The sequence below is a fragment of the Chlamydotis macqueenii genome, chromosome 9 (assembly GCF_036417535.1).
Source record: "Chlamydotis macqueenii isolate bChlMac1 chromosome 9, bChlMac1.mat, whole genome shotgun sequence".
Classification (NCBI taxonomy): Eukaryota; Metazoa; Chordata; class Aves; order Otidiformes; family Otididae; genus Chlamydotis; species Chlamydotis macqueenii.
In genome coordinates this window covers 15,280,355-15,349,769 of record NC_141564.1, presented here as the reverse complement: position 1 = coordinate 15,349,769, position 69,415 = coordinate 15,280,355, and the positions used below count along the sequence as shown (strand labels likewise).

At 46.2% G+C, this 69,415-nt stretch overlaps 1 protein-coding gene across 4 annotated transcripts; it reads left to right on the top strand.

The window, feature by feature from the left end:
• The first annotated feature begins 17,546 nt into the window (after positions 1 to 17,546).
• On the top strand, positions 17,547 to 66,887 carry IL1RAP (interleukin 1 receptor accessory protein). Of its 4 annotated transcripts, none has more exons than XM_086754799.1 (11): positions 17,547 to 17,569; positions 34,236 to 34,303; positions 46,129 to 46,414; positions 47,169 to 47,361; positions 49,227 to 49,392; positions 50,371 to 50,442; positions 51,590 to 51,719; positions 52,673 to 52,821; positions 54,973 to 55,122; positions 56,081 to 56,224; positions 65,615 to 66,887. In XM_086754799.1, exons 2-11 carry the CDS (start codon positions 34,237 to 34,239, stop codon positions 66,337 to 66,339), a joined length of 2,082 nt encoding a protein of 693 aa, XP_086610925.1. In that variant the 5' UTR covers positions 17,547 to 17,569; position 34,236; the 3' UTR covers positions 66,340 to 66,887. The 4 variants fall into 4 exon arrangements, with proteins under 4 accessions (XP_086610925.1, XP_086610924.1, XP_086610927.1 ...); XM_086754798.1 differs by having other exon boundaries at positions 34,233 to 34,303; XM_086754801.1 differs by lacking the exon at positions 65,615 to 66,887 and adding an exon at positions 58,950 to 62,310 and having other exon boundaries at positions 34,233 to 34,303.
• The last annotated feature ends 2,528 nt before the right edge of the window (positions 66,888 to 69,415 follow it).

Sequence of the window (69,415 nt, the reverse complement as noted above, 5' to 3'; positions counted from 1 at the left end):
ATCCAAACAGTAAGGTTCTGCACACTTCTTTCTTTTAACCTATCCCATAAAACTCACCCTTTGATTTCCCTGCTGACTCCTGCTTCTGCTCCCTCAATTTCCTTCTGGCCAAGCAGCATTTTTCTAGCAATATGAATCTTCCCAGACTCATCTCCCCTCTCTAGAGATCTGACTCAAATTCACCAGAGAGCCTTAGCTTGCCCTGAAGCAGGTTTTTATAATCTCCCATCTCCCACAGGCCTTTGCAGCTCTGGAAGCAAAAGGTGCAAGTGCTCAGAGCTGCCCTTAAGGCAGGTGAGGGTGGTTGTGTAGGGCCTGTTCAATAAGAGGGGAAAAGAGTCTCTCCTCCCTTTCCTCTGATGATAATATATCTCTTCTAGAGTAAGCCAACTTCAGCTGGCTACTTTTGTAAACTCTTTCCTCCTTTTTGCAGTTTTTGTGTAGGGTGCCAGGGGCTGTATCCGTGTAAGACTCCTGATACACATGAGAGTCTGGATGTCAAAGGAGTGGCATTTTTCTCAATTCCAGCTGGAAAGCAATCAGCATTAGATCTGGATCTATTTTTTTAGACCTCTCCATTCTTCCTCCCCACTCTTATATTCTCTTGCACCACCTCTCCCTGAGTCTCTCTCTATGCTACAGACATTGATTAGCCCCAGTCCTACGAGAGAAGAAAATGCTTAGTTACATTGCCTCTTGGGGTGCTTTGAGTGGATGAACAGAGTCTTCCAGGGACTCAGTGGTAGCGCTGGGGCTGGATCCAGCTGCGTTGTGTTAAGTATCACAGCTTGCACACCTAAAAGGTATGCCCAGGGAAGGCTTTCTAGATGAAAATCCTTGGAGTAACAGAGCAACACCAGTATGAACACTGACAATCACAGCTCAGACACCCACCTCATCTCCTGCACACAGACCTCATCTTGCTTGAGGTTCTCATCCATCCTCTCATGCTCTCCTCACTCTTGCAAGCTCTGGTGTCGGGGACAGAAAGAATGGGCCTAATCCTGCAAGATGCAGAGTTCCCATTGCCTGCAGGCACTGTGGATGGCATTGGGTCATCCTTGGGGTGAAACCCGGGCACTTCGCTCCTGCCAAGGAAGATGTTGCACCAGGGGCACAACACTGCACTAGCTACAGCCAGTGTGAGCAGAGTGAGCCCTCAATGGAGCACAACCATCTGTGAATTTACTATTCCTTCTCAAATGCTAATTAGTTATTTACATAAAACTTTGGAACATTTTAATTAGTTGCGTTAATTTAGAATTCACAGAAAGAGAGCTATAAAAGTCTATTATATGGGACGCTTATTCAAATGAAGCTTGAAATGGCACATGGTGATGTACTCGCAAATCTCCTGCCAACACAGTGAGAAAAAAAAGAGAGGGTGGCCAGCCTTCGAGTGAGGCAGCAGGGAGACTGGCATTTCTGCTGCACTGGGTAAGACTGAGAAGCTGGTCCCGATTAGGGAGATGGTCCTTTCCCACTTGAGGTCTCAGCTTGACAGCCCCAGACTCATATTGTGCTAAGGTTCTTATAATTAACTCATCCTCCTCCTCAGGGGACCATTAAGACTTCTCTCTTTTCTACTGGTCAGCTATTTTTTGTAAACTTTTAGGAAGTCACTAGTATGTTTGAGTTGATTTAAGATGATTCAAATCAGAATAAAAATGGTCAGCAGTTTATGAAGCTACAGGAATGAGATGGATGGACTTCTGTCAGTCATACGATCACACTGCCCTGTTTCTGTAGGAGATTAGGTGATACAAACGAATGCCGTTCCAGTACAGACTTCCCAAGTGGGCTGTAAGCTCCCCTTGGGCTGCTTCACAACCCTTTGCCATTCAGTGCAAGCCCTGGGATGGGCACCCCAAGGCAGCAAACCTCCCTCCTCCGCTGTGCAGGCTGTGACAGCACACCCAGGCACCCTTCCTCTGCTGTCCCACCTGCGGTTACTGCCAGCATGGGCGATGAAGGCAAAGTGGCTGGTCCTGCCTCAGCTGGACCTTTATTCTGAAGGCAGGTGGAGAAGGACTTTCATAATTTTTTTCCTTTCCTTAGCACTAAATTCAGTTAAAGCAAAGCCACCTGTATGTGGCTAGATTGACAACTCTGTAAATCCATCTGTCTCACGTTGTTGCAGAATCTAAATTACAGCATCACCGTTAATCCCAAGATAGAGAAATGCCCAAGCAGCTATATAAAATAAGAGATGCTCTGCCATAAGATTTCATCTGGCAGGGAAAATTGTTTTCCATATAAAATACAGCACACATTACCTCTTGAGGTTAAAGACTTGATTCAATAATCTAGAATTACCCCGAGTATACTTCCACTTTGAAACTGTCTTCCTTGAAGGAAGGTAACTTCCAGCATCACACCCAGTTGTGATAGAGCTGCTGTCTGCCTGAAGAGCTTGAGGAGAGCGGGGAGCAAGGGAAACACAATCCTACATCCAAAACATTACAAACAGAATTTGTGAGTGGTGAAATTAAATGTGAGGGGGAGCCACAAACTCGTCTCTGTTCTATGATAAAACATGGGTTCTGTTTGGGCTCACAAGAAGTCTAGGAATACTTTTATGTAATTTTCTAAAAAAAAAAACCAGACCAGTAAGAGCATCACTGAAATAGATCCAGTCCACTAAAATCAATGGGTCAGTTGGGCTTCCTGTACTTCTTTGATGACCCATACTCTGTTGTTTTGCAGGCTGTTGGGCAAATAATGCTAGAAAGACTGTGTTTTCAAACAAGAAATAAGGTTTTGGCTGCAGAGACTCCATGGTCACCTATTACTCTGCACAGATACTGGAAAATGTATGTCATTCTTCATAGCAAGGAAAGATCACTAAAGACTGTCATGAGAGGCATGAGGTGACTACCAGGAGCAGATGACCTGTTCGTTAGTCTATGTGTTATGCTTGCAGAATAAGAAGCAGGGATAAGTTCTGCTATAAAACCTGTTAAGAAGGGGAGTGGAGAACATGTTATAAAGTTCAAGTCTGTGTTGTCTGGGAAAGCAGATGGACACTTAACCTAAGGATGGACTAGTTCACCTGGAGATGGAACAACTAATCTGGAGGTGGCTGCTTCCATCTGTAATGTTTTTGTCTTCAGGGGAAAGGATTGGGGCATAGCTCAAGTCTGTGCAATCCCATGGGAGTAGATGTGTTGATGTGATGGACGCCAGCTTGGGATTGTTGTTTCAGTCTTTATCAAAGATGAAGAGCCTGAATGTGCTTTGAGAATCACTACCACCATCAAGGGAAATTGGAAACATTCTCTGGGCAAGAATTTGCTTGATAGTAACAACAGAAGGCAATGAAGCTAGAAGGCACTGGCAGCCAACTGGCAGGTAGTTCACGGGTGTCAAATCCTTTAATCCAACCTTTTAAAGCCCATCAAAAGATTTTACAGCCAGTATATAAATACCCTGTGAAATACAAGGCTGCTGGAAATTATTGAGGACAAGAGCCAAATACAATTCAGAAAGAAATTGGACATCACCATGGAAAAGGAGAATTTGCAGAACAATGAAGTATTTTTTTGGAAAGACTTTCCATTTTGATGCATAAACTAGATTCATGCTAACAGAAATGCGGAAGAAACATAACTCATAATGACTCTCTTACTTTCCTCTGGCCGTAGTGGGAGCCAGAACACCAGAACTGTGCTCAGCAGAGCAATCCCTATTTCCAATTTTGGGCTCTTGCTGTTTATTCAGAGCTCACCCATTGACCCATCTTCTTTCACAAACTGATAAAGTGCACATGTCAGAAGAATCGCCTGCAATATAAAGCAATCAGTGAAAAGGAAAAGGGAACTGGAGGCTATAAAACAAGTAGCTTTTGAGTAGCGACTTCACTGTGAAGGAGCTGGAAGTCAGGCAGGGCAGTGGCACATGTCAGGACAGTCCAGAGGAAAGCCATGGAAATGGTTGGGGATCTCAGCCCAGAAAAACCACCTGCAGCTATGTGTTGGCCTGAGCATTGATTGTCTTCTCCAGGTATATAAAGGCAGGGTCCCCGGGTGGGCTTGGAAAGGTAGGCATGGCATTGTGTACATGAGGTCCACCCCAAACCTCATTACTCCTGCCACCTCCCCTCACTGGTCTGTCTCAGCGTTGCCCAACATGAAGCCTTCGTGAAGAACCGGCTCATAGGAGGCAGGGACATGCCACCTGGCCCTCTGAGTGGAGGGACCAATCCCTCTCTCATCACCAAAAATGGATAGACTTGGTCTCAACAAGTTCCACGTGCTGGATTCAAACTATGGTTTTAAATGAACTGAGGAGAAAAGGACAGAGGAAGAATTATAAAACAGGGCCTGGGGTGTGGAAGTTGTAGGGTTTTTTTGTTTATAAGTTCGATTTCTTGTGAATGAAGAGAAGTGGAACAGCATGGCAGAAATTGGTGACAGAGAGCACTGGTCCATAGTATCAGGGCCACGGGCATTAGGAGACGATGTCCCAGCACCCAGCAGCTGGCCTGTGCCTCGAGTGACAGCTTTGCCATCTCCCAGGCTGGCCAGGGCTCCCCAGGGCTGCAGCCAGGGTGAGTTTTAACAAAGGGGTAGGTCTATCTTCACCAGCTGGGAAGGGTGAGTAGATATAACTTTACACTTCATCAGAAAACAGTTTTGCAAAGCTTGTGTACACAGGTGATGAAGAATTGCACTTGGCAGATAGCAAATGCACACCACATCCCATAAATCTTTCCTAAAAGGGCATCACAAATTAATCTCTCTGCTGGAGATCTTCATTTTTTTTTTAGAGCATCATTTATCAATTTAATTTTACATTACTTCTGTTGCTAGGGAGCCATGATTGGAAACCTGCACCAAACAGGTTTGTACACTAAAGCCTGGTCATCTAATTGGAAAACATGAAAAAAAATCAAGCTGAAGTCTATCCTCTACAACCACACTGCATAGAGAGACATGGAAATGTTCCCTATTATATATAATAACACTGTTTATTACTCAAGACTTGTAATTGTTGGGGAGAATAGCAAAATCACAAAAGGTTCAATATAAGTGACTCGCAAATTAATCTCATTATGCTTGAAATTGAACTGGTTTCCATGCTCCTGTCAGAGATACTTCAAGGATACAATTTTGTACCGCGATCCTTCTGCTTTACACAATAATGCAGTAAGTGTCCATGATGCCAGTGACAGGAAGGGGGTTGTTTACTTAGTGATGTGTGAAATGATGAATAAATCTTCAGGAAATTTTTTGGAGAGAGGGTAGTGAGGGGAGAGCTTTATTACATTACTGGGTCACCATCAACTCCATAAATCCAGAAATTTTGCACATCTTTCAAATAATGAGCATCAAATGGGGGAAAAAAAGGGAAGGTTCAATGCTGGTTCAAATTTCTGCCCATCTGAAAATGTATCTTCATTTCAATTAAATCTTGACCTATTTTTAATCAAAAGAGCCCTCTGTGTCTTGCTGCCTCAGAAGACTGGCATTGCCAGCAGGATGCTGAAATCTCAAGGCCTGGCTCACCGGGGAGTGATGGAGGCTTTCCTCAGGGCAGTGCGGTGCTGGAGCAGCATGCAGGCGGGTCTGCCACCGTGGGGCTGTGGGCTGCCTCCCACGTGTGTCTGAGTGCCTCTCTTCATTGCCATCACTGCAGGGATGAAACGACTTATCTGGTGTCGTACAGTAGATCTCAGACGTACCAGCAACAGCAACCATGAGAATGAAACAGGCTCTGGAGCTCCCAACCAATGCATGGTACAGGCTGAGGCACTGCACTGAAGCCCATTGTGGGGTCACAAAAAAAGGATCTGAGCTGCCACCAAAAGGGACAAGGCAGAGAGACAGGTCAGTAGTTTTTCTAGATGAGTATTTTCAAAGAAAAAGATAGAGTGATATTTTGAATAAGCTCCTGTGACATAAATAATAAATAAACAATATAATATCTATATACAGACATATACACATATACACATGCATTATGAAGATCTCTTCTTTAGTCATTAATTCCCCTGGGACTTAGAAAATCACAGCTGAAAACAATCATTTGTATGCAGAAACAGAGAGAATTTTCTGTTTTTTATTAAGACAATACTTTTTGGCAAAAACCACCCCCAAATTAATGTGGGCCATACTCAATAATTTTATCTAAAAAGAGATATTTTCAAAAAATAAGGAAATAAAAAAGCTGATTGATTTTTATGTTTGCAATTTCATATGTTTTAATCTTGCAACACTATTCTTAAGACCTGACCAATGCAACCCTTGCACGAGGCTTCTAAAAACTGCGTATTGCATTGAGAGCGGTTCAGCATGAAATGGAGGTGGGGGGTTACTCACCAGAAAAAAGGCAAAACTACCCAAAATTTTTATTTTAAGTGGGCTTAAACTAATGCTTCCACTTTTTTGACTCATCTTCAATGCCAAAAATTCCCAGTTCTTCCAGGCATACTCGTGTGTCTGACAACTGGGCAGGCGGGCCATGAGCTGGCAGCTCTGGTTGCTCCTGCCAGTCCCTGCCCTCACCACCAGCAATGCTGGACACTGGCAGCTCCACTTCTGCCCCAGCACTTCCACTTGTGTGTTGCATCTTCACAAGGCACAAATCCTTGAGCAATAATATGTGATCTGATATTGCATAATCTGCTGAGCATATAAAAATTGGGAAGACCAGAATAATGTTTACCAGCAGAATGAGTTTGATAATACTGACCGATTAAAAACAAAAATTATAAAAAATATAAATGTTTTGCTGGGGTCTGTGAGGACGAGATGCTCCCTTAACACTTGAACTGACTGGCAGTCAGTATTTCCTGCAGTTTTCTTGGCCTTTTGCAGCATCCCCCTGGCTTTATTTATGATCTTAAACACGATTTAATCAATCATTACTGGCCCTGCTCTTGGAATGAAAGCAGTTCAAAGCACTCGTATTTACTCTATGTCATTAGGTCATGCTGATGAAGTAGCTGTGCTTGTATCCTTAATCCACTGCTTATTACAGGGCAAGATGAGACAGAGCTGTCTTTGCCTGACAGCACTTCACCAAGCAAAGCCCCACACACTGTACAAAAGCACAACGATGGGAGGGGGGAAGGACAGACCTTCCACATTTCTTTAGGCTCATCTTAAAGGTTAATGGAAAGAGGACAATAGATTTGTTGTGAGTTCCTTCTCTGCATATTAAACCTTCTTTCTTGTGTTGAATGCAAGGCTGAGGTGTTCTTTATTTTGTTACAGAAACTAGAAGTAGTTGATTTTATACACAGTGCCACCAAATTTTATCTACCTCGTGTCTGGAGAGTTGTTTTAGGAAGAGATGACAGATGCTACGAGCAATAACAAAAACACATGCCCTTTGGATGTGTAGGTGAAATGCAAAGGACTCACCTAGCTACTTCCAGAAATACAAACACACCTGGTTACAGCGGGGAAGAAAAATGGAGAGCCGCTCCCTATGGATTTGCAACAGCTCTGTTATGCAGGTAGGCACATGAGGAGGCCTGCGGGATTCACCAGCTCTGCCACACTGGGTGCACACGTTGCAGCTTTAGGCAGTTCTGCAGCAATCCTCCTTGCTTGGGTTCTCACAGCCTAGAACAAGCCCCGGCGAGGACTCGTGTGATGGTTGTTCCAAAGACCTCACATCATGGAGCTGCAAAGCTTCACTGTGCCAATCGTTCCCTTGTTAGCGCTCATCAGGAGTTAAACCAACCGTAATATCAGTCATAAATACTTTCAGGAATGACAAAACTTCACCCTGTGTTGCAGTTGTTGAGTTGTTGTCTGTACCTCACTGTTCGTAAATACGCACTGAATATTTTGAACAAATAGTTCTTAAACTTCAGACTCTTCCCTTCAGGATACTCCCTAGTGACAATTTGCACTTCACATTGAAATAAATTGATTCTTCATTCAACAACTGAAATGTTTGCCAGAATGGCATACTAAGAAACCAAACCCTCTGTGTCTCTACCACCAGGCAGGACCCAGCTTTACCAGCTTGCGGAAGAGACCCTGCCGCTGCTCAGCCCCGAGCGCATCGTGCAGAAGCTCCCAGAGCCCTCCTCTGTGCGCTCCCTGCCTGTATCACCAACAAATACCTCCACAGTCAATGTTTCTGAAGTAGCCGTGGCCTTTGGGGACTGGACCTGAGATACACAGAGCAGAGGTGTCAGCCCAGGGTCCCTTAGAACCCAAACCACAGCAATTCTTTCAGTAGCAGATGCAACATCTCTGAGCTGTTTTGCCTCAAACATCTGGAACATTTCTTTTGCTTGGGCAAGGAATCAAATAGATTTGCTATATGTAAAAGAGCACTTAAGCTTGTCCTTAATTTGTAGGATAGTATTTGAGGTTAAACTTGTGTTTAAACAACAGGCCATTTTTTTCCTTTTAATTAAGATTTATTCAGGTTTCCATCTGTAGACTACGCGATGAAGTCCTAATGAGCGGAGAGACTAATTATGATCATTCTGTAATTGAAATAATGGTGTGCCTCAGAATAAGACTATTGTGTTGCCAGATAATGGTCTAACGAGCTCCAAAGAAGGACTAGCAAAGGTCTGTAAAAGACTCTTGCAATTCTTATGAGGATATGCCTACATGCAAACACCACCAGTATTCCAACATGTATAACGTGATACATAGAATGAGATGTCCAAAGATGTGTATCAAGGTGTTGATAAGGGTTGAAGTTCAAAGGGTACCTAAAAGCAATGGAGTCCTTAATGCAACGTAGAAGAAAATAAGGCAGAGAAGGCTGCATGAAGTGATGTAGGAGACAGATTAAAACTATAAAAAGGGAAGTCGGTGGGAGTCAACACCGGGAAAACAATCAACATCCGCTGCAATATTGGTTCCTTCGGCTGAAACCAGCTCCCTCCACACTCTGATTGATGAAACACACTTGAATCTGATATTTTTTTCTTGCCTAAATGACCAGCTCTAATCACGAGCTCCACACATTGCTGCTTTCTTCATCGTTCAGCTGGTCAGGAAAGAAAAGATAATTACAGAATGTTTGTTTGGTAATTGTCTGGTTCTATTTTGGAGTTTGCTTCTGGTGCTAACGAATGCGACTCCATTATGTCATTTATCATGTGAACAAGTCAGGTTCAGGAACATTTTAAATCAGGAACTATTTTGGTTTGCATGAGAAATAACCCCACAGAAAAACTGACAGCATGTGTGAGCAGAAAAATTCCATGCCTAAAAATGATAGGTTAGGTGATTTCACCGGGTAAAAAGCTTAAGGAAATATCTTTTCACCAGCAGAGCAGAGCGTTCATGGGGAAGGGAAGAGTTGCAGCCCCATATTTATCCTCACAAGGAGTCCACACTGCAAGTTATTTAACTGGCTTGCTAGGAGTATTTGTTTTCTGTTACCTTTTCTAATATAGCTCATTGCAAGGTAGAGCTTTTATTTAGATCTTGAGCATGCTAAAAATTATACTCTAAATCTGACTTAAGTACAGATGAAATAGGTTGTATTTGTATCTCAGATGTGGTAAGAGCAGGAAAGTGGAGCTAAGGGAAGGCACCAGCCCAACGTTATCCAAAGATGCATCTGGAAATTGATGTGGAGTCACAGCTCTTGTTCAAACAGCTCTCTCCCTGTTAAACCCACATTTGCATAAGGAACATTGAATTCCTCATTTTCTACTGTAGCACCATGTACACAACTTTTTCCTGACTTAATATGGCCCAAGGCAATGCACTTCTCCATTGGGGTGGGATATCACCTGTATTCCCTGTCCCACAGACAGGTGTCATTCTCGGTGAACCTGAACATGATGATTTGGGCTCAGTTGAGAGAAAGGTGGCTAGCAGCGCACAACCATGTGGGAATAAACTAGAAATTTCCTCTAAGGGCATTTTCAACCTCTAAGTAATTTGCTAGCTGGTTGCACAACTATGGGTTGAGAAACCTGTCTGAAGTGACTCGTCAAAGAAAGAACATCTATTTAATAGGATGCTCTCCCAGTAACTGTGGAACAGAAGTTGTTTGACAATACTTTGGGTAATATCTTGAAAACTGTAGGTGACTAATAATAGCAGGGCTTTTTTTTTTCCAGAAATATGAAAGTCATAAAAATGATGGTTTAGAGGGACCAAAACTATTTATAAACTGAAGAAGAATTCAGTGAAGAGTTTTGACTAAAAAAGGAGTGGAGGGGAGAATTTTAATGTGCTTGAAATAGAATTCAAATCTTAAAGAAAAAAACCCGCAAATTTAAAGTATTTTAAATTGTTTTTAAAAAAAAACTTGAGTGGCTCAAACATGAAAGGATACCTTTTGTTCAGATCAGATGAAGATTTTATGTTTACCAGGGTGAGCAACCTTGCTTTGAAACATCCTCTAACTTTAGCCTTCTGAGGATGAGCAGAGGACTTCAGTTCAGCCAGGATCTTTCACCCATGCCATCCACAAAGAAATAATAATACAGAGAAATTTAACTGAAAAAAATAATAAAAGTTCCCAGGAGCATTGAATTCCATCATAGCGTTTATTGTTCACTTCCTTTTTGGACAATTACTGTCTTCACAAGTTTCTCTGACATATTATGAAGACTGAGTGCTAAACCTGGGAGGTTGTTTAACTTGCAGCCTGTTGAGCACATCTTTACATCACTGGTTCACGACTTGTGGACTTGTGAACTTCATTGTCAGATGCTGCTTTGCGACTTTGCATCTCCCAGTTGATGGCTCCCTGCCATGAGCCGAGCAACCGCCGGGGTTCAAGGGTGCCTCTCGCCCTTGTGAAATTCAAGTTCGTTCTTTTTCTGCTCCCCTCACTTTCTCCCTGCAAATTTATGACTTGCTAACAAATGCGTTGCTCTTGATTCCCTCCTCTTCAGTGATCTTTAAGATCTCTCATTTGATAAGGAAGAGGCAGGTGGGTGATCTGCTTCCAAAGAAAAAAAATGTTTCCATAAGTGTGGCTTGTGTCTTAAGGCTGCCTACACATCTGCCCAATTTCCATTGACTTAATTCAGTCTTTTTTTTTTTTGTCAAATTATATAGTGGTAATTAACTGCCCTAACCAAAGTGTTTTCCTCAAGGTGCACACATTCCTGTAAGAGTTGTAGGTTGTTGTACCCATACACAGGCAGCATCCTTTCATCATTCTTCATACAAATTGAATACTTCCTCTGCTGATCTTTGTAGCTGTTCTTCGAATACCATCTGCAATTAATGAAATATTCCTGTGGCTCACCCATTCCTTCAAAAACCTTTGCCCAAGCTTGTTACGCCCCAGGAGGCTAATAAAATTTATTGCACGTTTCCTTGTTCCTGCTACAGGAAAGAAAATAATCTTAAGGGCTTCTCGTTTTCCCTTGAAGACAGATGTGAACCCAGCACTAGAAGTCACCAGGAGCACCCCTGAGTCCTGCTCTCTGCTTTCACAGAGCTCATGGTGACATTTATAATCATACCAATTTCCATTTAAAAAATAATCAATCTATTACGCTATTTTCCCTTCCTGCATCTGCCAGGAGGCTGCTCCAGAAGCTTCCTGCCTTGGTGCTTCCAGAGGTAATGATAAAGGGGTGGGGTGAACAGAAGCCTCCCACGTCCAAGCATCACCTTTGCCGTGACACAGTGCCAGCAAGGCCAGCACGTCCCCCTGCTCCTGCCATCCGCACTGGTCCACTGCAGCTGCAGCACTGATTCCGTTCCCCGGGAAATCAATAGCTGTTGGGATGGGAGGGATTACGACACTTTCCTAGTAATTGTGCAAATGCAAATTTATTACTCCAAAGTCTTCTCTAATGTAAATCCAGTGAGGTCAATGGAGTTAGAGCAAAACTGGCCATTCCACTTCATCTGTTAAGCTCATTTTTACAATGATGGACAGCAGCTATTGAGAGAAAGGAACTTTCAAATGCCTGGAAATACACTAACCTGGGAAACGAGCTGCAAGGATGCCAGGAATCACTTTCTCTGCAGATGGGTATTCTGCCTAAACCCAGCGCTCAACATTGCCAAAAACCTCCACCAGCATGAACGGCCACAGTTCCGTCAGTGCAGCACTGATTAACGGGAGCAGAGGATCCTGCCCTTTGGTTAAAACACACCAGCCTGTTACGAAGGAATTCCCAATTTTGGCAAGTAACAGCATTTCCCTACATCAAGTCTTTGCTAACCTGCAGCTGCCCTCTCCAGGGACTGTGTAAGGTTTTCTGCATTTTCTTGAGTTTGCTCCCAAAATCTTCTGTTGCTTATCTAACCTTTGTAAGAGTAGCACAAAATGATTTTTTTTTTGCTTAAGAAATCCTTAACTTGTGCACAGATAAACCAAGAGTCCAAAAGTTAATATTGCTTCATCACTGCTGAAGTAAAATCAAAGATTTAAAAGGCCATTCTGCAGAATCATCTTGCATTTTTAGGAGAAAAAGTAAACTGTTATTGATTATAATAATAAGCTTTTGGAATGTGCTAATGGAATTTTTTTTTCATTCAGCAGACATGATGCTCTCTTTTTCCATAAGCATTGCAGTTCATCATCAAGCAGTTACTCAGAAAAGCTAGGTTTTGTCCAGAAAAAAAGAGTATCAAAAAACTTTAAAAGCATCCAAACATCTGTATAAACTTATGTCAAGACAGAAAGAGCTTTTACAATTAAGTAGGATAAAAGCATGACTTATGAAGGCTTTTCCTGCTTTCTTAAAATCTTTTAATTGGCTCCATTTACCCAGGAAAGACAATGTGCTACTTTAGCGCCTCTTCCCTTTTGCAATGGTGTCAGCAAACCATCAGCCAGAAACACAAGGTGTTTGCAGACAACTCCAGAGACCACTCCGTGCAGGAATACCCATCAGCAGGGAATTACCTAGACGAGCAAGGCTGTGTTCAGGCTATCCAGCCTTATTAATCTGCTGACAGCCTGCCGCTTCTCGCTGGCATCAGTGAGCAAGCAAGGGAAGCTAGAAATAATTAATGCCCTGGCTGGATGCTTTCTTCAAAGACTGTTTGAGACAGGTGCGTATCTTGCGCAACTGAAATGTCAGCCCAGTTTGAGTGTCTCTGCAAACCCCATGGCCAGGCAACTTACAGAATTCAGTATGTTTGAATGTGTTGTGCAGAAGGATGTTCAGGTGTCCTAAACACAAACCGTGTCCAACGTGTGTACTTGTGGGTCAGATACCTGCCACAAGTTGAAGCCGTTAGCAGGGTGAGAAGATATTCCTCTCCATTGCTGATCTGAAATAATCTTAGCTTGTATGAAACACAGACTCACAGGACTGGAAAACATCTCTGGCCTTAGGCTGTATCAAACCATTTGTGACAGAGATTTGAATGGACTTAGGTGCAAGTCATGTAAGGTCAAGTTTCCATTTGAAAGCCATTTGTATTAGCAGTTCTACCACCACGGAGACACAGAGGAAGAGACACTAACGATATTTAGCACATGAACATGGACAAAGGCTATTTGCTACATCCTCAGGAATAAACGTAGATGAACCCATAATGAAGCTGTGCTACTAATCCCTCCTTGCTCTGCAGGGTTTCTATAGACGTTTACGCAACATGCCTAACTGGGGAAGGAGTTGATTTGAGATCTAATTTGGACACAGTCAATATAGCAAAGAATACACGATCTGTGTTAATCAGGCTCACCTGACACAGATACAATCACAACTCCTTGTGCACTTTGGTGAATGAGCAGCCCGTACCTGTCTGAAAGCCAGGCATGCCTGCAAAGCCAGGCACAGGTTCCTTGCTGGAAAATACTCTGCAGAAAATATTCAGCCCTTAAGACCCATGTGTGGGTAACCTCATCTTCCTTGACAGAAGCAGATGGCAGGTCCATGTGCTCCTATGTTAGATATGTCTGTCATTCTCCAGTTTCTTCTGTGTCCTGTATCTTAGGTTATCAGGCATGCTCTTCTCAATGCCAGTTAAAACATAGGTGTAAAACACAGAAGGCACGTTCATTTATAACTACAGAGACTATAATTACACGAAGTCTGGGACTTGTTTCCTGAACTAGGAAGGAGGAAAAATGGGTTAGGTGGGCGTGAGTAAAGTAACAAGCAGGAACATGTATTTTAGAGGTTATGAAACTACCTTGATCTCCCAGTATCAGAAATTCTAGCTGAGAACAAACAAATCAGAAAACTGCATGCAGGCTGAGAGTTGGGACAAATGTAAGAGAATGGGGAACCGACAAGGGAATAGTAGCAAGTTTGTAATTCAGCCTGGGAACTTATCATTGCAAGCAAAAATGGCAGAGAAATATGAGGTCACCACTACTTGTGGAAAGATAAATGCAGTCTTGGGATTACCAGGTGAGATATGTCAGTGAAAAACGGGGACTTTAATGTCATTGTATGAAACATCAGTGAGACCTCCTCTCAGTTAATACTATAACTACTTTTGGTCATCCTATGCACTTTAATTGAAACCAGAGCAGACGAAGGGAAAAGGTCTGAGGTGAATTGAGAGCCATTTAGGAAAGAAGATTGAAAAGCCAGTCCTGTGTAGCTCAGGAGGAAAAGGAGGCAAGGACCACCTCTATAAAAATACCTGCCTGAGGAGCGGTGAGCAAAACAGCTACTGAAACGAGAGACGATGCTGGTGCCAGAACATGCGGGAATAAACTGGTGATGGAAATGACACATCAGGGACCATCAGGGACATGACAGCCTAGGAGCATCTCCCAGAAGGAGTAACAAGCGGAGAACACAAACTTGTTTTAAGTTGAAGCATGGTCCTTTCATGAAAAAGACCATGAACAACTTTGTGCCTGGCATGGCAGAGAACTGGGCTGTACGATCCAGGCTCCTCCTGTGCTTCCAGCTCTAAATTGCCTAACGGGAACAGAGCAGTGGTAAACCGAGGCCTTCGGCCACTTGTTACTGGAGATCTGTGGAATATTTTCACAGCAGTCACAATGCCAGCAGCTCCAGTGTCCTGGCCAAACACCAACACATTCCTCTGCTATTCAAGTCCCTGCTGTGGTTTCTCTCAGCAATGCTACTCTTTGCTCCCTGCCCAAAAATTATGGCTCAATGCTGCTTTTTTTTTGTGCTTAAAAAATGTTTTCTATTTACTGACTTGCTCTTCAAACTGTAGTATAATTCACTCTAGGGTGTAACTGTGTTGCATTTTAACCTGCACAGAAATAGCATGTGGAAGAGTGGAGAGAGGATGGGAGAAAAAATAGCAATACAAAAATAATCCTTATGACAGCGCTGAGCCCAAGTGAGCAATATTACCCTTATTTTACAGTAGGGAATTGCTGATCCTTTTCATCTATAAGCAAAAAGAGTTTGAAACCTTTCCTGAGAAAACACAATAAGCAGGTGTGTGTTTGGGCTTTGCTATCAGCTGTAGCCTTAAAACAATGTCTGGAAACTTGGTCTTGAACCGTAATTTGTAAGCCTTTCAATGAGGTCTAAAGTTGAATTCTGGCTTTCCATCAAAATCAGAGAAAATTAATGACACTGGCCTAAAGACCCTAATTTGCACTGGCATACCATTTGGAATGGTATGAATTTCCCAGAGTGCATGTGTCGATGACTGTTAACCTGCATTACTAGTATTGCAACAGTGCCTGGATCCTCCCAAACAACAATAATGACATGTCCTATCCCAGATCTGTATCTATGGATGGCAGATATTACGTAGAACAAGATATTATTGTTATTATTATTATTATTTAATTGTAACAGTGAGCAGAGCAGCTGAGCTACTCCCACAGCCCCTTAAATATCATGACTAAAATACGCAATCCTTTTGTTATTTCATCTTCTGTGAGAAAAGTGGACTGTTGTGTTTCAAAGAAAGATTTTAAGCACGTATTTCTCTGTAAGTATGTTGGAAATTACAGCTCACAAAATGTGCCTTGCTATTCCATTTTTGCCTATATTCAGTAATGCAGCTGAGTGTATGGATGCCTGAAGTAGCTTCAGAGAAGATATCTTGGACCCTGGAGCTGTGCAGGTAGCATGAAACAAAATACAAAGTAATCTGCCCTAAAAGTGGGGTAAACTAGTCTAAGAGCCCTGCCTTGACAAGTTGCTTTAATACTTGGATGGATTTGGGTTAGAGATGGCTTGAGTAGAGCTGACTCTAAGCACAAGCCAAGCAGGCAGATTTTGAAGGGCATTCACCACCAAGAAAAGAAAGCTTCTGAGATAAGAATCTTTCTGCCTAATTTTGCTGTGCCAGAGCCCTGGGAAGGGAAGGGGAGGGAGGTGCAGGAGCAGGAGCTTTTCCTGCCGGAGCAACAGGACCAGCACTGGCCTCCCATCGCAGCTCCTTCACACCCTGTGCCACAGCCGCTCTTCCTCGGGCTGGGGGAGGACTTCAGGTGTGCCCTTGATGAGCTGGGGTAGGCTGAGGGGCACAAGGACCTCCTTTCGCAGGCAGCAGGTGTGTGGACAGCGGTACCTCATGCAGCCTTGTGGAGAGGATGGGGAGATACGTGCTAGCGGTGGCTGTGAGAGGTTGCACCAGGTGGAACTGGCCCTGCTCTCCAGGACAGGTTTGTTGCAGAGCAGCTTCAGGGGGTGGAGTAAAATTTGGTCTCCTAGATATCCTGGAGACACCTCCTGGGGATAACGACTGAAATCTTGAACTCAGTCCAATGTGGATGCAGTGTTGTAGCCAACAGTGCTAAAAAGTGCTGCAGCATTTTGAATGGATAAGAGATTCCTTAGCACTGAAGGCTTTGTGTCATGGCATATGGCTTTGCTATCAGACTGCCAAGAGGTGACACAACATGAACAAGGCCAGGTGGGATGGAAAAGCCTCCTGGCCAACCTGAAAATAGAGGGAGCTTTCCTCCCTGCCTGGGGCAAGAGCAGTCCTGCACGAGGGGTAGCGCTGATTTTTGCTGGCCGCATTCGCCAGGAGAAGGTGCCAACCCAAATCTCCACAGATTCTCCCGCTCAGACTCACTATTGTTTCCCTTGGGGTCCATTTCAGGTACCCGCTGCTCGTCCATCAACAAATTCTCTCTCATCTGGGCTGCACCCGAGGCAGCCATACAGCAAAAAGGCGACACTTCTGTGGGACGAGGTGGCACGGCATCGCTCGGGGTGCAATGCCTCCCAGCACACTACGGAGGAGAGACCGGTAAACTTTGTTTTACCGGGGGGGGCAAGCGACGCGCAGAGAGCGGCGGGGGCTGTGCCAGCCTTAGGGCTGTGCACGGCTTTACCGAACGGTGCAGCGGGCTGGCTCCAGAGGCTCCCCATGTCCCCCGCCAGCCCAGGGGACGGGGCCCCGACTTCAAGCAGCTGCCAGCCGCTCCAGGACGGCTCAGGCCAGGAGAGGGAGCCATGGGCCGCGAACCCGCCGCCTCCCCGCCAGCTGCCGGGGGGGAACATCGCGGCCGTCACCCGCCTTCCCTCGCTCACCCCCCGCGTCGCCTCCGGCCCCAAACCTGCCCCTTCCCCCCACAGCGGGAGAACCCTCCCTGTGCGCGTAAGGAGCGCGGGCGGCGGGGAAAGGGGCGGCCGGTGAGCGCGGGGCGGGGCGGAGCCGGGGCGGGGGTGCGGACGGGGAGGAGGAGGAGGAAGAAGAAGAACAGAGCTCGGCGGAGGGGACGTCGCTGCGGGCGCCCTCCGCGTTCTCAGGTGAGGAACAGTGCGTAAGGGGTGTGGGAGGGGGACACGCGTGTTTCTGTAGGCGTGGGCGGCGGGGGTGTGGAATCCGGACCTCCCCGGCCGTGAACTTCCCCGCACTCGAAGGGAAAGTTTCTGGCGGAGGAGGCGGTTTTCAGCCCCGGCGGTGGAGAAAGGAAGAAGACAGCCCGCTCGGGAGAGCCCGAGGAGCGGCAGCGCCCGGCGGCCCCCGCACGGTGAGCGCGAACGCGCGTGGCTGCGTCCGGCGGGGTGGCGGGGACGCCGGGCGCTACCGGGGCCGGGGGGATCCCTCCCACTGTCCCGCGGGGACGGAGGCAGGCGGGGTGCAGGCGAACCCGAGTCGAGCCGCAGGACCGTGCCTCCGGTCGCCGAAACGCGGGGAGGTTTTCCTTAAATTCCCTCCCGTGGGCCAGGGGAATCCGGCTGTCCCTGGCTAAAGCGCTACCTTCGCTGGCAAATGCAACTTTAATTTTCACCCGCATCGCAAATGCGTGAGCCTCTGGTAGCTGTTCTCTCCGGCTGTCAGACAGATCTTTGATGTGGAAGGAGGGAGAGGAAGGGGTCCGGCTTGGACTGCAGCAGGAAAATAAAGTGGAAGAGATGTGGCCAAGAAAGCAGCCTGAAAACGATTAGGTGCTGGCAGCAAGATGCCTTTTGCTGGGTGTTTGTTGGGTTCAGCCGCCCCCTTACGTGAAGCATTTTGGGGGTGGTATCTGGATGGAAACAGAGTAGTGGAAATGCTTTCCTGAAAAGGAAGAGGAGGGAGGGAAAAAAGAGCCCATTAGGGCCTCAGTGCTTCAGGTGGCCCTTTTCTGTGCCAGGGGCACTTCCCTTCCTCACAGTGGCAGCGCTTGTTCCTCGGCCTGGGCTGGTTTCTCAGAGCGTCTGTGCGGTGCTTGGCACAATGGGATCCTGGTCTTGGGGCCTTAGGATGTTACTGTAAACTGGAATATAAATACACTCTCTCTTTCCATCCTAGCCTCTGCTTTGTGAATAGCTGGTTATAATGCTTGGATAAAATTCTATTTTCTTTTACAGATCTTCTTTTCTTATAAAATGATGGCTTTTGTTCCAGGTGTTTAGCTTTGTTCTCCTAGGAAAGGCTTTTTAATTCTGGATTAGGGAGATTGCAGAAACTCCTATATGTTTTTTTTTTTTTAAAGTGATTTGCTATGTAATTAAAAAGTACTGTTTTCCTGACACACCATTTTTAACTGCGGCCTCTCTTGAGTAAGCAGAACTGTCACTGAACTTACACAGAAGGAGTGTGGGGTATTATTTATTAACTGTGCAGTGGAGAGTCCATATCTCATAACTTAGAGGGCCATTTATAACAGGTTGCTTTTGGCAGCTCAGGAAGATTTACTTGCTGTCTTGTGCTCTTTGCAGGAAACACCTCTCCTGTTTGCATGGACAGCATCGCTCCAGCCCAAGGGCTTTCTGGTGGGAGGGCTCGGTTCTGGGTGTGGAGTTGTTCCTGTAACTGGGAACACTTTCTCTGCAGGAGCAGTTAAGGATGCAGAATAATGAGGGTGTGGAGAGTAAGGCTGTGACAGCTTGGGGTGGTGGAAAGGTGCAGGGCACTGAAATGGTCAGGAAACATTAAGCTGGGAAGGTGGGAGATGCTGCATAGAGATGAAGCAGAGCTGTGGGGTGAGAGGTTAAGTTTTGAAAACAGTGCCTCTGTGCAAGGCAGAGGGCAGCTCTACTCGCATGCAGCCCTGTGACTTTCCTGCCGTGTCTCTGGATGTGGCTTGAGTTCAAAGTGTCTGTGTATTACATAGGAAGAGCCGTGCTTGCTCAAGTCTGCCCATGCCTGATCCTCCCACATTCTGTGAAGGAAAGCTTGTGTCTGAACACCTCGGGGCTCTCTCCTTTCAGATCTCTGGGGCTCTACGCAGGTATCCTGCATCTAAGCGTTAGCTAGCATGCAGCGAGGATGCATACTGCGCTGGTCTGGGCTTGAGCAGGCTCATACCCTGGGCCAGGCAGTGCTACCCCAAAGTGCCTGGCAGAAACACGTAGGTAAGAGAGACCTCAGAGGGTTGGGAGAGCGATGTGGTGGGAGGTTGGATGGTGCCTGGGAACGTGGAGGTACGGGAAATGTCTCCTTGCTGTCCCTGGTGCTGTAAGTTTATGCTCTGAAATATATATATAGGAAAGAGAGGCAGAGAAAGCTTGTCCTAGCTTTATTCCTTCAAGACCTGCGTGTGCCAGATGCCAGCACTAGAGAAGCAGCATTTCACTCCTTCAGAATAAGAGGCCAGAACATGTTCTTTTATTCCTTCTTCTCGCTTATGTTTGGATTTTTATGTTGGTTGTTCTGGCAGGCACATGATTCATATTCCTTTCCCCATCTGTCCCAGGTCCCCCACTGTTGTCAAATGTCCTCCCATTTCAGCAAGACTCTGACTTGCAAACACTTGCCACGAAGATAACCGTCACAGCTGGCGCTGTGGGACAGCACAGGTTGCGTTAGCGAGGTGGACAGTTGGGAAGATTATAACCAGCATGGGGGTGCATTCACATATCCGTGAGCATCCATGCTGTCCAGTCTTTCTTTTCATCATACAGCAACAGGGAATGCTTCAGGAATAAAAATAGATATATGGAAAAGCCTATATAAGCTGAAATCTGTGAACAGCGCCACGTTATCTGGGAACTGAAACACTTTCTACAGTGAAGCTCGCAGTTCAGACATTGCCTGCTCTCCTCCTTCCTCCCGTGCCTTTCTCTTGACGCAGCTCATGGATTTCACTCTCCCCGTGAGCAGAGCCAAGAGCCATCTTCTCTGTGCTGCCAGGCTGATGCAGCCAGGCCAGTAGCATCTCTGTACCTGATGGGTGCAAGCTGGTGCTCCTCCGGCTGCGCGAGCTGGGCTGGGTGTGGAGCAGAAGGAAGCTGGCTGTCACGTTTGCCACGCTTGAGCTGACCCCCTCTCTTGTGCCGGCTCTGCAGCCCGGGTGGTGCTCAGGGGCCTATGTGCAGGTGGGTTTCTTTCCCTCTGTGCTCTGTAACTGCTTTGTTCTGCTCTGCCGTCGGCAAAGTGTGTGGCTGAGATTTGGCCACTGCTAAAATGGAATAAAACAGCTTCTTCTTTTGGGAGGTATTTTAGGATTTTTGCCTCCCCCCCAGTGTTTTCACAAAGGAGAAGGCTAATCTCACGTTTCTCAGCCACAGTTTTGTTGCATGTGAGGCTTTTGCATGCGACTGAGCCACACATATTCTCTGAGAGGGTGCAAAAGGGAAACTGATTTGGGGGAAATTGGTACAAATGGTGCCCACGCTTTTGGGAATTTCAGCCTTAGCCAGCGTGCTCGCCACCTTCAACCTCAGAGTTCCTAATAAGTCACATGTGCGGATCGTGATATTCATAAATTCAGAGTCTTACTTGACAGAAAATAAAATACAGGAACATGAATGCACAAGTGTACGTATTTTGTTATAGGGTTCCTTAAAAATAGTTGCTGGTAGAACAGAATTTCTGCTACAAGCAAAGAATCATGTCTTTAGTCCTTTGTTAATTTAGCAACTCCCAGTTTCATTGGATGGGGGCTATAACCCAAGGAATTCCTCTGACACAGGTTTCCCCTGGGTCTGGATGGTTATCCAGTTACAATTTTAAGAAAATTACAGTAAGGATAACCGGCTAAAGATAGAAATCTAAGAGTGTTGGAGAAAAAGAAGGCAAGAGTGTGAGAGAGTGAGAGCTTCACTTTCTTTTGTGAGTAAAATTAGGAGAATTATGTCAGTCCTTAACTTTTGCAGTGAGTAGAATCAAGATCACTGGAGCCGGGTTTGGACATTCTTGCTGGCTTTCTTTCCTTCTACTTCTCTCGTTATGTGCCAACTCCATATTTCTATGAAAAAGTTACATTGATTCCTGTGGAGTCTTTTTAGATTTACTTATATTAACAAAAAGGGACTGTTAACTTAAAAGCTCTCTTTGGGCAGAGAATAAGAGATTGTGGTGAATTCCGGGCTGCGTCAGGGGAGTGGTAGGTGGTTCCTTCCTCCTGGGAACACCAGGGAGGTGTCAGAGAGCCGTTACCTCGGCAATCCCACCCAGAGCAGAGTCGTCAGGAGCTGTTGGTCAGTGGGTTGTGGGGGCACAAGCTGGGAGCTCTGTGTTGCACGGTGAGAGAGTGGTCGTTTGCTTGGCGTGAAGCTCCGTGGACGGTTTTGTTGTGCAGCTGAAAGGCAGAGATACACCATGGATCATGCACTCGCACAGATACTTTAGAAGCTTCTTCAGCTTTGCTAAGCTGAGGTGTTATTAGAATTAGAAGAGGACTTAAAAGAAAAAGTAAGTTTTAATACCTCTCTGTGTCTTTAACTAGAAAAGCTGCTGTGTTTTGTTTGGTTTTTTTTTAACTGTTTAGTTTTTTTTTCCCCTTGGTTTTGCTTAATCCCTTACATGACTGAAATAACAGTGTAATGCAGTATCTTGCCTCTCTTAGGCCTGATCCTGTCCACTCATAGGGATGTGATATTTTCAGATGTTCAGAGGGTGATTCTTATATATTTGATCACCTTGTGTATAAAAGCTTGCAAAATGACCTAGATGTTTATCCTTGGTGCTGACAGGATGCTGTGGAGCTGTTTAACTGTCTATAACAATTGTGCTGCTTAGTGAGAAAGACATGACGTTTTCTTCTCAAAGGGAATTTTTGCTTTTTTTTTTTTTTTTTTTTCTCCTTTTTTCTGCCTGTGATTTGTGGTTATAGTTGCCATTCTTTATCGTTTTACCTTTTGTCCTAGATGTAAATAAAGAGCTAATTACAGTTAATCTCAGTGCAAGGGAATGAAATTTTTAAAGAGTGAAAAATAACTCCCATCTGTTAGACTTTCAGTAGCGTTTTGGGGTTTGCCTTCTACTCGGAAGGAAGCCAAAACTTATCTTGCTCAATTTGAAGTTTTCCTTGCAATATTTAAACTGGATTTTTAATAATTTAAAAAACAAACAGAAATGGAAATAGCTTTTCAAATTATGTTTGGCCATGTTCTTAATGTGCTGGTTGCTAAAACTTGAACAGCTCTGTCATATTCCTACTGAAATGAATTGAAATCCCACTACCAAATTCTATAGGAACAGGTTTGAGACCTTATTCTGGAAAACCATCTATTTTTCATAGTAGTGTATTGCATTTCTGTGTTTCCTGCCTGCTGGGGCTCCGTGTGCCCAGCCGACCAGCCCCAAAATGACTTGTTCCAAGGGAACTGCTGCTTAAGTAGTTGCTATTTAAGACAGGCTCAGAACCCAAGTTTTCCATGGTGGGTATGTGGCACATTTAGCCCCATCAGCTCCAGTGACTGCTGAGCTCAGGGAATTAATCTATACTTTGCACTCATATCTTATCTTTCATCTCAGCATCTCTAAGCACTTTAGAGACATTGAGATCCGCAGCTGTGGTGAGAGGTGGGGAGAGGCTGTTATTAAAGTGGCTAGGGAAACAGAGGCACAGATTTTGGAGGCTTCTACTAATGCGCTCCGCTCAGGGGACAGCCGTTTATAAGCTCTCTGATGCCTGATTATCAGAGAGGCACTACAGTTTTTCATGCGCTATGATTGGTGATTGATGCCTCTGTAGGTTTCATGTAGATTTACCAGAAACTCATATTGTTACCCTGAACTAGTAGACTGTTTTAAAATCTTCAACCTTAGAGACTTACAGAGACTTACTTAATGGCAGTAGCAGGAGGCCAGTTTTTTTTCTGGGGTTAGCCCTATCGCAAAAAGCAAATCTCGCAAGGAACCAAAAGTAAAACAACTTCACCTCCATCCCACCATAGTAACATCCAGGGCCTCACCTACACAAATTTGTTGTCAATCTGTTGATTCAAAGCTCTGGGCTTTGTAGAAAATACTTATTCTGACAGTAAGAGCTGTACAAATTCAGCCTAATACAAATAATAGGATTTGTTCTGTTGAGAAGTAGCTGCTTCCCCCCTCTTCCTTCAAGCACAGACACCTTCCAGTCCTTGCTTATACAGAGGAATCTGGATAATGAGAGGAGGATGTACGTGATGCTGCCCAAAGTGATAACATTGGTGGGCTGGGAAGGGGTTGTAAGGCACCCAGCATCACTGAATGAGCACAGATGTGCTGCTGGACCCCAAAATGTGTGGCTTTAGCAAATTCTGCTGGTTGTGGTTGAGTGGGGTGGAGCTGATGTGCTGGGGTGACTGAAGGACGTGTCAAAACTCAGACTCCACTGGGCTGACATCCCTATGGTCTGGGTTGTCTTTCCCTTTCTGTTCTCCTGCAAAAATAGCTGCAGCCTCAGTGCATTTACCTTTCTCCACCTTCCTTGTTCTCTCTTGCGTTGCTGTGTGGACTTTCGGGAGAATTCTGTTTAACTCTCACTTCTTGGGAGGTTGCACACATGCAGACATCCCTGACCTGAGGCCATGGAGAGGTGAAAATGCTTTTCTCCAAGAGCGTCCCCTTCTTCTGCTGTGGCACAGGGGAGGTGCATCTTGCCATTTCAGCCCTGCTGAATAGCCCTGGGTTGTGGCTACCTGGGAAGGCAATGTTTTCCCCCTTCAAAGCTCTTTTCTTTCTTTTTGCCCACCTTGTCTGTCAAGTATAATAACTCTGTAGTTGTTGACAAGAAGTGTCAAAGAGCAAGAGGCAAACTCAACCCAACTTTCCGAAGATACTCAGTGGTTGCTTCCTCTCAATGCAAGGAGGTGTGCCAGCCCAGGCCTTGGGTCAGTACAGGCTTGAGATTATGAAGGCATCCTCTTCATGGAGTTGAAAGTGCTTGGAAATGAAAATTTTGGAGACTTTTCAGCTTTTTGGCCCTTTACAGCAGGTTTTTAACACATAGCGGTATTTCCTCCTGTCACTGCTCCTTGTAGCCTTTGGAAATGTCAGCAGCGCATATATTGTCTTTTGTTTGTCATTCAGCTGGAGAAATGAATTCATTGCCCTCGTGAGATCAATCATATTCTCCCCAAATAATTAATATTGATGACAATCACAGCATAGTGCTGCCTGCAGCTCTCTCTCAGCCTTCCCACTGTGTAGGTACTGTGGGTCACAGAGCAGATCTTCTCATAGGAGGCTCCTGGACTTGAAAATTCAGGGTGCCATTGTTTGAAGGTTGAATTTAGAGCTGCACTGATGGGGTGAGCGCAGCCAGAGCCCAAGCAAATTCCCTGTGGTGGCGCAACCTTGTATTTGCAGAAGGAAATGTTAGAGACATGGGGAGCAAATGTGATACGCGTGACACGGGAAGGGTTGTCTCATTCTGTTTCTCTTTTCCTCCTTGTTTCTGTCTGAACCCAGATTTTTCTAGTCCCTGTGGCAGAGGGCAGCTGTACTGGGCTGACTGGGAAAGGACAGGCATGCAGAAGGAAGTTGCTGTGATGGTCAGCAGGAGGACTGGTGGGATGGGAAGGTGGAGGGCTGAAAGGACCTCTGGAGAACTGCTCGTAGGTGGGGGGTGTCCTGGGGGAGGCAGGCAGCTCCTGGGATTTCAGTGCCTTTGCTGTTCCTTTTCTATTGCTTTAAATTCTGCTGTGGATTGGTGTGTAAAGCACGCTTACAGAGCAGCCTGTCTGACCTGGGGGAGACAGAAGGAAGCATCTTCAGGTCTTATTCTTGTCGTCTTTTTCTTATAAGGCTAAATGTGATTAAATTAATGTGCTTAGTCTAAGTACCAGGTGTGGAAACACTGTGTGACTGGCCCAAACTTAAAACAGAAAAACAGCTGACTTACTTTTACCCTTGAGTATGTTGCTCATCCCAGGATACTTGGAGTCACCTGAGGAAATCCTCCTCTTGCACTGAAGGGAGAGTTGGAGATCAGGTCTTCGCCCCCGGCAGCAGACTGGGTAAATCTGCCAGCAGCACTGGAGACATTGCAGCCTGCCTGGGGATTTTGTGGCCACGGCATAGTAAAAGAGATGCTTGGGAAGGGGAGTGAAACACGGCGATGTTGTGCTTTGGAGCGTGGTGGTGCTTGGAGGCTTTTTGCCTGCTGTGTTCCTCTCTGGAGGAAGGAGAAGTGGAAGATGTTGGCTGAATATAAAGCAGCCATCCTGGGAATCTGGTCTGCAAGCTCTGAGGGCTGTAAAGGGGAGGAGATGAAGGGAAAGAGCAGGTATGTAGCTGGCAGCAAGGGCTTGAACTTAGGAAAAGAAACTCTTGAAGCATTTTTTTGAGACTGAGCCTTTTTGAGACTCAGCAGGGCTGGGTGCAGCCCCTGTTGTGACCGCAGGGATGTGCGGTGGGGCTGCAGAGCGCTGGCTGTGCCAGGCTGGGCTGGCGAGGAGACGCCTCTCCTGGGGAAGCTGCTGTGGGGTACGAGAGTCCCCGGCCGGTCCCGCAGAAGGCGGTAAGCCCAGCTGATAAACCTGCTTGAGCCTGCGTTGCATTTTCAGGATTTGGAGACTTGGGTTAAGCTCGCTTGGGGTTGCTGCTGTGCAGTCTGTTGCACAATGTGGACGTGCTGCTATGGCGTAACCTCTTAGTGGAGTTGCTTATATCTAAAAGCCATTAAAAAGGTCAGGAGGCAGAATTAAATGCTTGTTCTCAGGTGCTCCATGGGAACTAACCAGGACTCTTCCAGCGAGGGAGGAATCTCGCTCTGGATTCCTTAAGACTCCTCACATCTTTGAGCCTTGTTGCCTTGTTGGTTGTGGATTTCTTTTTTTTCTTTTCTTTTTTTTTTTTTTCTGTGCAAAGATTAGTTTGTCAGTTTATTTGCCAGTAGCGCGATATGTGGATATTTCTCAGAGCTCTCCTTTCACTATAACATCACCATCCAAAATAGAAGCATTGTGTCTGCCTTCACGGAAGGTCTCAGCTCTCTTTGAAGCTCTCTTGGAAGCTTTTCATTCCCTGGCTATTCAGACTTAAAAAATAGACTATCTTGGCTGGATACCTTTTGCTTGAGCACAGAAGTGCTCTTGTAGATTGGTGTTTGAACTGCTTGGTGGCCAGCGTGTATGCATTTGTAATCCGTGCTGTTTGATTTCATAGCTGTGGCTCAACCTGCCCCTCTTCAGCCCACTCCACAGATCTCTCGGTGACAGTCCCAGCTGTTTATTTGTCTTGTCCAGGTGTACATATATTTTAGAGAGGTGACAGATTATTGAGCTGGTTTATTTTAAATGTATGAAATGCAGCATGCTCTGCCTGCTAAACAGCTGCCAGAGTACAATCAACGGCACCCTGGGCTCCAGCAGAACAAGATCTGTAGTGTTTCTGCTTTGCCAAGCACTGAGAGGACCCCAGGAGGACTGCAAAGGGAAGGAGGGGATACTGACTTTCTTCAGATATATTTTTTCAAGCTCCGTAAGCTTCTTTCCACATGTCTAGATGGCGCTTTTTTCCTTTTCTCTGGAGAGGAGGGAAAAATAGCTCCTTCCCCTAAATTCTGATTGTTAATGTTAAGTCTGTTGAGCCAAAAGGACACCAGGAGATGGTATCTAAATGCCAACAGCGGATCGCAAATTCCCTGCCTGGCAATTGCCTGTGTCCCAAACATTGGCACTGGCAGAGGCAAATCTTGCACTACCAAGGAAGCTCCCAGTAAATGAACGTCTTCCCTGCTTTTCCTGAACGTCTGGGGCTGCTGCCTACTCTGCCCATGGGGGCTTGTGGTGCTCACTGAAGGTCGGCCTTGCTCCTGCAGTTTGTGCTGCTGTGTTGAAGGAGAAATAGCTTGGAATCCGGTGTGACGCGCTGCTGAGTTTGATCATCCCCATGTTGGGGATTTAGTAAAAAGTAATTATTAAAAAGCCAGCGGACTGCAGCCCTGGCCTGGATGTGCAGTGCAGGAGGCCAGGGAGGGGCACCGGTGAGTGACAATGGAGCCACTGCAGATGCCTGGTGTCATGTCCTCAGCTGGCAAAGAGCTGGCTGCACTGCTGACTGAGAAGACTGTTTCCAGATTTTTTGGGGGTTTGAGTTTCTTGTTCTGTTTTGGTTTGTTTGTTTTTTTTTGTTTGTTTGTTTTTTTTCTCTGCTGGGTACTCAGTAGCCTGAGCATAGAGCTGTGTATGAGCATCGTAGCTCCCCAGTGCCAGGAGCCAGTGCTCCCAGGTCCTTTGTGACACTGGTCAACTCTGGCCAAGGAAGACAGAAAATGATTTGTGCTAGCGACAGGGGAGACCTATCACCAGAGCAGCTTTCCATCTGACTACTGCTAGTTTGATTTTTTTTTTTTTTTTTTTTTTCTCTTTTCCCCTTTACAAAAGCAAGTGTTTGATATCTGCTGTGATTCTAGCTGGTGAAAAAGTTTGCCTGCTCAAATCTAAATGTTTCCTTTGGTTCTGATGATATAAATTGCTTTTATAATAGAAACACTTCAGAACAAAATCCTTTCAGCCCACTCTGTTGTCAGGCATATGATAGCCTGGTAAGTGCAGCTACCCTGGCAAAAGTGGGATTTCAGCATCAACCTCGCAGCTCCCTGCCTTGGCTGTGTCACCGTCAGATGCGCTGATTGGGTCATGCTTACGGCTCCCGCAATATCCCTGACGGTGGGCCAGGCTTCAGCTCTGGATGATTCCTACCGAAATATGCTTGGCTGTTAGGGAGCTGCTGCCAAGACAAATTGGGCTCCCTGCCCTTAGGAGAGATGTGAATGTTTTTCTGAGGGCAGCATTGGGGGCCCTTTTTTGGTCAGTGTGCCTGTGTTTTAAAGTGATGAGAGTGGCATAGCGTGCACGAGAGCAGAGAAAATGCTCTGAGCTGCTTACGGCGTTCATCATCAAGGGGCCTCTGGGTTTCCTCCCCATTCTGTTCCTGGAAGCTATCTGAGAAGGAAAATCTTAATGAACGTGCTAATTCCTCCTGGGGAGAAAAGGCTGGACTTCCGAAATCAGCGACCTGTCTTTCTACCCATGTCTCCAGGGATTTCGGTGTAACCTTACGTTGCTTAGGAGGGCTGTCTGCAGGACTGGCCAGCTCGCTGCAGGAGTGGCTCTGCTTCGGGCAGGGTACGAGAGGAAACACTGGCACTGTAGCGAAGGGCGGTGCCATGCGGTGCCCAAATGGCCTCCGGAGGAGAGGCAGGGGCAGAGAGATGCTGCACAAATCCCGGCTAAGTGGCACCGAGATGGTTTATGCTACAGTAATTCCCCCACTTTGTCTGACTTACTCCTGCACATACTGAAAAGCAGAAGTGTTTCCTGGAGGGCTGAAGGGCCTTTTCCCACTTTCCATTAGTGGTTTTGCTATTTCTTTTCTGTAGCTGCTTTTGCAGGCTGCCCTTTGTCTGCCTTTTGGATTCTTTGAATTTGTTTGGAGTGTACATCTATTTTCCCCGATAAGAAAACCCAGCAAACTCATTGAGCAGCCTTTTCCAATGCCACCACGTGATGATGCAGGGACCCAGGGCTCATGATGTGGGAGCACAGGAGCCGTGCCCCTCTCCTGAGCCCCCGCCCTGCTCTGCAGCCCGTCAGCCTTCAGCCCCAAGTCCACACGATGTAGAAGCAAAGTGTTTCCTAAGCTAGCCCACCCTGGTTTTGCTAGCCTTCCTGTATCTACATCCTTTTTTTCTGGGGCCAGTCCTGCACTCGCAGATCCTTTTGACTGAGAGGGGCTTGAGACAGAATTACAGGAAGAAAATAATATGTAAAACCTGCTCTGGCCAGTGTTATTTTTTTTTCCTCTTTCTGAAACTGCTTTATTTTAAATGCACTTTCAGCCAGAGCACTTAGTGGCAAGGTTTTGAAGGGCGCTTTTGTTCTGTGTACAGTGGTGTGACTTCTCGGTGAAAAGCAAAAAAAACCTGTCAGCTCTCCCTAGGTGCTTGTGGTTAGGAGGGACAAAGGCATTTTCTTGGAAAATGTGGCATTGTTCTGTAGAATTGGTACAGTGTCTTTGAGAATAGGTGCACAGTAGTTACTCTGAGTGCAGCTCTCTTCATTAATTATTTGACATCTGTCTTGGGTTTTATGATCGTTTGGAAAGTGTAGGCTTTGCAGAGTCCATGCTGCTAAAGGCAGGAGGGAATGATTCCTTCCCTAGGTCTCTTTGGGAAGGGTGTTTTATATGAAAATACTGAAGTTTCTTCTGACTTAAAGGCCGCTTCTGGGCAGTATCAAATGAAAAACCAAGCCTTTCCACCACCTCTGCTTTTAAGAACAGGAAACACTTCCATTACTGTGTTTCCCAACACCTCTCTTTTCTTTGCTCCCCAGTAGACAGAAGGTGAAAGCTTGAAGAAGAAAATGCTCAGGAACAAAAAGGAAACAATTTCTAATTTGAAACAAAATGAACATTTCATGTAAGTTCCTTAAAAAAACTATTCTGGCAACAGCAGTGATGGATTGTTTTCCCTAACTGCTCTATGAATTATTATTATTAAAATGTTAACTTACGGAGACATTGAGAGCACCTCGGAGTATATTGGTCTCATGAGAAGTTCCTGGAACGCTGAGGGTGTATCACAGCTCTTCAACTGCCTTCCCCTGCCTCTTGGCCGGTGCGGGCAGCGTGCTTCCCCGCCAGCTTCGCTTTTCCTTCTTGAAATGCCAACTCTGTGCACAGCCCTTCCGTCTGCATATCTGGCTGTTTTCACGTGTTATCTCTCCATTCACTGCTTCACCCTGCGTAGTAACTATCCTACAGAAATGTACACAGTTCTTATGCTTTTTCTTAACATACTCCTGCAAAATTCTAATATAGAAAGCATACAAGTAGGTTTGCTTGTGGAATGCAAGGTACAGCTCTGAGGGCAAAACTGTGTTCTGTTTTTTTACAGGCGGGCAGGAAGGATGTGGAAAATCTTTAGTTAGAACAATTTTAGCAGATCAGATCAAAGACCTGTTAGGCCAGTACTTTAGGGATTCGTCATGGAAATTTGAAGGCTGGTATAAATGAAATACATGTGAAAATGCATGCGTGTGAAGGCGTCAGAAGAAACAGCAGGACAGATGTTGAAAGAATACTGTATATTCATGTGGAAAACCAGGGAACAAGTCTTATAAGGAGCAGCTGAGAGAACTGGGGTTATTTAGCCTGGAGAAAGGAGGCTGAGGAAAGACGTTATTGATCTCTACAACTACATGAAAAGAGGTTGTAGCAAGGTGGGTGTCAATCTCTTCTCCAAAGTAACAAGCAATAGGATGAGAGGATATAGCCTCAAGTTGTGCCAGGGGAAATTTAGATTGGGTATTAGAAAAAATTCTTCACTGAAAGAGTTGTCAAGCACTGGAACAGGCTGCTCAGGCAAGTGGTTAAGTTACCATCCCTGGAGGTATTTAAGAGGCGTAGAGGACATGGTTTTGTGGGACTTGGCAATGCTAGGCTGACGATTGGACTCGATGATCTTAAAGGTCTTTTCTAAACTAAATGATTCTATGATTCTTCTGGCTGCTCTGACAGCCTGCTTTCTAGCTGTGGTGTGATTTCTGAGCTGGTATGCTCCTCTGCTCACTGATTTATTCCTAGCTCCCTTCAGTGTTTGCTTTTTATTTTGTTTGTTTGAATACTAGAGATGAGGTCTGTGACCTTTTTGGGTGGGTGAACCCCTCCACCGCAGCCTGGGGTTTGCACTCTCTGACCTCTGGCTCCCTCGGTTGCAGCCAGAGATGCTGGTGTTTCAGTGCAGCGATACTGAGTTGTGCAAGAACTTAATGAGACACCTCCAGAATTGCATTATACACAGGCAAAATGGCAACATGCTTTTTGATGTCACAAAACAAAGAAGCAGATTGCTGGAAAAGGCTGAGAAAACTGTTCTGTTCCTGGCAAGAGCGGGGTGGGTTGTAGTCCTGTGGCGTCAGGTTCTTGTGGCATTGCAAAATCTACCCTCTTTTTCTGCTGCTGAATGCATGCAATGCTCTTTTCCTGGGGACGCTGGCAAAATCACGTTCTCCTGCCCGCGAAGAAATGACGACGTTGTGTGACCACAGGACTGCTGTGGGAGGACCTCTCTCTTTGGGGTGTATCACAGATTTCGGGCCATTTAAAGCAAAGCATCACAGTGCTAGCAGCACTAGTACACTAGAATTGGTCCCCGTGCTGTTAGTAGTACAAACCATCAGATCCTGATTTTCTCTTTTTATTTATTTTTTTTTAAATAATCATGTGCCACAGGAACAGAGCTGGACTGCAGAAACCATCCTGCCCTACAGCCCTTTATCTTCTTCATTGTGTGTGCGAGCTCTCCATTTCCTTACCGAAGGGGGAGAATCCTCTTCCTTCATCTCAGCTGGCAAATGCTGGCATGGCCAGGGCATCCAGGAGGTTGCGACTGCTCCCCTTGGCCAGCCCTTGACTCTGTGCACGTGCCTCCCCTGGCCTGGTGTATTTTGTAGTGTGGGAGCAGCCAGGGCTGTGGTCAAGTGAGTCCCATTCCCATAATGGAGAAATTGCTGTAACCTGACAGGCTCTGTGTCCGTCTGTCTCCACGGATAAGAGCCTGGAATGAACCAGAAGTAAATCGCGCTGCACAGGGCTTCGGTTTTGTAGCTGGGTAGACCAAGAAGGAAGACTTTTCCTGCTAGCAGGCAGAGCATGGAAATCATAGATACCTTGCTCGTGGGAACAGAGACCTGGTGGCTCTGAGACAGTTGAAAGGAGCATGTTCCTATGAGCATAGTTAATGGCAGTAAATATTAGCTGGCTGCAGAGTTCATGTATCACTGAGTGAAACATAGTAGTTTATTTTGGCCTCGGGCCACGTAAATGGCCTTGCTGTAAACGAGAGAAACTCATCCAAAGTCAGTAGTTGTTCCTGCTTGCTTCACGGCTGAATTCAGTCTGGTTTGTGCAAAATGCAGGAGAGAATCACAGGAAAATAACAGTGATTTAGGACACGCTGTGCATTTATCTAATGACAAATGGAGAAGGAATCATGAGGGATCTTTATTATGGGAATGATTCCCCACCCGCAGCATTTACACTCCCTCTCTTCCAGTGTCTGAATTCCCCAAAGTTGCTCAATTCCTGCCAAAAGTGCAGCATTGGTTCTCTCTGTCCAATCTGATGGTGTAAAGATGTTTTATCTTACTTCAGCATTATCAGAGGGTAGGAGTACTTAATTTTATTTCCTCCCTATGGAGTCTTCTTCAATGATGTTGGGAGCTGGTTATAGATGGCAATAGAGAAGGGTTTGAGTAGTAGCTGGCATTGCAGTTTGGATGAAGGAGGCGGGTGATGACCAGCCCTCTCAACTGGACCCCAGGGAAGAAAACTCCCCTTCTCCCTGGCTTCTTGCCCATTTCTGAAGGCCTCATGGAGTCCAAGGCAATTTGCAGCACTTTGCGTGGACTGTGCGGGGAAGAGCAGGCTTGCTTCGGATTTCCGTTGTCTCTTCAAGATCAGCCCAGCAGAGGGAAAGCATTGTGCAAAGGCTTTTCAGATGCCAGCGTTGAAAAGGAAGGATTCAATATCTGCTGCTGGATTTTCAGTAGTACAGTTCACGTCCCATTCTTGTTAATCTCTCCAGTCTGTGCAATCTTAGGTGCTCTCTGCTTATGCTTGAAGCCCTTCTGCTTAATGCATGTATTATGAACAGGTTTAGGAGGGGCATGTTGAAGGGAGCTCTGTGGCTTCTCTCCCCACCATTTGAGCCCACCCTGATGGAGCAGATTTCCCTGTCATCTCACAAGCATGCTCCTGACAGTATCACCGTGCTCATTACCGCATCTGCCCGGTGGAGCCGAGATGCTTTGATGAAGTTCAGCCTTTTAACCACCTCTTCTCCCTTTGTGATCTGACAGCACCCAGGAATATCAAATGCAACGTTCACCCTGTTAATGAGAGCATCTAGTAAATGTCAGCTTTTGTGACTACCAGCTTATAAATTGCATCCTAGAAAGACAGGGGAATTTAATTCTAGTACATGAGCGGCTCTGAGACCTGAATGCCAGACACTGGAGCGGGTGGCGAATGAAACTGGCAGTGTACGTTTATCTCAAATTACAAGAAATTGTGCTCTGTAGGAAGAATAGAGAAGTCTGGGATGGTTTTCTGCCTATCAGCGCTGCTTCAAAAGTATGAACCTTAATTCAGATAATTTCTGAAAAGCATACAAACTTGGCACTTGTTTACTCCTGTGAGGTGGCCATTCCAAGGAGGGTTTGACTGGCTAAAGCTGGAGCCTTGTCCTACCTTGACCTGCCTGCAGGAATGCGGTGAATCAGTCAGGACTCTTTGCAGGTCACCAGCAGGCAGACCTTGCAAATTCGGACTGCACCACTGTTGTTGTCATGCCAAACTGTCAGACGTGTTCAGTGCAGATGTGCTTCAGCTGCTGCTCTCCATTGCAAGTGCTTTTTGCACTCATTCTTAAAAATGAGTGTGTACACTGGCAGAATGAAGTCTCAGCAAAGGACCTTAGTGTTCTGAGAGCCAAAGCTTTGGATTTCTAGCCTGCAAGCATCTACCTGACTCGTGCTCATGGACATAGACTATTCCAGTGGCTTAAGTCAATGAGCTTGGCTGTCCTCTCCTGAGCCATCACCTCCCAGGCTTGGAGAGCTCATGCAGCTGCCTGCAGGCAGGACAACACTGCCATACAGATGCTTTTCTTAAGGAATCTTAATGAAATAAAAAAAAGAATATACCAGAATTAAAGGGTTATTGGGTGGGCAGAGGAATAAACACATACTTGTTAAAAAATTGTCTGCAATGATGAAATATCGTAAAATAACCCAAAGCTCTGTGTGTGCTTTGTTGCAGCAGGATGAAGATGGTCGGTGCCCTCCTGGTTACGCTCTGGCTGTGCATGGTCACCCTTGGCAGCGGCTCTGGTAAGGACATGGCACGCAATGGGTTTGCCCACTTATCACAGGAAGAGCTCATCTGAAGCTAGAGAAAGAAAACTGGCTGCAGTGTTTTTAAGCATTCCCGGTATTCCTGGATGAAATGGTCACGTGTAAAATACTTTAGCAAAATGCACAAACAGGATGTTAGTTCTGTGTGGGTGTTGTATAATGCTCACGTATAGAGGCTATGAGCACGGTGCAAACGGGTGCATGAGCAAATAGCAATCAGCACCATTTTGCTTTGCAAATTCAAGCTGCCCGCTTGGTCAGTATTGTTGTTCCCCTTCCGTGAGAGGTGAAAGCAGGGCTCTGCACATGGTGCGGACTTGGCACTGAGCTGCACACAGGACCTGGACTTGAACGTGAACTCTGCTGTTCCTAGTTGGATCCAGAGCAGGTTGAGATTCTGGCTCTTGCATTCTGACTCATGCCTCAGCAACACAAGAGGAGCGGGGAACTTCTTGAGTAAGAGGAGCTCTCATACCCATCTCACTGAGTCACTTTCCTGACAGGAAATATGTTGTCATGCTCGCAGCTCCTTTGGCACACATTCAGCCCAGCTCTTGTGAAGAGGCAGATTGTGTGTGTCTCGGCTCCGGACTTCCTATTTGGGGGTGGAAGGAGACAGCATGATTTGCAGGAGGCGAGGGGAAAGGGGGAGGGAGGAAAGAACAGGCTCTGGCTTTATAGGGGGAAATGTTCAGAAATAAGGGCTGTCAGAGGGCTGAGCAAGTCCCCTCGTGAGCCCTTGCCCCTCTGCAGTGCTGGCAAACAAGTAGCTCTAATACCCTGAGCAAATGAACAGCTTTTGTATTGTTGTCTCTTGGACTGTGCTGAATTATCAGAGCCAGATTCACAGCATGCATCTCAAAGTTCATCGCAGAGGCTGAAGGGTGGGAGGCTTTTCTCCTCAGGTTGCCCAAGGGCTGCAGGCATTCACAGTAGGGTGTAGCCTTCAGTAGGGGATGTCCTGTCCTGGCTAACAGGGGCCGGGTGGAAGTGGTGAGCAATGGGGAAACAGCAAAGGAAAAATAATGTATGGCCCAGGTCTCCTGTGCTAAGCCCTAGGTAGTAGAAGTGTCTGGGGAAGAAGGGACTCAGCGGCGTGGATTGCCCCTGCTTGCTGGGAAAATCCCCGCTTTGCGTGTGTTTCTGGACGTGCTGTTCTGCTCTCCACCAACGCAATATCCTCCTCCCGCTAAGGCAGTGTTACGACACCCCACGTGCAGTCATCTCTGGCTTTTTCAGAAATGAGAGGTAGGTGCCGTTGAATCGAGATCTCCCAGCAGCTCTAAAAGCTGAGGCTGTCAGCTGGGAGCCATGAATTGAGGACTCTGGCATTTGGGTCGCACAGGCTCGTGCCAAGTGATCTGGCAGCACCCTCTATGCTTTTCTGTGAGGTGTTTAGTGCTTTTAAAATATTGTTCCTTTAGCAGAGGTTTTCTGCACAGGATAGTTAGGGCTCTTGTAGAGTGCTGCAAGAACAGAAGTGTCAAAGGATGATGCGTGGGACACACGATCAGTTAAAATACATTTCTTCTGCAAATCCACTATATACGTGTTTAATTTTCTGCAGTTCTGTGGGTGACAGACCCACTCTTGAGTTCAGACCTTCCTTTTTGTTCCATGGACATCATAAACCACTTCGGGCTGTCAGAACGTCTTTTGTTATTTGTGATGGGCTTGGATGGCTGTTTGTACTTGGATGGAGGGTCAGCCGTCTGTGCAACCCTCTGTTGCACTGTGGGGTTTCCTGGGACTGGCACCAAAAGGCAACTGGAGCTTGGTTCACCCTTGCAAAGTCATAAACACAGACCAGTGTGGGAGACTGGACATGCTATGATAACCTTACAGCATTTGGGCTTGCTTTTTCGTCTCAGACCAAGGAGTGTAGGTGGGGGGAGCAGAGCAGAGGTTATCTGGAGGGAACGCGGAAGGGCTGGGTGCAGTCTGCAGCTGGCCCAGTGGTCTAACACCACTCAAGGCCATGGAGATGGGTTAGCTCTCACCAGGGAACCTAGCTCTGGGGATATTTAAGATGTGTAACTTGGTAGGGATTCGTCGTTTCAATTGCATCTTTTTCTGTGCTTTGCTGTAACGGTCACATATATGCTGTATTGTCAGGACCAGCTCTCTCCCCAGCCCAGGCTGACTGGGGGCTGGGGAAGGCTGGAGGCAGGGGCAGGAGTCCTCTCGCAGTTTGCTGCTGCTTCTGCCTGCCTCCGTGGTCTTTCCCGGGGGAGCAGCATGGTCAGCAAGGCTGACCGGACTGCCCTGAGTCAGCTCTGCTGAGTCTCGAGCTCTCTGAGGGGATGAAAAGTAAAGATTTACTAAATTTTAGCTGTAAAACACCAGCACTGCTCCAGCAATAATGCAGACAGCCTTTCCATCCAGTTCAGCCAGTATGGCTGACAGTCTCTCTGGCAGCATGTCAGAAAGCTTCAGCGTTGTGCTTCACTCTGCTTCTTATGGGAGAGACAAATCTGCAAACTTTTTTTTTTTTAAAAAAAATTTTGCCAAGAGCACTGTGGCTCTAAACATCTGTTCTTTGGGCTCTGCTGTTTCTGTTGTGAATGGAGGCTGCTGCTGAAACAAAATCGTTTGCCGAAAGGAAGCCACAAGCTGGAAGGGGAAAGAAATGTGATTTGAGTAGTAGAGTGTAAAAGACTTGGAGTCTGAGACTGAATTTGTGCCTGAGTGTGCTACTTGCTCATATGCTGCATGCTTGGACAAATCTTTTCTGGTCTTGAGAATATAGATGATCTGCAGTGCCTGGATTTGAATTCCCTGCTTGTACCCTTTGGGACATTGATTACAATGGTACTTGGGGTCTTCTGCTTTCTTTGCTTCAGCTAAGCCATCCTGAAGATGGGAAAAAGGCTTAGATCTCTGGGCTGGTGTTGTAGGATGCTTAATGAACCCAGATGTTCTGATATCCAGAGAAGGACAGCAAAAACCGATGAACCCAGTTTTGGTCTTACAATGATTTCCTTGATGTTACTGAAGTCACAAATACACGCTGGCTTAAAAGAGATGAAACACCAGTCGGACAAAGAGCGTAACAGCTGATGTGAATATGGAATAATGTTCTCTCCGTGTTTCCAAATGAACTGGCCTATGCTAGATACTGACTGACTTAAAAGAGGTGGCCATAGTCCTGCTTCTTGCTCCTTGTTTCTCTCTTTGCTAACTAAGCTGTGCTCTCATTCTCCAAGAAGTCTTGGCTTTCACAGGGCAATGGCTGGGGAGAGCATCACAGGTAAATGCTGTGCATAAACAGCCCTTTGGTGGGAGGAAGCCTCGTGTTTGTGCAGGAAACCCCTCCAAGAGCTCCCCTAGGGGCTATCAGGCTGTGTGGGAGGATAAGCCCAGGACTGGGGCCAGCTTCTGCCTAGTGACACTCACATGGCAGGCAGTGGCTGTAAGGCAGCCAGGAGCCTCTGTCCCAGGAGTTTTTTTTCAGGTTTTGCTGTTATTTGCTGGATTGTGAGCATGTCTTTTACACTCCCCCATACACGAGGCTCTCCAGCACTGGTTTTGTCCCCTCTGAAATCAGCTCCAAAGCACCAGACATCACCAGTGCTTCTGGATTCAGGCAGCAGCTGGAGCAGCAAAGCTCAGAACGCAGCGAGCCAGAAACCGAGGTCCGGCTATGGAGGTCAGAGCTGCCACCTGCACCATCTCTCCGGAGTGCCAGTCTGCGCTGTGTCTCTCTCTTGCATTTAGCAGAGAGGCAGAGTAGTTACTTATGGCCAGAGGAAATTCGCAGATTAATAAATTACTGTCTGTAAAACACTTTGAAGATGGAAAGCCCTGTGCAGCTCCTCAGGATTATTACTATATAGCTCGTATTCTACTGATGGGGTTCCAATGGCCTTATTTTCCTTATGATTTGTGACAGCCCCAGAAGCTGAAAAGCTTATTTTAGTGTGTAAAGTCAAAAGAAAAATAGATTAAACTGCATTATTGTTTTCTAAAGAGACTAAATCCCTCCCTTCTCATCTTCTCCTGGGATTTCCTGACTTCCTCCTACTCTTCCAATCTCAGCTTCTTGCTGTCCTAATTTAGGACATGATTTTATAACCATCCATACCCATCTGTGAGTTACTGCAGTTGTAGAAGTTTGTGGTGCTTGGGGGCATGAAGTTATTCAACACCGAGGGTTCTGAAAGGTGCATAGCCCTGAAGTGGATGGAGATAAAACCTGCGGAGCGGAGCTGGCCTGGGTGCAGACGTGTAACCGCAGCCACCAGCCTCTCTCCGCACGAGGCAGTTGTGCCTGCTGAGGAGATAAGACCTCCTGTCTGCTTCTCGTCAGCTGAGGAAATAGGTTGTGAGGGGTGAGTTTTGTGCAGGCGTCAGTGTGACATGACCAGTCTGCACTGAAGTGCAGAAACCTGTGGAGGAAAGCAGCCCATTTTGGGTGTGTGCTGATGGATGATTGTTTATATCTCTGTGTATATCAAATAGAGCGTCAGGGAGGGGACATTGGGGACCTGCCTCTTACGCTCCTTATCCCTCACCTCCCCTCGCTGCAGCAGCACAGCATCTGCTCAGTCTCATGTGTTTTATCGCACACAAGTGGCTTCTGTCAGGTCTGTAGACCCTTGCAGTGCATTTTTACTGCCTGCTGCATTTTTTTCAGTTCCCATCCTCATCCAAGGACAACTGCTGCAGTGTGGGGGGTTTTTTGTTTTGTTTTGTTTTTTTTTTATGTACACGTCCCTGTGGATGTCTGTGGTGGGCAGTGCAGAATTGTTGACTGCGTTTTAAAGCAGCCAACAGAGACCCTGGCAAAGTGCAATCACTAGGCTGTGTGGGTTTAACTTAGCACCACTGTGGCACAGCCAGGAGTTGAGCCTGGACCTTATCGAGTCCCAGTCTGATGTCCCAGGCACACAGAAGAGCCCCTGCCAGCTGGAGCACAGCTCCATGGTGGTTCTAATCAGGTAAACCTCTGTCTCGTGCTGCCTCTCCTACCGATAACTTTGCACTGGGCTGTTCCGTTTCCTCTCTCTGTCTCCTCATCCCGTGCTGCTCTGCTTTGCTTCACACAGCAATTTCCTCAATGAAGCAGGATGGAAAGTAGCTATTTGCTCCTTTTCTCCTTCAGGCTTTGAAGCAGTTTATATTGTTTTGATCTCAATTTAAAAAAAAGCCTCCAGGAAAACATGTCAAGCTTGCTAGAGAAAACCGAACACTTTTTTTTTTTTTTTTTTTCCTTTGGGTTTCTTGTTTGTTTGTTTGGCCTAGTTGCTGGAGGTAACCAAAATACTCTGTGCCGCATACTGTAAACACAGCTTTACGCACAGATAGAGAGTGAAGGGATGGAGCTCACTGTGGAGGAGTTTTAAAAGACACAAACAGCAGCTCCCCCTCCCCACGTTACAGGCTGTGCTCAATTAGGTAAGGAAACTCGGAGTTAGGAGCTATGGGGTCTGTTAAAGAATCACTGTTTTTTGGATATCATTCCTTGGCTGCTTCCTCAGAAGTTCTGGCTGTGCTGAAGTCAACAGAAGTTTACGTGGTCAGCTGGTTTTGCATTATTTTGGCAGAGGCAGACCATCACACCTGCTCAAACTAGGCTTTCAGGATCTGATGTTAAACAATCACAATGTACAAGTGCTTTTGGAAATGATGAGCTGTTCTGCAACAGAAAGTCCTTTTCCTTTTTCCTTTCTTGGCTGTCCTGTCTATTTAAATGACAAAAGCGGTTGGGGAGAGAGAGAGAGAGACTCCATCCTTGTGTGCAGCATCCAGTGGAGCTGCTTCCGTGGAGGCATCGCAGCTCAGTGGCGACACGGGATGAATACAGTGAGACTTAGGAGAAGCCTAAATCCACATTGCTGGTGCCATTGCATCAGAACCATGTGGAGAGGACCAGGCTGTGTGTTGAAGCTGATCACAGGGAGGTTTTTGCCAGGACCACTTCCGCTTGCTTGCTCTGTTGGAGAGGCTGTGGGAAGAAGGCAATGACGTTATGATAGGGGCTTTCTGATGTGTTCCACTGAAAGTCAGATTATAAATTCCTGCAGAGTTCGTGCAGCTTCCAGGCTAAACCTCCAAGGCAACGCTGAACTACAACCAGTCTTCAGGCATTCTCTGACCACCGTCACCGCTTCAGAAACAGTGGGAGCAAATGGTGAGAGGTAGCTGGTCTTGGGAAACGCAGCCCTGCCACACTGCCTTATTTGCTGAGCAAAGTATGGAGGCAGGGAGCACAAGTTGGTCTTGTGCAGGATGTGCACATACAAGGAAAAACGAAGATACAGTGAAAGAGTGTGTGCTCCTGGCACCAGCGTAAGTGGAAGGCGCACCCACGCGTGGCAGCTGGCCACAGCTGGGACTTCCTATGCTGACAGTGCTGCCTCCTCCATTCAGCCTGACTTCCTCTGCTTCCTTCTCACTGACTGCTGTGAGCCTGAAAGAGGGTGGAGGGAAGAAAAAAAAAGGGAGTAATGATTAATTCTCACTTAATCGCTTAGCGTGGCCAGCTTTTTCTGCCTTGTTAATGCTGATTCTTGCATCAAGCTAACCACTGGCCTGGCCGCGCTCCCCAGTTGAAGGCTGACTTATATCAGCTTTGCTTTGAGATAATGCAGCAGCAGTGGTGGCCGAAGAAAGTAGGAAGCTGTTGAGATAGTGCAGCCCCATCTGATGCTACTGCTGAAATGGCGTGGGGAAGAGGAGCCTGCCGTGTCGTTCAGCTGGCAGCATTGATGGCTGTGTGTCCTGCTGCCACTGCGCTGTCCCACTCTGTGTGCAAAGCAGGCCCCCTCCCAAGATGAGAGATGGTTAAAAAGGGCGTATCAATTTGGCAAATGGCAGGGTAACTTGTGCCGGCATGATAGATCGCCTCTCGCAAGAATGGCTCTTTAAAATTTCAGTGGAGAAATAATAACAAGGGGAAGCCTTGTTTGTAGCCCCAGAGAGGAAGGGCTGGAGGCCATGTGGTTTTGGTAGAGTTTTGGTGTTTGAGAACTCTTTTTAAATGGAAATACTTAAAATGACTGCATGGAAGTGCCAAACTGTGTGGAGGAAACAGGACAGCATTTCTTCATGTGGCCTTACTCTGGTTTTCTTTTTTAATCCATATGTTAAACAGTTTGTCTCTTCTTGAAAAATCCAAATAATTGCACCAATCTTATCTCTGCTTTGACTGTGTGGGTGCTTGTAATGGGTGCTGCAGGAGCTCTCAGGAGCGTTTCAGGTGTGTGTATTCAGAGCTCTGTTCCCAAGGGGGTAAATCAGTGCAATAAGTGGAAGGTTGGGAAAGGTTTCCAGAAATGTCTGTTTTCACCTTTATACAGCTAAGCAACATCATTATTTTTTTTTCTTCTCTACTTTGCATCTGAAGAAGCTACTTTGTTCAGCTGTGTTTGATTTCTGAGGAGGCGTCTGGTTTGGGATACATGGTGTTTAAGGACATTGTAACACCAGATTCAGAAACAGGACAGATCTGAGTATTTCTGTGAGAGAAGAGGTTTCTATCCCTCGTATCAGTAATAGATAACCCTGTAAACACGGATTGCAACACACAGTCCAAGCAGGGAAGACATCTTTGCCAGTTTACCTCCTTCCCAGTGCGCATCAAGGAGAAGCAGCAGCGCAGCAGTCCGCTCTTGTCTTTATCTAAGACACATGAAATCAAGATGAGCATCCTCATGTTTCTGTCTGTACTTTCTCTTCCAATGCTGGAGGTGGGTGTTTCCTTCTACCATGCAGCCTCCCTCCAGCCTGTGTAATCCTCATCCTTTTTCCCAAGCAGGGCTGCAGAAACAGGACTGTTTCTTGCCTTTTTCCTGCATTGTCTGTCACAAGTAGGTATTATGGGTCACAGGCTGCCCTGCTGTGTGATTACAGAGCCCCCAGCAGTCAGAGGTGTCAGTTGAGGCATCTGCGATGTACCTCACCAATAATGGAAAAAGGATGGCTTCTTTCAAAAGTATTTTGCAGAGATGTTTCTAGGAAAATGCATTTGTGGGGTGGTGGATTTCTAGAGAATTTTCTTGTTGCCCTCTGTTAGGTGTGCAGTTGCATGTAGCTCCCCCATCTCTTCATTGGTTTCCATCTGCTAGTGAATCCCTGAAGTCAGAGCAAGAATACTGATCCCACTTAATTTAGTCAGGACCTGTTCTTGACTCAAACAACTATTTTGTGCAGGATAAATTTCAAGTGAGAAAAAACTCTCTTCCTAGGCGTAGACAGTGAAAACAAGTGTGAGTCGCTGCAAATGGGCACAGCACCATAGAAATTAGTGCTGTTTCTCACAATTATATCTAGATTTTTGCGTCTTCATTCTGCAATGTCCCATCAGATATTGTTACTGAAGTCAGGATATATCAATATGTGTGTGTGTGTATATATATATATATATATATATGTTGTTTTTGTTTTTCATAGCGGGAGCTGCTTTATGCCAGTGAGGCTCAGTGTGAAATCGTGTCATTTTTTTCAGGCTGTCTCCGGTTTAGACTGACATCCAAGTAGCTGCATGCTGGTGTTAGCAGCAAATACCCTCTGAATAGCCAATGAAGGTTAAAATAGTGGACGGGGCACAAAATGTTGCAGGGAGCTGTTGGGTGCAAATGAAATTATAGTAATGTGGGCATCCCCTCCACTTTATGTGTGCGTGGGGAGCGCAGTCAGCTGCCTGGGCTTGACCCCTGCCCTGGGGTCTGCTGCTTAAGTGCCACCATGGCAAAGGATGTTGTTGGCCTGGGGAGAGGAGGCACATCACAGCGGAGGAGGCAGAGGCTCACAAAGGTGTGTGTGTGAGGGATGGATGCCCCATATTCCCCTCACATGCCTTGTCAGGCAGAGCCCACTTGTCTCGGGCATAAACACCTCAAAAATTCGAAATTGCAGTACTACTGTCAACAAGGCATAGGGAGGAGGGAAATTGTGTGAAGCACCACAACTTCTGTCCTCGGTGTTTGATGCGAGAAGGAGATCTCACTCCAGCCCGTGGTGTTTCTGCCATCTCTGCTGTGAGCAATAGATCACGGCTTTGCCTCCTGAGCCCGTGGGGCTGTGCTGGGCTGGCATTGCCCTGGCAGCCGGGAGGAATCCTTACCTGCGGGGTGGCACGCACCGCCTGCCATCTCAAGCTGGATGGCTGCTCCTGCCGTGTGTGGTGTTGTGGCCGCTTGTTACCAGGAGAGTTATGTGCTGTGTTTGGGGTTCAGCTCTGAGCACGCAGCACCCCAAGGCAGGACAGACGTGAGGAGTTTTAGGACTAGCTGTTTGGTGTCACAGTGTTCCTGAAGTCAAGTGAGTCAGCCAGCTGTGAGACAAAATCTCCAGGTACAGCTCTTGTCGTAAAGAACAATAACAATCGTCTCTTCCCCAGCTAAGAAGACAAGGCCCATACATTGCTTTTGAGTAATCTAGAGGGAAAAAAAAATAGTTGTATTTATTTTCAATAACTCATTCAGGTAGAATGGGTAAGTAGTTTTACAATGCTGATTTATGAGCTGTTGCAAAATGCAAGAGCAGTTCATGATTGCAAATTTCATTGATCTTGACTCCAAGCGTTTCAGTACTGTAATGTTTTATATAGCTTTCTTCCTCTCCAGTCTTGCCATTTGAAGTCATAGAGACAATTTGCCTTTATGCAGCCCAAGAGGAGTCAGGTGCTGGGAAGAGAACCTGAGTGTCCTGATTTATGGACCCAGGTTGGCTCCTTTCAGAGGGAAAGCCTTTCTTTATGAAAACTAATATCCCCCCACGTGACTGGTAATCAGTGCTTTATCATGCAATTAGCAGGCAGTCTCTGGCAGGCTCATTTGTCTCATTTACCACTCTATGGAAACTTGACTGTGGCTAATGTGAAAGCTTGACCGCACCAGCATAAAGCAGCATACGGGTTCCAGTTGGCCTTGACCATGGCTGTGACTGGTGACTATGCCCCTTCTTATAGTATAAGGCTTTCCATAGAGATTTTGATCTTTCAGAATAAACCTTGGCACTGGCTGTGGTGGCAGCTGCGCTGGCTGATACTGTGCAGATTTGAAATAAATATCTATATGTTTCTGAGGTGATGAGCTGTGGCACTCCCCAGCTGTTGGGGTTTGGAGTTCGTATACTGGAATACTTGTACTGTGGGCAGCCTCACTACCTTTTCCTAGCCCAATTCACACTCTTCCTCCAGTAGTGCCCTGTCATGGTCTTTGGCAGAGCACAGGAGGAGCAGTGCAGTTTGCATTTACATTTATGTGTAAACCCACCAGAAAACATTTCTATTCTTACTGGCCCACATTCCTCCTTGTTGGGACTAACAATGGCTGAGCCACAGGAGTTAGCGTTGCTGCCTTAAAGCACTGCGGGCCCGTCTCTTCAAAGGTTTATCTCTTTGCTTTTTTTTAATTAAGTATGAATTTGGGGCCAAGCTACATCTCGCTGTCTTTTTAAGGAAGATAAAGTGCCAGAAATCCCACTTTGGGCCTGTGAAGTCAGTTCAGAAGAACTGGGCTCAAAGAACATATTGGAATCTGTTTTTCCTCTTGGTCCGAGGAGTTCTAAGATCTGCAAACCGGAGAGGCTTTGCAGTGTCGTCTCTGGTGTGCCTGTGATATGCTGAGACACTGCTCCTGGGGACCGCTGCAGGCAGCACACCCCTCTTATTTGACTCATTTTGGGCTCTCAGATGTCAGACTGCCCTAGCTAATGCCTCTCAGCAGCAACAAGAGATGCGCTGGGAAGCGTGGGGTGCCACGCTTTGCCTTGTCAGCGTGGGGACATGGGAGATGCAGTGACAGCAGCTTCTCCCCGCATCTCAGCTGGTGCGGGCAGTGCAGGTTGCTCTCAGGTTTGCTGACACCCCTGTGCCATGCTTTGCTTGCACCAATTCCCTTTGTGACTGGGCTTCCTGATGGGTAGGAGGAATGGAGTAGAAAGGAGCACTCAGAAGAGAAATGGGTTTTGACTGTGCTTTTTGTCCTGAAAGTATTCACTAATGACAAGAATAAATTGGACGGGAAAAAAAAAAAACAAAACACCTGAACAGCTTTTTCTCATGCTGCCCAGTTTCTATGTCAGCCTGAGTGCCGTGAGCCACACTGAGCCTGTTGAACGGTGCGTGGGGATTGCACCTGGGGGCTGCCTGGGCATCCCCAAGAGAACCTACTGCCACCTCCTCCATACTGCCTACTCTGCCTCTCGGCCCCCCTTCCCAAACTTCACTATAAACAGTCACTACGTGTCACTTATTAGTGCTTGCACTCTTTGTGTTATCATAGTGTGCACAGGTGTCACATGAATCCACCCCAGGAAAGACAGTCCTCGCTCCCAGACCCCACAGTCCAGCTGCTTCTGCCTGGGGCCGTGACCCCTAGCTCTGAGGGATGGTTGATGGTTTGGGTGGTCCCCCCCCCCCCCCCCCCCTTATTTCAACACCTCTATTTCCATCTTCCCTGTCACTGTGCATGGATGCATACACACCTCTAGCATTTTTTTCACGCAAATTTTATCTTCCCACACAAGATTTTAGGGCTGAATTTTCTTGAAGCTCTCTAGGAAGCCTGATGTTTTGCAGGAATATCTTATCCAATCCTACTGTCCTGATGGGTGATAAATAGCTTGGAAGAAATGTAGGTGTACAAATGAAAGTAGAGGTATGCAGGTTCTCTAGAAATGAACACAGTATTCTTGCTCTGCTGTATAAAAGCCCAGTTTGCTTCCACTGAAAACACTATGTTTTTGCCTCTGATTTTAATGAGGAAAGGACCAAGGGCTGTGGGGAACATGGGTGGAACAGTTTTTCTCCTGCAGACTTGCAAGCTAAGGTGCCTTGTTCTTCCTGGCTGCAGAACGCTGTGATGACTGGGGTGTGGACACCATGAAGCAGATCCAGATTTATGATGGGGAACCTGCCAAGATCAAATGCCCACTTTTTGAGACCTTCTTGAAGTACAACTACAGCACAGCCCATTCTGCTGGCTTAACCCTGATCTGGTACAGGATCGGGCAGGACCGGGATCTGGAGGAGCCCATTAATTTTCGTCTCCCAGACAATCACATCAGTAAGGAGAAGGACACCCTTTGGTTCTGGCCTGCTCTTCTCAATGACACTGGGAATTATACATGCATGCTCAGGTAGGTTGTGTGGTGTAGCTTCTTTATGTTTTCAGTGTAATCAAAGGACTTTCGTGGAAGCGGGGAAATTATGCTGTTAGCACCAGATCTCTTTCTGTAGGGACAAGACTATTTACATAAGCATTAATGGGAAAAAAATGTTACGATTATAAGACCGCTCAGTGCTGAGCCAATTTACATCGTAATAATGCTTGGGGCATTGCAAACATTAATGAGCATGCCTCTCCTTGCTAGCTGAAAGTGTCCATGAAAATATTATTGCTGAGCCCATGGCAAAATCCACAGGCACTCACCATTAAGAAGTGATCTGTATGTCTAGGGTAAAAATAACTTCAGATGCAGGGGTAATGTTTTGACTGCATGTTAGTTTGGCAAAGATTCATGAGATTCAGACTTCTAGGAAATTTAAAGTGTCTCTAAGTGGTACAAAATGAACATAGCATCTGCTATGCACTGAGTGCAAGAGCTCTTTTTGATCTTCCTCACATTGTCTCTTGTTCCTGGTGTCTTTGACCCTTTTATCTACTTTACCAGCAGGGGAGTGGATGTTGCTTGTTAGTCATCTTTATAGGCTTTTTTTCTGAGGTAGTGTCGCCGTCTCTGATGGTGTTTTCTTTTGTGTTTGTAAATGAGTCAAGTAAGGCTGTATATACCTCATCGGTGTTCGTTATTGCAGATGTGATTTTTATTTCATTCCACTGCTGTAGGAGCAAACAAGTTTCAGCTAATCAGCCCTATCCTTCTTTGTCCTTAGAAATACAACCTACTGCAGCAAAGTTGCGTTTCCCTTGGAAGTTGTTCCAAAAGACCAACACTCTTGTGTGAGCCATTCAATAAAGCCTACTGAAGAGATGTTCTACTTGGAGCACGCCAATGAGAAGATCATATGTCCAGATATTGATGGGTTTTACCCTCCTAGTGTAACACCAACTGTCAAGTGGTACTTGGTAAGAAGGACGTATTTGGGCAGTGAGGGAATGCCGTGTTGTATCTGAAAAAGCAATGGTGGGCATTAGGGTCATGGAGCTATATTTCAGAGTCTCCCCGGTGATTAAGCTGTTAATGAAGCTTTACTAACTTTAAGAGCTTTATTTCCATTCAGTTCAAGGGTAAAACTGCTCTTGGAGGGGAATTGAGAGCTAACACTGAAACTTTTTTCATCAGCATGCACAGGTGAAGAACACTCTAGCAGGGATTTAGGAACCTCAGTTCAGCTGCGGGCAGTATACCTGACCTGCTGTGTGAGCCAGTCGCTGTCCCTGTAAATGAAACTGTGATTCATATTCCCTCTTCTGTAAAAAAAAAAAAAAAAAACACAACCAAAAAAACCGCAAACAAACAAACAAACAAAAACCAAAAAAAAAAACCCCACCAAAAAACCCCACAAAACAAAACAAAAAACCCCCACTAAAAGAAAAAAACCCCACACCTGTTAATGAAAATAGCATCCTTTCCAAAATCCTTTGAGGTCGGGAAATGAAGTTGTACATCAGGCCTCTGCAAGGACCATGGGTGCCCTGTTTGACACAATTCAGCAAAGCTCTCTTCTGAAGATGGAGACATCCTTATCCCACCCTCCATACTGCTCTGATAATTAGGCTGTCTCCAGACATCCTCAGGCTCTTGCCTACAGCATACTGCTCAATTTTATTAAATTCTGACCACAGTATTTTTCTCTAGGTGGATGCCTTTAGTCAAGAGAGAATAAGAATTCTCAGGAGATGTGCAGCCAGAGGGTTATGGGACTGAATTCTCCGACTGCTTATAAAGCACTGTTGGATTTCTAGACAGAAGGTTCTGTATGAATGAATTTAATAATAAAGAAAGTTGGCAACAAATATATCTGCTGATTTAAAAAAAAAAAGCAAACCAACAATAAAAGAGCAGACCCCAAAAGAAAAAACCCAACTCTAAAACCCTTCAGGAAAAAACTGACTTCTGTATCCACGAGGAGCAGTTTCACTCCAGTAGTTGAAAAGCTTTACTTGTACCATTCATTGAAATTCACATCTCAATGATCAATTAGCAGAATGAAACAAAAAGCCCCATGGAAGTAATTTTTCAGGCAGCAAGTCATCCCATGCCTAATAAAAGTCATTAGAAATGGTATATGACCCCTGCCTTAAACTGTCCCATTAGGATGTATTTGATTTGGAAACGTACCATTCAGAAATAATCTCTTAGAAAATGTGCACGTCTTTAGGTTTTATGACAATCAAGATGTCATCTGCATAACCGCTTTCTGAAAAGGGATCTCTAGCTTGATACTTGGCAGAGGTTTCCTGCCTTGCCTGACAGAAAGAGAAGAGTTATTAAGGTTTCTGTACTACAGATTCTCATTTGCCAGTTGCCAATTTTGGGGCCTCATCCCTAGCTAAAGTCAGTCAGGGTAGCTTGATTAGTCCCAAAAGAGGTATACATGCTGACATCAACGGGGAACGTGTCCTTTAGTCTTAGTATCCATTTGTGAATACATCATCATTTTCTTCCTGTCTCTTTTTACTTTCACTCTTTGCTTTGTCACTTCACTCACCTTGATTGCAAATGTACTTCTGGATCTCTCTTTTATAAAATTGTCTATATTTAAGGTGGGACAAAACTATTAGGGTCATCTGCTTCATCACCTCATTTTCAAAGTGAACATACCAGTTTGTATTCCAATATCTTCAAAGTTTATAGTGTTTAGGTCCCATCTACATCACAATCCCAAGTATCATATTCATAATTTTAAAACAGATCTTTGTAGTAGCATTTAAACCAATGTCTTTACTTCTGAATCCAAAAACTCAAGTATTTTTCCGCCTGACTCCAGAACTGCAACTTGGTGGATGGCTTCTATGAGCGATACCCCCAAGGGCCCAGGCTCATCATCGGCATTGTCCGCAGTGCATATAAAGGGAATTACACTTGTATTGTGACGTTCAAGGACCACGGAAGAACCTATAATCTCACCAGAACCATAAAGATGAAGGTGGTGGGTAAGAATGACTTTAAAATGTGTAAAATGCAAGTGGATAACTGCTGAAGTGGTGAAAACAGATAGAAGAGTGTCACAGGATCCATTTGTATTTGTGTTTGTGCTCAGTCTGCATTACCCAACTGACCTGATATATTTTTGCTTGTTGGGTTCAGCCTCGTGTGACTGCCCAGGACATGTTGCACTGGAGGTCCTAACCACTGCCATGTCAAATGGCCCAAACAACACAGAGGGTGCCCAGGCTTAGGCTGGTGAGGTACAGCCCATGAGATGGCCAGGGGTACCCTCTGCTGGCATGTGAATGCATAACCCTGGCACTCTTGCTCATTTTTGTCTCCAGTGCCCTTTGCTCATCGTTATTTGTGGGATTGTCCCATTATAGCCAACTTGCCTCTATCATCTTGCAGTCTAACAGCCTTGTGTGCTGAGGTTGAGCCTGCTAATCGGCCAGGCAGAGCTCCAGTTACCCAGCCCAGCGCTTGGACAGGTCTGTCCCAGGCACAAGGGCTCAGCCTACCTGCCAGGGAATTGTAGACAGAGCTTAAAAACCCAGAGAACAGTAGAGCTCGTGCTGGGTCCCATGGCAACTACTGCTTTAAGAGCTTAATTAAATACTTGTGACAGGAAACAATGTTTGTATTTTGTTTTTTAGAAGCAGCAATAAAAAGAAATTGGTACAGGTTTTGCTTTGTGGAAGATGTTGAGCAGGAGGTGAGAGGGTTATGGAGCTCTTCTGATGTGAGACGCCCAAAAACTTGTATCTAGACTTACCTAAACTTTGGAGAAGACTCGAAATCTGGGTCTAGCCCTGCGTTTGGGGGCTAGGATTAAACTTCTCTTTGCGTGGAACTCTGCAGCAGGATCGTATCACAAGTTGGATTGGGGCAGGTACAGTGAGGCATGAGGGCATCATGAGCAAGGACCCCAGGTTCTCATGAAGTCTGGGTCCCCGAGGGGGGCCATCTGTTCTCTCCCGCAGGGTCTCCAAACAAGGCCTTACCACCACAGTTCACCTCTCCAAATGAGAAAGTTGTCTACGAACTGGAAGCAGGTAAATGGCAACCCTCGCTGCCCGCTGTGGCTGCCCTGACAGCCTGCCTGCTGGGATGGGGAAGCCTGGCCAGGCACAGAAGCTCTCCCTATCTGCTGCATCCCCGGTGCTTTCCCTTGCAGAGCACACGAGCTGCCGCAAGTTGCCTGTCAGACAGCACAGAGTGCTGGTTCCTGATGCCAGAGTAGGAGAGCACTGCTTTGAAAGTTTACTTTTGCAAGCACAAATAAAGGTAGATATTCAGGCACGGAGATGCAGGGCTGCAGCTGCAGAAGCAGAGGAAACAAGGACCCTCAACTGCTTAGAGAAATTCCTGTAGGACCTTGTCTTAGCCCTGTTTCTGGCTGTGATTTGCTCCAGCCCTCCCTCATTCAGCCCCTCAGTGGCTACAGCCTTCTGGCCACTTTTTGCTGGTCTCCTCTCCCTTTTTTGCCTTGTTACTTCCTAATTAATGACAGCTCTCCTTTTGCTGCCCTCACAGCCTTGTGTAACAGGGTAGCACACTCCTTCCCCCACCCCATCTGTTTAGACTGACAGCTCTTTGGAGCAATTCCCTGTATTGAATGGATCATGTCCCATTCCATTTCTGTAATAAATGTGGTGCCAATGATGATGATTACCAGCAGAGTCTTCACTTTAAACCACAGCTTTTTTTGTCTCAGAAGGTCAGACTTCCTCCATAGTCGCTCTGTAAGATAAAATCACTTATGTGCTGATCACAAAGATATTCACGCTCCCAAGCCTGATCTTGAGGGGAGGTTAAATGCCTGAACAAGCGTTCCCACATCAAAACGCTTTTGTGAAGCTGGATCCTTTTCTTTATGGCATCCGTCCCCTGTGCAGTGGGGAGGATTAGCACTGCCCAGCTTTCCAAGGAAGTGGTTGGCACTCTGGGTGGGATGCTTGGTGCAGTCAAGGAGTTTGTAACACATTTGAGAAATCAGGATATTTTTTCCTATTTATTTGTCTGTCATAAATCAACGTGTCTGGACTGTTAAATTGTTACCAGATACCTGAAGGGAGATGGTGGCCTCGTTCCCTCCTAAAGGGAGGCAGAGCTCAGACTGGTAGGACCACTGGAAAGCACAGAAGTCAGAGTGATCTTGTTCCTGCTTTGAGATATCTCACCATGTTTCTTTCTTCCCAGGAGATGACCTTGTTCTGTCCTGTGAGGTCTTCTTCACCTTCCTGAAAGACTCTCGGACAGAGGTGTGGTGGACCATAGATGGGAAAAACACAGATGACATCATGGATCCCAAGATAAAAGTCACACAAAGGTAACATCGTAATGCGAACCTTCATTTGTATCTCATCTCTCTTGGATGTGGGTACAGACATGCAACAGTCTTGTTTGCCCTTGCAAGGGAGTGTGGAGTCCCCCACTTCCCTGTTAACCAGAAACCCTTGTGTCTACACCATGCTGTCATGAGCACCAGGAGCTCCAGGGAGGAGGCCTCCAGACTTGGACAGTGTCTCATCTTGCAGAAGGATTTGAGGGAGCTTTGTCTACCAGTTCACATCGTCGCTTCTTCAGGTCCTGGTAGTGATGCTAACAGCTGGTGCTATTGTGGGACTCCTAAAACAGGGGCAGACACAATTTTATCTAGACCAATATTCCCAAATAGCATAAGTGATAAAAATGTTTCAAAAAACAGAGGTTGAAAACAAGAAGGTGGTATTATACATAATATTGATTAGCAGGAATAGAGATTCAATTACACAAAGAACCCAAATGAGGCTCAGTCTTGTTTGCCAGGTGCTGAATTACGCGTGGAAGGCAGTCACTGCCCCAGTGAGTTTGCAAACCTACATAGAAAAAGGACAGGCCAAAGGAAGTACTATTATCCTCGTTTTGCAGATGATCACTTCGGGCAGACAGAGACAAAGTGACTCATCCAGGATTGCACAGGGAACGTCACATGGGCTCTGAATCCTGAGTTCATGAGATCTTGTTGCTTTGTAGGCAAGAACTTCCTTTATCTCTAAAATGCAATGTGACACAGCTGCAATGAAAAAATTAGAGTGGCAAAATAAATATTAAGGAAAATAAGATAAAGGAACAGCTGCAGCTGTATTAAAATCTGAAGTGTGTATCAATTTATAAATATCAGTTTGGGTGGTTTGTTTTTTTTTTTAAAGAAAAAGTCGGGTTATATCAGAGAAAGAAGTATTTGTCACTGAGAACTTGCTGCAGTTTCACATAGATAATGCTCAGGTTTTTCTCTTACAGTGAAATTACTAGAGATTTTGAAGACAAAACTATCATAAGGACTCTAACAGTTGCAAAAGCCACACCAGAGGACTTGAAACGGAATTATACTTGCTACGCCAGAAATGCCAAAGGCGAGGACCATAGCCAGGCCATAGTGCGCATGAAAGGTAAAATGCTTGCAGAGCATGGGTGTGAAATGAGGCGTGCTCAGAGGGGGCTGTTGGTCCTGCCTTGAGCCTTGCCCTGCAAAACAGTGGGAGAACAAATAATTCTATCTGGCCTTTTTCCCCCAACACATACTGTTCTGTACGCTCTGCTGTATTACTCCTGTCATACTGCACTACTTCTTGGAGGCAGGGAACGAAGGATGTATGTCACACCCTACCACGGTCAAGTACCAGGGGAGAGAGAGGGGTGGATAGATTTGTTGTTCTTATCTAATCCATGTACCACAATTGAAGCAGTTCTGAGGGGACAGGCTGCTTGAAATGATTGCAGGTTATTTGATTGCGTGATGGTTTTACGTGACCCAACAGCTACCAATTGGCATCTTCCAGAAAGCAGACTGCACTCGTTGACATTGCTTAGGGAGTAAGATGGTCTAACCACAATGCTTTGTGGTTTTACTTCTTGCTGTGAGGATGCTCTAGTCTAGATACAGCCATCTCAGCATGGATGGTATGGATTGTTCTGTTGTTGGGTTTTTCCGATGTCTTTCTGTCATCAAAGATTTTGTTCCTGTTTCCCAGACCCACCTGTCAGTAACAAGAACTGAGCCTTCACTATGGGTATATGAGGTTTTCTGGTGAAGGCAGGAAACCTCCTTATCAACCTCATCTAGAGCTTTAACACCTGCTTGCTGTAGGTCGGAATTCCCTTCTCCCATAAGGAATGCTGCCCTGCCTTGTGTAGCTCATTCTAGACACCTTCTTTCCTTTACTCAACCCTTTTAGCATGGGGAGGCTCAACAGAAGAGGTCTTTACTGGAAGAGCTCTTTCTCTTCCTTCTTGGTTCTTGTCCTCCTTCCTTTTTACTCCTCTTCCTTTGAGACAAACCTTTTCTGGATCATTAGCAAGCAACAATAGACCAAACATACAACTGAGGCTGAAACCATCTGCCAGTGTGTTTATCCTACATACATAATTCTTCTGGGATGATAATGTTTGTACACGTAGCAGAAGCGAATATAAAGTCTTCAGATTCTTTCTCTATACAACATACTAGAGTGCCTAAATGCTGTTTTCTAGTACTATCCTCTCTTTTCCTCCCCCGTCTGCTCTTGGGCAGTTGAGTGGGTTTGCTCTGAGCAGTTTTTAGCAAGTTGGCATGTTGGCTCCAACTGTTTCATTACATTAGGTTATATATATTTCTTGCTTTTTCTGGATGATTTCCCTTTCCTTCTCACATACTTCTGCTGCTCATCACCTAATGAAAGTTGTTAAATTTGTTAAATTTCATTTTTTTGTAATTCAGTTTCTAATAAAACTTATTAAATCTTGGAATTTGGTGATGTTTCCACTCACTGCTGTTCTCGTATTGTGCAGTTTGCCAGTGTGCATGTCAGCTGCAACCTGAATCGCCATAAAAATGGAGTTGCCCAGGGATACAGTTAGAAGAGTTATTTTCTGTCCTTAATACAAGAAGCAGCAGTGGAGTGACGGACACTGTATGAGTTGGAGGGGGGCCTGTGATGTTCTGGCTTGGTGTCCACAAGCTGTCCTATTTGTTTGCAAGCATTTCAGCTTTTCTGTAATGAACTCTGATTCTTCTTTCCTGGTAGAAAACAATCAGGCTATGGCTAGTTACATCCTTGCTGTCAGTCTGCGACAAGCCACAAGAACTGTCTATGCATGATGGGGAGGGAAAATGGTGGCCATTGCCTTTATTTTGCTGCAGGTGAGCTTTGACTGGCTCTCCTAGAAGTAAGTGCTGTTGTATTTCCCCAAGAGTTTGCATATACTGCTGAGAAGGTCATGTTCATGAGCTGGCTTTGGACTGTGTAGATGGTTCCCATCAACAGGTCATTCTACCATCTGGCTGCTCCCAGGGTCTTGCTCAGAGACAGAAGTCCAGTCTGTGCTTTGGCTTGCTCTGCCAGCCCAACTGGACCTAGTAACCCAGAATGGGGATGCCAGGGTGGCCAGCCATCAGGGGTCCTGCCAGAAAAGCCTTGGCTTGGCCACCTTCCTCTGAAGGGCCAGCTTGGCTCTTGGCTGTTCCTCTGGTGTTTGGCTGCATGTGACACAAGCTTGTTCCTGCTTAGTTGAAGGCCCAACCTGTTCTGTAAACCAGACCTCCTCTTTCTTTTCAAACCCAGTTGTAGCACCGAAGTACACCGTGGAGCTGGCCTGTGGACTGGGGGCAACCATCCTGCTCGTTGTGGTGCTGATAGTCATCTATCATGTTTATTGGCTTGAAATGGTCCTCTTCTATCGGGCTCATTTTGGAACAGATGAAACCATTCTAGGTAAGGAGTTAAAGAGCTTACATTTATTTTGTGCTGCTGTAGGCTAGACCCTTTGATTTCATATAGGAGTTTTCATGTAAGCTATTTTTAACCCTCTTCACCACATAATGACATTTTGACCTTCCATTTCTATACCTGCATTCAGTTGTGTGGGTCATTTTAGAGCATGAAGAGTCAGGCTTGAGTCAGGGGAAAGGAGAAAGAAGTCCTCTCTATTCTCTGCAGAGGAGAGGCATGGATGTGTCAGGGTTCCTGGGGCACTGCCCTGCTGATGGCTAGCTGTTTCATGCGATCTAGATGGTCAAGATAAGTCATCAAGATTCAATAAGTCCCTGTTTTCTCCGGTAACTGTGTGTAAGGATTCACAAATCTAGGGTGATTTGCTTTAAAATGTCTGAACGCATCCAAAAGGATGGATCTGGAAATCACCCCTCTGTCCTCAGTTCTTCCACAGCTTCTCTGTGTTACTGGGAGTTCTTCTCTTGGGACTCTGAGGTGAGATTTCTTCCTTGGTAGGATGAAGAGGGCGTTTGAGCCCTTGCAGCTTGTGGTGTGAACCTGCCAAGGGGGTGCGGCGGCTCTCAGAGGGTGTAGGCAGGGTGCAAGTCTCTGTCTGGTGGGACTGCTTGTGTGGATAGACAGCAATGAGAGGAAGCAATCTCAGAGATGTTGAAAGACAAAAGGACCCTGGAGAAGAACGGGTTGGTCATCTTGCTGTGGTCTCGTGCTTTCAGCAACCCAGCAGTGTCTGAGTACCTGCATGTTCAGGCTGGGTTTTCAAAGAGGCAGTGCTGCTGTCTTGTAACTATGGAAATCGATGTGTCTTAACCTGCGGTGCCTGGGCTCAAAGCAAGCCTTCATATCTGGTTTTCCTGTGAAGCAAGTCAAAGGCTCAGCATGTGCAGTATCACAAATGTCTCTTCTGCCATTTGTGTTTCTCTGCACTCCCAATGCTCAGACGGGAAGGAGTACGATGTCTACGTGTCCTACGCACGCAACGCAGAGGAGGAGGAATTTGTGCTGCTGACGCTGCGGGGAGTCTTGGAGAATGAGTTTGGATACAAGCTGTGTATCTTCGACAGAGACAGCCTCCCTGGGGGAAGTGAGTATTTTACAGGGGGCTGTGCTCCATGCACATCCTCTCTTTATTGTTCTTTAAGGTGCTGATAGCTGATAGGAACTGGCCTATCCAGATTAACATTATGCTTTGTTTTTTCCCCTATCTCCACTAACAATCTCTTAGTATCCTCTAATGTCTTTGCTTCATGTGACATTGTTGCAGATTGGCTCCAGGCCACCAAAAAGGCTGTGGTGGGCAAGTGGTGGTTGTTGGTCATTTCAGTTGCTCTCCCCAGGAGTGATGTGCAGGAGTGATTGATCTGTCAACAGGGAACTGGACCACTGATCTTCATGCAAACCCTCTGAGCTGCCTTAATAAAGGGGAGTAAAGTCAAGGCTAGAAAGAAAAGAGGTAGAGGGAGCGTGATGCTGGAGCAGACTGGTAGCTTGCAGAGGGTGATGGTGAATGCCTGTAAAAACCAGCAGTGTCTGCTTCAGGAAGGTGTGGAGAGCACTAAGCCAGCATCAGTGATAAGGTAACATGCCCTCCCAGAAGGCGTCCTACTCACCCTCATTAATTAGAGAGTCTGTGTCTAGCATGGCATACAATTGAGTTGTTGTGATTGAAAGCACTTTCTTGCAGGTAGTGAGACTCATCTCTTCACTGAGAGGTAGATTTTTTTCACTTTTTCAAGATAAATCATACAAGGTTCTGGACACAGCGTCTGCTGGAGGGATGCAGGGAATCGCCAGGAGTGGAAGTTTGTGAAATTCTCCAGATATGCATACAGTCACACAGGTGCCGCAGCAACGGCACAAATCTAGCCAACACTCTCAGTTTCCAGCGTCCTGGGGGCTGAGTTGGATGTATGATCCCTGATGCCTACTAGAAGTTCAAAGCCTGAACCTTTGCCAATTCAGACTGACACACTTTGAATTCATGAGCTTTTGGTCAGGACCCGACTGATGGCAGAACCTGTGCTGATAAAGTCCATTGGGGCCCTTTTGGGTAGGACCGGAGAGACTGCTAGAGTCCCAGCCCAGCTGCTTGACAGAGGGAGCAGAATCAGTCTGGGATCTTTTATCTTTATCTCCTAGAACATTTCCAGGATACAGCATCTCTAAGTTTGAGGGCAAGTAATTACATGTGCCTCAGGGGTCAGGGAGACAGCTGCAATTCGGTGCTGTTCCTTCTAAAGAGAGCTTGAATGATGTGGCAGAGCACCTGTCAGGCTCTATTTGCTTGATGCTGGTGCCAGGCTCAGAGCTGTTCTCACCAGTTGTTCCTCAAGATGTACATCTCTCTCCTGTTCCATCTACTACTTCTTGCCATCCTTCCCTTTTCTCTTTGGAGGGTCTCATTTTCCTCCTGGTGCAGCTCTCCTGGGCTCTCTGTCCTTCACCCTCATCCCCGGAGCGCTCCCATCCCTGCTCACCATGGCAGGAACTGCCAGCCGCAATCCAGCGCCAGCCCTCCAAAGCACTACCGGGGTGGCTCGTCATTGCACTGCCTTTTGCAGCACTCCTGGGGCTTCCCCATTGCTTCTTAGCTGGGATTTGATTCATCTCCTTCTTGGGGAAGCACAGTGGGCCAGCAGATAGCTTTTGGCAGCTGGTGTCATGCCTCTGGAGTGTGCACCTGTGTCACAGGTAGAGAGTTATGTTGTCCTTGATGGAGAAACAGTAGGAGATGGATTATCTTGCAAGTTTGCTGACAGGAACTAATCAAACATGCTTGACAGATAAATGAAGTTGCCTGTCAGCGTTATTTTATTCTCTGTTGTATTTTCTGACCAGTCAAGAGCATTCCCTTGTCAATGAAGTGTGGTAGGTCTTGGGGCAGAGCGTGCAAGCACTGGGATTCACACTTATATGGAATTATCACGTTAGATGAACGCACACAGAAAGGTGCCTAAGGACAGTCTATCTGCAGATGTTAGAAAATCAAAGAGAATCCACAGTTACCATGATACATCTTGAGCTTGAAGGGTGTCACTTTTGAGGCACTTCATTAAAAGTTTTCAGAGCAGTTTACTTGTCAATTCTAGAAACACTCAAATCTGCTTTCATAGTTGACAGCAACAGGAACACATGGATGAGTAACAGGAGTTAGGATGGTAGTATTTCCACAGCAAACTAACCCATGAGGACACTCAGGGAGAGTGCAGATACTTACTGTGTGTGCTTGGTGTGGGGAAACCAAGGCAAGAGGAGTGAAGGGATTACCCAGCATCATTCTGGACATCTGCCAGAGAAGGATGTAAGCGTAGGCATTCGGGCTTCCTGGCGGCTCTTCAGGCTGAGTCTTTTCCTTGAGGTCATGTGTTGTCCAGCTGGCAGTTTTCCTGCTTTGCTCCAGAGAGTCACCTCTTTCACTCTCACTAGAAGGAAGCTAAATCTGAGCCTATCAGAGCAGTCCTCTTAGCTACATGACATCCTCATAGCATTGGGTGGTGTCACTGCCATGTAGTACAGTGCCTTTTACATGGAAGTACCTCAGCCATCTCTGTGTAGCATGGGGAGGTGGAAACACCTGTAGGCAGCCTGGGGCTGGGAGTAGATGTCTCTCTATGGGGCAGTGGGTACCAGCCATGGTGTAGGAGGCCCTACCTGGAATCGCTTGCAGGTTTGGAAAGCACCAGTATAGTCTCTAGAGAGGGCCTCCAAGGGATTCTATTGTCCCTTTCAAGAGACACCTGGTGTCACACTAGCAGCTTAGCAGCGTGTTCTTGGCCATCGCTAACCACTTCAATGTTTCTTTCTCCCAGTTGTCACAGATGAAACCCTGAGCTTCATCCAGAAAAGCCGACGTCTGCTTGTTGTCCTGAGCCCCAACTACATCTTGCAGGGGACACAGGCCCTGCTGGAGCTCAAGGCTGGTGTAGAGAATATGGCCTCCAAGGGCAACATCAAAGTCATTCTAGTGCAGTACAAAGCCATCAAGAAGAGCAAAGTGAAAGAGCTGAAGCAGGCCAAGGCGGCCTTGACTGTCATAAAATGGAAAGGCGAGAAATCCAAGTTCCCAAAGGGCAGGTTCTGGAAGCAGCTGCAGGTGGAAATGCCAGTGAAAAAAATTAGCAGGAGTTTGAGCCTCGATGGGTTCATACGTATCCCTGAAAAATGTTTAATACCGTCAGAAAACAAAACAAAACAAACCCCCAAAATTCACAATTTAGGCCAGGAAGGGGGAAGGAACTCGGGGTTCTTGCCATGAAGGACTGCATCCCAAGCGTTTCACAGGACAGTCATGCCTCCGTGTAGCTTTTCTACTGCACTGGCAGTAGAGAGACCAAAGATGTACACACCTCCTCTCTGCAAATGCACATCCTTCTCATCAACCACACAAAATCTGGGCTCAAGTTCTAAATTTGGCTTATCCAAGTGGGATGTGGTCAGTACCTTGTGATAGCATGGCACTTGTATAGGCCAGTACTCCTAGATCCAGTTCCTATGGGACCTTCACTGGCATCCAGGAGAGAGCTCCTTTCCTCTTGGAAGCAGCTTCACTTCTTCCTGGTCATTGGTCCCTGTTGCAGAAGCTAGGGAACAGTTTGAAAGGTGGCTCCAGTATAAAGCCTTTCCTACATGTCCCAGCTATATAGCCCTGATCACTGTGGGATCACAGATTTCTGCGTCCGTGGGGGGAGAATAGACTTTTGAGGCTCCTCATCTTTGCTCCCCACATTTCTATAGGACCAGGTGCATTCTGATAGTTCAGCAATGTGAAATGGCTGTTACAAAAGCATTTTTTAATTAAAAAAAAAAAAGAGGAAAAAAAGCTCTGCTAGGTGATATTTGTACTGTAGTAATTCTACTAAGTCTCTGAGACTCTGCAGTCTCCTGAGTACCCCAGATCCTTCATGGCTGTAATGCTCATAATCCATGGGATTCTCTCCTTATTATAGGCCATGGAGTATGTCTGAAAGTATGCTTCTTTGTAGAGTAAACTCAGGGACTTCACAAGCACTGCAAGCAACCCCAATTTACTACTGAACCTGCCTACTGTCTCTATGCTGCTGGCTGGGGGAAAGCATGATGCAAGGTGTTGCTGAGATGACACTGAATGTCTGGCTCCCCAGGGGACTGATCCTACAGACTTATCTGAACTTATTAAAAACTACTATCTCTGTCTGGCTGGGTAAGACTATGAGGAAAGGCTGAGAGAGTTGGGGTTGTTCAGCTTGGAGAAGGCTCTGGGCAGACCTCACAGTGGCCTTTCAATACTTAAAGGGTGCTTTTAAGAAAGGTGGGGACAGACTTTTTAGTAGGGCCTGTTGTGATAGGACAAAGGGTAATGGTTTTAAACTAAAAAAACCATATACTGAGACTAGATTTAAGGAAGAAATTTTTTACAATGAGGGTGGTGAAACACTGGAACAGGTTGCCCAGAGAGGTGGTAGATACCCCATCCTTGGAAACGTTCAAGGCCAGGTTGGATGAGGCTTTGAGCAACCTGATCTGGTTGGAGATGTCCTTGCTTCTTGCATGGGAGTTAGACTAGATGGCCTTTAAAGGTTCCTTCCCACCCAAACTGTTCTGTGAATCTATGAAGACTCAGTGGTCTCTGCCTGGGTATGAATAACATCACCATTCATAATTCAGGGCTCAGGTTTTGGCTTTACAAAGGAAGTCTCCACCCATCTTGTTCCCAGCCCAGAATTGCAGAACAGAGGATGTGTCTCAGCTTCTGCAGCCTTTGCACAAAATGGAAATATAAAAACCACTGGGTACCAGTCCTTGCTTCAGTGGGAGGCAGCAGGCATAGGAGAGGACCTGGTGAGTTAACTCCCAGCAGACAGGCTTTTCAGATGGAGGAGGGGAGTATCCCTTCCCTTGTAGAACAGACCGAAGCACAGTGGGACCTTGGCATTGACTGGTACTGTTGTTCACAATGTTTTCACATAAAACTACGAGCTATGGGGGTGTCTCCATACTCCTGCAGCCCCCAATGCAAGGGCTTGCCCACTTAACTGTGGAATTCAGTATTACGCACACTAAGTGCATGCCTATTTTTTGTCAATAATGGTTGCTCCTGAGTCACCTCTGACTCATGATTTTGCTCTCTTGGTGTCCAGCGGGTGAAGCATAGCTGTTTGTAATGGCATTAAAAAAGCACTACGATTTGGAGTCTACGCACTATTCACCCAGCTGAGCAGGGAGATTTGAGAGCATCCCAGTAAACAGCCCAGCCTTAAAGGTGTGGGGCTGAATCCTGGCATTGGCGAAGCCCCTTGCTCTTAGCATCTTATGATTAATAATATTATTCCAGGGTAGTGGGGAGCCGCGGCTACCCATGCCATTGGGTAGGTACTGGAAAAACGTGGAACAAATAGAGCTTCTTTCTCACCTTCCTCTTTGTCCCCCCCAAGTAAGATTTGCTTTAAGCAGGTAAAATTGCAGTAAAACTGGAGGCAGTGGAGCTCTTTGTCTGCTCACAGGTAAAAAGGCTTAAAAGCTTTGCTTTTACGAGCTTTTTACTCTGGCTGGCTGTGGAGGGGCAGAGCTGCTTCCCAGGCTCCAGAAAGCTTCATTTGTACAAGGTAGTCCCCAAAACCATGCTCAGCTTTGTGAAGCCATTGCAACCGCGTCATTTTGCCCAGCTTCACCTTTTTGTTTGTGTTTTCAGCATCCCTGTAATCAGCTGCCAGATCTGCAGGCAGAGGGAAGGCCCTGAGGCCAAAGCAGAACTGTGTTAGACTCCAATTTAATTTTTAAAAAATGGACTCAAAAATCGCATAAATTCAATTAGCATCCCAAACCTCACATCACATCTCACTTTTGGCTGAGATACCAAGAGAAATTCTGCTGATGTTTTAGTTAGTCTGATTATTTTAGGAAGTTAAATCCACCTCATTTATTTTGCTGATATTATTCAAAGGGCTTTCCAAATAAAGAATGGACCAAGACTTTCTCTGGCATACATTGCAGGGGCCCTTGGTGCCATTGCAACCCCAGAACAGGATTACTGAGAATGCCAGCAAAGCACCCACAAGGCAAAAGGTGCGATGTACTGAGGGGGGCCCGAGAGGTCCAGAGGGAGCAGTGTGGGAGGAATAGCACTGGAGCAGGCTTTGCTCCGCCGGGAGCTTTACCACTGGCTTTTCTGGGAGCTGTTGGGCCAGGGGTAAAGCCCAGACTTCAGATACACCTGCCATTTCATCCTCTGCCACATGTGGTTTCCATTGTGGGATTCTGTCATGGCATCTGTCTAGTTCAGTTGATTCATTTGAGATTCTGTGCTCTAACCTAACATTTATTAATATGCAACTCATACAAAGTTCCTCATTGTTATTTCATAGGGAAACAGTGTGGCACAAATTGGAAAAAAAAAAATATCTTCCCCCTTCTGTGCCATTTGATGTTGTACAGCTGTTCCAGAGTTTTCCCTTCTCTTTTCTGTATGTTTTTGCATTTGTGTTATTTGGTCTGTGAAGTGTCAGTATTATTTTATTTTGCTTTTCAATAAAACATTTTCACTTTTGCATTTCAGTCCCTGTGCATTTCTCATAACTATCATTTTCCTCCCCATTACATCTGCAAAAGGCCGTTAAAGAAAGATGACTGTGTGTAGTCCAAGCATCAGGATCATTGAGGGACGCCTCCTTAGAGGGGAGCATTTTCCTGGCTGATTCATGATCTGCCTGCAGAGATCCTGAGGCACCACCACTGCTACCAGGGCCATGCGAGCAGAAGCACAGTGACAAGCAGGCGGCATTCACGTGTCACCCAGCAGTGAACACGCACACACAGAAAGTCTCTAACCCACAGAGTGCTCACTTGGCAATCACAAGGTAAAACGATGGGAAGGAAACACCATTCTTGGAAATCTGCCCTAACTACAAAAATCAAACTCACTGTAAGGATGCTTTGCCCATCACCTTCCAGGTAGTTGGGTAAAAAAGGTTCATTCAGCTTCATGTTTTCTCAGCCAAGCCACTTTCTTGGCTTTTTCCCTTGTTTGCATGATAGCAGGTAAGTTGAGAGAGAACCTAGCACTTCCAGACCACTAGCAAAATTAATACTTGTGACAATCTGTGGATTTGGGGTCTATGGGGTATGGGTATTGGGTCTGTGACCCTCCAGCTTTCATTGGGCTGGGTCGAATGTGTGGCTCTTGCACACCTTTGTTACATCTCTGGGGTGCATTAAGAGGAGACACAAGTAAACCAATAAAAATATGCAGTGTCCTTTGTAACCATGTAGAAAAGAGGGAAATTTTGTGGTATAAAGCAGATATCTAAGGGCATCAGATTCCCAGCTCTGTTGGTAGCCGAACCCCAGCAGTGTTACTGCTGCCTGTCCCATCCTGTGCTGTTGGTGTCACTGGGAGGGACCATCCTGCCTGCACACTGTGAAGTGGCCACTCAGGATTTTCTGTGAGCTGGGATTATGTTGTAAACTGAACATCCCAAGGTAACCTGGTCAGCCAAGTCTAAATGCATCCCATTCTCAGAAATAAAATCTATCTTTGGGAATTTGAGCATTTTCCCTGCCAAAAAAAAAAAAAAAGTGAGGTCTCAGAAGTGTTGCAAATTCAAAATTGATAAAAGAAAACCATTACTATCAGCTCAATCAAAACATTTCATTTCAGCAGTGCTGGAATCATCCACATTAATTGAACCTGTGGCTTTTAAGCAGGTGTGTAGAATAGGTGACATCCCAGGGGCTGCTCCTGCCTGTGTTTCACTGTGATTCTGTGATTTCAGTTTCAAAAAGAAAGACCTTTCAAACCAGCAAAGGAGCTTTTTTTTTTCACAAAATGTTGAAGCTTGGCTGATTTCAAAATAGATTTCACTCAGTTATAGAAAGGTTTGAATGAGGTCTGGACTCGGTAAATGGGGAGATTGCTGCCAGTTCTTTGTGCCTTTGAAATAGGGTGGTAAGAACGTTTCACGGCGTTAAGTGACAATTCTGACAGAACTGACTTTATAATTTACTTTTGGTTTCAATGAATCAGTGTTTTCCTGTGTGTGCTGGAGTGGGGGAAATCCCCCCAAACCTTGTATACAAGAAAAAAATACTCCAAATAGTTTGATTTAAATACCAGTATTATGTTAAAGAACCAAACAATACCTTATTTTCTCCATCAGGATATTGTTGTTCAATCATTTTTCCTGTCCCAAGCTCCTGGTCCCCAAATAATCTAGTGACAATGAGTTTTACAGCTAGTCATATATCTTTGAAAAAAAATATTGCTCTGTATAATATTAAAATAAGATGCATCCAGGTGCAACACGGTGTACCTTCTGCTGTGAGATAAGGAGACAGCCAAGTGCTGGAAGAATAAGAGGCATTGCCATTGCAGAGAAGGAGCAGTATTTTTATTTATATAAAAGACCACTGTTCCACTGGCAGGGAGGAAGGGAGTCTCCGTACTGAGGAATCAAGGCTTTAGCAGTGTGAAAGGCAATGGAAGCAGCAGGTAGCTCTTATCCTCAGATACAAGGAATGCAAGACATTCCTACAGGGAGTTTTTTCACTTTGTGTGCAAGAGCTCTTACTCCAATGATCCCTGTCCTGCCCGAACACCACCTCATCCTCAGGTCCCCCCTCATCTCAGGCATCAGCACTCAGTAAGTGAGTGGGGGCTTTTTAAGTTTTTACAGTTCTGTTAATCAGCTTGGGTTAATTTGCTAAGTGCCACAGCTCTATTAAGTCCCATCCTTTCCACTGCTCACCCATTAGCCATGACACTTTCAATATGCTTCCTGCATACCAAGCCATAGATAGCCAAGGACATCCTTCAGGTCTGCTGCTTTTCAACATTTATAATAAAAGAGATGCTGCCCTTGCCTGGCACTATTCCAGCTAAGCATCTTGCTGAGCTTTACAAACTGCAATTAATCCCAAGAAATGCTTTGAAGGACAGGGTTCTCATCCCCCATCACAGCTAGGGGAACTGATGGAGAGGTATAAGGCTGACATTTTTGCTTTCTAAGTTTGGAGGCTTCCATTTCTAGCTGGGAGAGCATAAGAAGGAAGGAGGTGGGTCTTAGCCTCAGCAGCACGAGCTGTGGCAAGATGACGTGATTGCTTCACTTTGTTCCCAACATGCAAAGGGGTGCCAGAGCTGTGGGCAGGCGGCTCCTGAACAGGAGCTGCCTTTTATCAAATGCCTGCACTTCCCTGGGCTGGGGTGATGCCGTGCAGGGCCGAAGTCAGAGTATGGTCCTGACTTATCCTGCCATCTCGGCTTCTCGTTTACCACTTCAGCCTTCTGAAAAACCCACTGCAAAACAAGACTGCTGCTATTGCTCCTGCAGTGCCTGTCAGCAGGAGCATGGGCAAGTTGAAAGTCACTGGGCTTGTGCCAGGTTTCCCTCTGTGGGAAGGGGGGATCTGTGCAGGTATGGCAACAAACAGTTCCTTCAGCTTTTCTCTCCCCGCTCCTTCCCCCTTGTGCACCCCAATTCCTCTTCCCTTGCACTCTTAGATACCACTGAAGCCGTGTTCGACTTCATCCAGAGGAGCCGCAGGATGATCGTGGTCCTGAGCCCCGATTACTTGACGGAGAAGAGCATCAGCCTTCTGGAGTTCAAGCTGGGCATCATGTGCCAGAACGCCATCGCCACCAAGCTCATTGTGGTGGAGTACAGGCCCCTTCAGTGCACCCACCCCAGCATCCTCCAGCTGAAGGAGTCCGTCTCCTTCGTCACCTGGAAAGGGGAGAAGTCCAAGCGCTCCAGCTCCCAGTTCTGGAAGGCGTTGCGGCTCGCCCTGCCACTGCGCAGCCTGAGTGCCGGCACCGGCTGGAATGAGAGCTGCTCCTCCCAGTCGGACATCAGCCTGGACCCTGTCCAGAGGAGAAGGAGCCGGTTGAAAGGGCAGCCCGACTCACGGGGTGCCGTGGCAGGGACACTCGCTCCCGGAGGGACAGCCCCAGCCTCCGAGTCAAAGGCCAAACACCGAGCCAAGCACTTCTTGATGTGCCAGTGTTGTGGGACCTATTGCAATGGCAGCAGCAGACTCAAGCGTAAGCATCGGGCTGTGGCTGAGCGCAAGTGGGACGCTCATCTCTGCAAGCCGGGCTCAGGCAGGCCCATGGTGCAGGGGGTTCAGGGCAGGAGTCGACCCGAGCCCTTGCCAGCACAGGCTCCTGCTCTCGCCCTCTGCCATTACAGTGACCTGTCGAACAACAACGACTTCTACGTACTCTAGCCAAGAGGCTGACAGCACTGCAGGTGCTGGGATGGCAAAAGAAACTCACTGCAGCCTCAGACAAGATATTTATACAATATCGCAGGCCAGAGGACTGCAGCAGTATCACCAGCGCTGGTGATCTGAGCCAGGGACCTTTGGCCATTCACAGAGCAGCGGCTGGGGGCTGCCCACTCAGGTCCTCCTCCTGAATTTAAATTGCAAAGGGGAGCTGAGAAAGTGTTTCTCTGGCATTGCTTTTCCCCAGCCGCGGTGGTGTTTGCCGCAGGGCTGCTGCTGGGGCCAGGTGCTGGAGGGCAGGGACCTGACCAGGGGTCTGGAGGGAGGGCGGGCTGGGGGAGAAGCCGTGTTCCTGGTGGTCAGGAGAAGGGGGAGCAAGGCTGTATTTTGCAAAGCAGAAAACTTTGCTGATGAGGACAATGGGAGCCCCCGCCAGTGGAGGAGTGCACTGTGCGGTACAACGGTGTGTTATCCACTGTGGTTTAAAAGAACTGGGTCAAGAGTTTTAAGACAAGTCCCTTCTCTCTAAATAAATCTGATTTCTTTAACCTGCTGTTGTTACAAGTGCTGTGGGAACTGGTAAATGCTGGAGCCTCATTCACCAAGCAGTGCCTGGGGAGGTGGTTTGCCCAAGCTGACTGAGGTCCCCTCCCGTTCCCAGTGCTTCCAGTGTGCTCCTGGGCTCGGTCCCTCTCCTGGCTTCTCCATATGATGAATTTGTTCTGTCAGTTGCGTGGCCTTTCACGCAACAAGAAAGAAAACCATTACGAATCTAGGGAAATATGATTTTAAATATTCTCCGAGTAGTCAATGAGCTCAGGGATAGGAGCAAGACCTAAAACACACACAGAAAACCTCAGGCACTGAAGCTGAGGGGTCAAAACTAAATCACACTTCATTAAATAACCACAAGAGCCTTTGAACAGTCTCCCTGGGGCTGCAGTTTCCTCAGCCCGTTGAGCTGGCTGTCAGCAGTGTTTCCCACTCTTCATCTGCAACGAAAACTTAATTTGCCTCCTTCTATTCTATATAAAGACTTCTCTCCCCACTGAGGAAGGCAAAGACCCTGGAGAGTCCTGGGAGTCAGCTGCCCATCTTCAGCTCATGCTCAGACACTCCAGATCAGGTAATACACTGCATTTGTTTTCTTTCTCTGAGAGAAAAAAGAAAGGTCTCCTTCACCACTCTGGTCAGTCTGGTTGCTGCTTCTCAAGTTGGCAAGAAATTATTTTTCTTCTGCTTTGGAAATATGAACAGAACCCTCCTTGTACAGGGTCTGTTGTGCCTAGGACAGACTTTTATGTGATGTCCTCACATGCAGCCTTAATGAAATTGCCGGAGCTGTGAGGAAGGAAGGGACCACATCTCACCCATTTTAATAGCGCTGAAGCCTGGTTATAATTCACACATCACTTTCCTTCCCTCAGCAGCCCCTCTTCCCCGATATCATCCCCACTGTTTCCATCCTTTCTTTCTGAGATCAAGCACAGCTGATGGCAGTCCCATTACACATCTCTGTGAGCTGGATCCTAACAGCCCTTCTGCAAAAAAATCAAGAAATCAGAAACCAAAAAACCTGGTGCTGAATCAATCTAAATAAAATACGGGCAGAAAAAAACCCTACCAGCTCATAGGAATTAGAAATTCAGACTCTAAAGAACTCTCCAGGTGTGGATTTCTCTGTAATTTGAAGCAGATACATTTTAAATGGCTCAGAAAAGTTTTGTTCACAGGTGGCCATTCTCAGTGCTCAAAGAGGAGAAGCAGGAATGAGATATTTGGGAAGTGTGCTGATAAATTGTGGAATGCTTTGTGAGAAGTAATCAAAATACCATTAAATTGTTAAATGGCTCCAGTTGCTTACAACTAGATGTGGGAGGGTACCCTCAATGAGTCTGATAGAGCTGAAAACATGAGTTACAAAATACAAATAATTTACAATCAACATCCAGAGCCAGCATATTTGTTATTTGTTGGCATTTAAACAGCTTTTATATACAAACTTTGCCCTTATTTGACTGTGGTGTTGTCTCGGTCGACAACAACAATCCAAAGATGCAGGAAACAACAGCTGGAGCTTGTAACATGTACAGAATGGCCAAATCCAGCCTTTTTGGGCTGTCATCTCTTCATGAAAGAACAAATGCAAACTAGAATGGACCATTGCTTCTCCTATTGCTTCAACAGAGCTAGTGCAATTTTACCATCCCTTTTACTACCCACTAAACTGACCCAGGGTTGTGGTTGCTCTTGTAACAAATACAGAGAGACGGTGGATTTCATTGTGCACAGAGCCTTGCCCCCTGAGGCCACGCTCCCAGAGCCCAAAGGCACGCTGTACTGGATGGGTCGTCTGAGCAAGGAAGCAGAGACTAAACCCTAGAACCAATTTCAGTTGTATTTGTCTGTCATCCTAAGCATGTTGGTTAGAAATACCCCCAAGCACCAGCATGAGATCCTGCTTTAGGATCAGAACAGGCTCTTTGCACAGGGTTGGATTTCTGCTCTTTGCAGAGCTATTTGTGCAATATTTCCACTGTTACCTAGATGTTTTTAATCTGTGGTGTCATAAAGACACTGAACAGAGCTAGCTAGGCAGTTCAAGAATACGGATAAGTCATTTAGTCCATCTCAACATCAAACTGCCTTCACTGTAGTGACTGCAAAGCTCTGGTACCCAGGAGGTCTCCCCCTGGCAGGTTCCACTGGAAGTACCAATAATGGGCTGCTCCTCTCGTCTGAGATGTTGCATGAATCACTAACCTGCAAGAACTTAAACAAATTCTCTTTCTAATGTCAACAAGATTTTTATTCTCATCTTTTACACTAGACGCTGATCTCAGAGCATCTGATCTAAGTGTATTTATAGCAGACACTTTCCCAAATGATGACAAGACTGTGAAGGAACCGACAGATGCCAGAAATAGGAAAAAATGCTTCAAACCCTTAATCCTTGCTCTGTGTTTATATTTTTTTTTTCAACCTACTGTTGGTTTACCACAAATCTCTGTTAAAGGCAGCACCATCTTTGGAGTGGTGTCTGCCCAGTGTGACGTACCTGGTGTAAGGGTGTATC

What these genes read in the sequence shown, in the direction of transcription:
- IL1RAP (XM_086754799.1), top strand. Translation starts at nt 34,237, where the DNA reads ATGAAGATGGTCGGTGCCCTCCTGGTTACGCTCTGGCTGTGCATGGTC. An exon ending in AATTATACATGCATGCTCAG is followed by an intron (nt 46,415 to 47,168) that starts GTAGGTTGTGTG and finishes CTTTGTCCTTAG; the next exon opens with AAATACAACCTACTGCAGCA. An exon ending in CATAAAGATGAAGGTGGTGG is followed by an intron (nt 49,393 to 50,370) that starts GTAAGAATGACT and finishes TCTCTCCCGCAG; the next exon opens with GGTCTCCAAACAAGGCCTTA.